Source organism: Triticum aestivum, chromosome 3B (genome assembly GCF_018294505.1).
Source record: "Triticum aestivum cultivar Chinese Spring chromosome 3B, IWGSC CS RefSeq v2.1, whole genome shotgun sequence".
Lineage (NCBI taxonomy): Eukaryota > Viridiplantae > Streptophyta > Magnoliopsida > Poales > Poaceae > Triticum > Triticum aestivum.
In genome coordinates this window covers 802,760,127-802,832,215 of record NC_057801.1, presented here as the reverse complement: position 1 = coordinate 802,832,215, position 72,089 = coordinate 802,760,127, and the positions used below count along the sequence as shown (strand labels likewise).

Here is a 72,089-nt window from a genome sequence, read left to right as displayed (position 1 = left end):
CTCTTCAATATTTAGATACAAAGCATTCGTCCCCCCAGACTCTCTGCAGGTTTCCATGTACCAATTATGGAATCTTCGCATCATTGTTGTCAGAGATTTTTCATCTTTGACGAGAGGCTTCCCGTACTCGTATCTGTGTTCGTCCACCTCCAAGAAATCAGGAAGTTGATCGTCAGGCAGGTAATCTGCAAGATTGCCATAACCGGCCACTGTCCCCGGAGCATTAGACACATTGAGCGGGGGGCACGATTGCTGTGCTTGCTCGCCGAGCTCGGCAATTTTTTCCCCTTTTCTCGTTCTTTTAACCTTTTATCACTGACAATAATTCCCGACCGCTGGGCTTGGAGATATGTCTGTTCAGTAATGCGCTGATAGTTGGTTCTCGGTGGAGGCTTTGGTGGTTTCCTCAGGGCATCGATAGTGCGCTTTGCTTTCACCGGATATACCTTCTCCTCCGGAGGTGGATGTCTCTTTGCTTTCACCCCTTCAAAGAACTCCTTCACGTGGGTCCGCACAATCGTATCGTTTTCCTCCTCGGTCCTCTCATATGGTAACTTCTCTAGAGGCTTGAGAGGTGGACCGTATCTGTATTGCCTCCCGCCTCTGGTTGTGCTGCTAGACGCTGGAGCAGACGGAGTGGCTGCGGCGTCTGTCTTCTTTCGTGCTTGCTTACGAGGCAGAGGAGAAGGAGTACGACACGCTGGAGCAGCTGGGGCAGCGGCGGGTCTCTTCCGCCCTTGCTGGCAAGGCAGAGGAGGAGGCTGCTGGCTGCTCGGGAGCACCGGCGCAGGAGGAGAAGGAGGCGGAGTGCCGCCACGCGCTGGAGAAGGAGGCGGAGTGCCGCGACGCATGCCCTGATCGTCACTCGCCGGAGGAGGAGGCAGTGGAGGAGACGGAGTGCCCTGACTCATCGGAGGAGGAGGAGGAGGCGGAGGCGTCCAGTTCGGAAGGTTGATGAGCTCCTTCCGCCATAGGCATGGAGTCTTCAGAGCAAAACCCAGCCTAGTCTCCCCTTCACCGGTAGGGTGGTCAAGCACGAGGTCCTCAAATCCCTCCGTTATTTCATCCACCATCACCTTAGCACATCCTTCTGGAATCGGCTGGCAGTGATAAGTTGCTCCGGATCCAGTAGGCTAAACAGAGCCAACAGCTGCCTTGACCTTCAAATTCATCCATCACGCCATAATGTGGCAACGTTGAGACTCCGTGATAGCATCCACGGGATAGCTGGCAGGAGCCGTCAAGACATGCTCCGGCTGAAGCATCTCGGTGGAAGCCACGCTGCTTATCCACTGAGATGGCGGGGTAGCTTCGGGGGATGCTTCGGCAGGTCGTTTGTTGCGATCTGCTGCTTCTGGTTCCTCTTCTCGTTCCTCTAGCCCCATTACCTTTTCGTGCAGCGCCTGCAGTTGGCACTGCTCCAGTTTCTTCCTCCTCTCATGGGTTTTGTAACCCCCTACGTCCGGAAAACCAACCTTCCACGGAATGGAGCCTGGTGTGCCTCGTGTCCGTCCAGGGTGCTCAGGATTCCCGAGGGCCATTGTGAGCTCGTCCTTCTCCCTGTCTGGTATGAATGTCCCTTTCTGCGCTGCATTGATATAGTGTCGAAGGTTCTTGACTGGTATTTCCAGTTGCTCGTCCATCCAACGGCACATACATGATACAGGGTCCAAGGTTCTGCTAGCCCCGAAGAACCAAGTCCGGCAACAGTTTGTCCATCTCATTGTCTCTCGTTCGATCCCTTTTCAAGCAGATCATTCTCCTCCTTGGACCACTTAGGCCGGGCTTTGAGGTAGCCACCTGACCCCGTGCGATGGTGAAGCTTCTTCTTCGCAGCATTTTGCTTGTTCGTCGCCGACATCTTCTTACTCTTTTTCGATGTCTTGTGGGCCACAAATGCGGGCCAGTGATCTTTGGTCTTCTCATATTTGCCGATGAATTCTGGTGTCTTTTTTTCTGACAAAATGGTTCAACTCTTTCCTCCACCTCCTGAATAGGGTTGCCATCTTCTTAAGAGCACAAGACTTGATTAATTGCTCTTTAACTGGCTTCTCCGGATCCTCCACTAGCGGTAGGGTGAAATTTGCCTTCAGCTGAGTCCAAAGATCTTCTTTCTGCATATCATTGACATAAGACACCTCAGGGTCGTCCTTAGGCTTGTACCATTGCTGGATGCTGATCGGGATCTTGTCCCTAACAAGAACCCCGCATTGAGCAGAAAATGCGTTCTTTGTCCGGATGGGTTCAATCGGTTCGCCGTCGGGCGCGATTTCTATGATCTCAAACCTTTCATCCGAGCTCAACTTTTTCTTCGGGCCTTGTCTCCTTACCGAAGTTGTGCTCGATCCGGAGGGCTGGAAATTAAAAGGAAGGAAGACGAGAGTAATTAATATGTGTACATATACCAAAACAATGAATGCATCAATTAACTAGTCACCACGGGCTTAACTAATATATATATACCTGGCCGGACTCGGTTCGGTCACCGGAGCAGTCAGCACGGTCTCCTTATTGTACCTCCATTGGGTCATCACCGGAGCCACCATGAACATATCCCTCTTCTTATACCGGCATTAATGGGCCGGAGCCATCATGAACATAGCCCTCTTCTTCACCCAGTCCTTCATGACCAATGACGTCATTGAAAAATGATGCAATGACATCAGTTCCTTCTGCGATTATCTCCCCCAACATTGCTTTCGTTGCTTCGTCTCGGTAGTGCTCCATAGTTTCTGCAAATATTTACAACATGTCAATTATTATTCAAACATGGTACAGATGGATATATATTAGTGGCAAACGTAGAACTAGCTAGCTAATCACAATAAGGAATCATGTTAGTGGCCTCGACGCTGCTTCTCTAGGGTTTGGGATCGCCTCGACACAACGCTTCAAGGGTTTGGGTGGCCTCGATGACAACGCTCTTTTAACTTGGTAAATTTGGGTGGCCTCGAGAGTTTTGGTCGAGCGAGAGGGCCGAGGGGGGTGCTGCCGTTGTATAGGTTATCACGGTCGAGAGGGGGTATATATATCGACCGCCCCTCATGTCGAAGTTATCTCGAGGGGGCGGCGACGGCGAAGGCGAGCAGCCTGACGGTGACAGACCCGATAAAACATAAGAAAACGAAGAAGAAATAAAAAGAGGAGAAGAAGAAAGGAATAGAGGAGAAGATCGAAGAAAAAAAAAGAAGAAAAAAAAGAGGAGAAGAAGAAAGGAATAGAGGAGAAGAAGAAAAAATAGAATTTTTCTATTTTTTCTTCTTCTCCTCTTCCTTTTCTTCTTTTTTGTTCTTCTTATTTATTTCTCCTCTATTCCTTTCTTTCTTCTTCTCCTCTTCTTTTTCTTCTTCTCCCTCGAGAAAGGAAAATAATTAAGGAAAAGGAAGAAAAGAGGAAGAAGGAAGAAGGAAGAAGAAGAAGAAAGGAATAGAGGACAAGAAGAAAAAATAGAATTTTTTTTCTATTTCTTCTTCTTCTCCTCTTCTTTTTCTTCTTTTTTCTTCTTATTTATTTCTCCTCTTCTTTTCCTCTCCTCTTCTTCTCCTTTCTTCCTCTTCTTATTTTCCTTTTTCCTCTCATTCTTTTTCTTCTTCTTCTTCTTCCTTCTTCCTTCTTCCTCTTTTCTTCCTTTTCCTTATTTTACTTTTTCCTCTATACTAACCTAATTAAAATGCACTAACCTAAAATTGATATCTACTAACAATCTAAATAAAAAATTAATACATATATGAAAAAACATATATAAACAAAAAAATGCTATGAACATTATATTCATACATACATAGCCACATCCATTCATCATATAGCTACCACATACATATATACATTAATTATATATATGAAAAAATGCAATGAACAAAAAAATACACATGTATGTATGAAAAAAAAAGCACTAAACATAGAGCCTCGACGGCGGCAGCTCACAACGGGGACGGACGGCGAGGGCGACGGCGGCGGTGGCGAGGGCGTCGGCGACGACCATGACGGGCCGGGGCAGGGGCTTGGCCGGCGACGACGGCGATGGTGACGGCGACGACGGGCGCGGGTGACGACGACGGCGTCGGCGGGGGCGGGCGGCGGGCGGCGTCGGGGCAGCGCCTGGTAGTGACGGCGCAAGCGCAACGACGGGGGCGCGCGGACGGCGTCGGGGCAGCGCGCGGACGGCGTCCGGGCGGCGGGCCGCGTCGGGGCAGCGGACGGCGTCGATCTGGGCAGCCTAGCGGCGTCGATGAGCTCGGCGTTGTCGGGCGGGCCGGGGGCAACTGGCGATGTGTTCGTCAAATTTTCCTAGGTGCTGTGTATATAGCAAGAGCATTGGTCCCGGTTCGTGAAACCAACCGGGACCAATGCCCCCTTTAGTCCCGGTTGGTGCCACCAACCGGGACCAAAGTCCTCTTTTCAGCAGCCCAAAGAGCGGGAAGCAGCGGCCTTTGGTCCCGGTTGGTGCCACCAACCGGGACCAAAGGACCCTGTGCTGCCCGCGTCGGGGCCAAAGTTTAGTCCCACCTCGCTAGTTGAGAGGGGCGCATGGTGGTTTATAAGCCCCACTGCCGCACCCCTCTCGAGCTCCTCTCCACCGTAGGCTTGCGGGCCTATTTGCTACTGCTTTGCCTGATGGGCCTTCTGGGCCTACTGCGGGCCTGAATCCTGGCCCATGGTAGGGTTTCTAGTCGTATTTAGGCCGTGGGGGCCCAGTAGGAGGCATTTTTTGGTTTTTTTGTTTTCTTTCTTGCTTTATTTATTTTACTTTGTTTCTACTTACAACAAAATACTTATTGTTGATATTTTTAATTATTTTCCAGTTTTTTTGTTTTGTTTTCTGCATTATTTATTTTCTTTTGTTTTTTGCTTTATTTTTTAATTCTTTTTGCTTTTAGTTTTAGAAAAATTATAAACTTTCTGTTAGTGCCATTAGTTTGAAAACTTGAAAACACTTTTTTTTGTTTTTTTGTTTTCCTTCTTGCTTTATTTATTTTATTTTGTTTCTACTTACAACAAAATACTTATTGTTGCTATTTTTAATTGTTTTTTTGTTTTGTTTTCTGCATTATTTATTTTCTTTTGTTTTTTGCTTTATTTTTTAATTCTTTTTGCTTTTAGTTTTAGAAAAATTATAAACTTTCTGTTAGTGCCATTAGTTTTCAAATTTGAAAACACTTTTTTTGTTTTTTTGTTTTCTTTCTTGCTTTATTTATTTTATTTTGTTTCTACTTACAACAAAATACTTATTGTTGCTATTTTTAATTATTACGAGGGCCGAACCATAAGACATTAAAGCATTTCAAATGAACTATGAAAAAGTTGAAAGTTGGCATGGTATCATAAATTCACCCACATAGCATGTGCATGTACAAAACGGACAATGGTAGCATACTCGTGTGTTACAAAGTTGGCATGGTATCATCATAATAGTTGCGGGAGAAAGTCTTCACTTTTTCTTCACTTGTGTCATTTGCTTATTGCGCCGTAACCATGGATAATCTTCATCGCTTATCAGGATGCTGGGGTCAGCCTTGACTTTGAAGGGAGGAATTTCATGAAACTTTTCATAATCTTCAGACATGTCTGTCTTGCCCTCCACTCCCACGATGTCCCTTTTTCCTGAAAGAACTATGTGGCGCTTTGTCTCATCGTATGATGTATTCGCTTCCTTATCTTTTCTTTTTCTCGGTCTGGTAGAGATGTCCTTCACATAGATAACCTGTGCCACATCATTGGCTAGGACGAACGGTTCGTCAGTGTACCCAAGATTTTTCAGATCCACTGTTGTCCTTCCGTACTGTGGGTCTACCTGTACCCCGCCTCCTGACAGGTTGACCCATTTGCACTTAAACAAAGGGACCTTAAAATCATGTCTGTAGTCAAGTTCCCATATGTCCACTATGTAACCATAATATGTGTACTTTCCCCTCTCGGTTGTTGCATCAAAGCGGACACCGTTGTTTTGGTTGGTGCTCTTTTGATCTTGGTCAATCGTGTAAAATGTATTCCCATTTATCTCGTATCCTTTCCAAATCGTAACAGTCGAAGATGGTCCCCTGGACAACAAGTACAGCTCATCACAAACAGTGTTGTCACCTCTGAGACGTGCTTCCAACCAACTGCTAAAAGTCCTGATGTGTTCACATGTAATCCAGTCGTCGCACTGCTCCGGGTGTTTGGAGTACAGACTGTTCTTGTGTTCATCGACATACGGGGTCACCAAGGTAGAGTTCTGTAGAACTCTGTAGCGTGCTTGAGACCAAGAATATCCGTCCCTGCATATTATTGAGTCCCTTCCAAGCGTGCCTTTTCCAGTTAGTCTCCCCTCATACCGCGATTGAGGGAGACCTATCTTCTTAAGGCTAGGAATGAAGTCAACACAAAACCCGATGACATCCTCTGTTTGATGGCCCATGGAGATGCTTCCTTCTGGCCTAGCGCGGTTACGGACATATTTCTTTAGGACTCCCATGAACCTCTCAAAGGGGTACATATTGTGTAGAAATACGGGGCCCAGAATGACAATCTCGTCAACTAGATGAACTAGGACGTGCGTCATGATATTGAAGAAGGATGGTGGGAACACCAGCTCGAAACTGACAAGACATTGCACCACATCACTCCTTAGCCTTGGTATGATTGCTGGATCGATCACCTTCTGAGAGATTGCATTGAGGAATGCACATAGCTTCACAATGGCTAATCAGACGTTTTCCGGTAGAAGCCCCCTCAATGCAACCGGAAGCAGTTGCGTCATAATCACGTGGAAGTCATGAGACTTTAGGTTCTGGAACTTTTTCTCTGACATATTTATTATTCCTTTTATATTCGACGAGAAGCCAGTCGGGACCTTCATACTAAGTAGGCATTCAAAGAAGATTTCCTTCTCTTCTTTGGTAAGAGCATAGCTGGCAGGATCTTCATACTGCTTTGGAGGCATGCCGTCTTTTTCGTGCAAACGTTGCAGGTCCTCCCGTGCCTCAGCTGTATCTTTTGTCTTCCCATACACGCCCAAGAAGCCTAGCAGGTTCACGCAAAGGTTCTTCGTCACGTGCATCATGTCGATCGAAGAGCGGACCTCTAGGTATTTCAAGTAGGGTAGGTCCCAAAATACAGATTTCTTCTTCCACATGGGTGCGTGTCCCCCAGCGTCACTCGGAACAACTAGTCCACCGAGACCCTTTCCAAAGATTACGTGTAAATCATTGACCATAGAAAGTACGTGATCACCGGTACGCATGGCGGGCTTCCTCCGGTGATATGCCTCGCCTTTGAAATGCTTGCCTTTCTTTCGACATTGATGGTTGGTCGGAAGAAATCGACTATGGCCCAGGTACACATTCTTCCTGCAGCTTCCCAGGTATATACTATCGGTGTCAAGTAAACAGTGTGTGCATGCGTGGTATCCCTTGTTTGTCTGTCCTGAAAGGTTACTGAGAGCGGGCCAATCGTTGATGGTCACGAACAGCAGCGCCTTTAGGTGAAATTCCTCCTGTTTGTGCTCATCCCACGTACGTACACCGTTTCCATTCCACAGCTGTAAAAGTTCTTCAACTAATGGCCTTAGGTACACATCAATGTCGTTGTCGGGTTGCTTAGGGCCTTGGATGAGAACTGGCATCATAATGAACTTCCGCTTCATGCACATCCAAGGAGGAAGGTTATACATACATAGAGTCATGGGCCAGGTGCTGTGATTGCTACTCTGCTCCCCGAAAGGATTAATGCCATCCGCACTTAAAGCAAACCATACGTTCCTTGGGTCACTTGCAAACTCATCCCAGTACTTTCTCTCGATTTTTCTCCACTGCGACCCGTCAGCGGGTGCTCTCAACTTCCCGTCTTTCTTACGGTCCTCACTATGCCATCGCATCAACTTGGCATGCTCTCCGTTTCTGAACAGACATTTTAACCGTGGTATTATAGGAGCATACCACATCACCTTCGCAGGAACCCTCTTCCTGGGGGGCTCGCCGTCAACATCACCAGGGTCATCTCGTCTGATCTTATACCATAATGCACCGCATACCGGGCATGTGTTCAGATCCTTGTACGCACCGCGGTAGAGGATGCAGTCATTAGGGCATGCATGTATCTTCTGCACCTCCAATCCTAGAGGGCATACGACCTTGTTTGCTGCGTATGTACTGTCGGGCAATTCGTTATCCTTTGGAAGCTTCTTCTTCAATATTTTCAGTAGCTTCTCAAATCCTTTGTCAGGCACAGCATTCTCTGCCTTCCACTGCAGCAATTCCAGTACGGTACCGAGCTTTGAGTTGCCATCTTCGCAATTGGGGTACAACCCTTTTTTGTGGTCCTCTAACATGCGATCGAACTTCAGCTTCTCCTTTTGACTTCCGCATTGCGTCCTTGCATCGACAATGGCCCGGCAGAGATCATCATTATCGGGCACATCGTCTGGTTCCTCTTGATCTTTAGCAGCTTCGCCTGTTGCAGCATCATCGTGCACATCGTCTGGTTCCTCTTGATCTTCAGTAGCATCACCGTATTCAGGGGGCACATAGTTGTCATCGTACTTTTCTTCTTCGCCGTCTTCCATCATAACCCCTATTTCTCCGTGCATCGTCCTAACATTATAGTGTGGCATGAAACCCTTGTAAAGCAGGTGGGTGTGAAGGATTTTCCGGTCAGAGTAAGACTTCGTATTCCCACATATAGGGCATGGACAACACATAAAACCATTCTGCTTGTTTGCCTCAGCCACTTCGAGAAATTCATGCACGCCCTTAATGTACTCGGAGGTGTGTCTTGAACCGTACATCCATTGCCGGTTCATCTACGTGCATTATATATAATTAAGTGTGTCAAAAATCATTACAGAACATCATGAATAGATAATTAAGTGACCAAATTAATAGAAGTTCATCATCACATTAAAACCAAAGTACATACATAGTTCTCATCTAACAACATAAAGCTCTGCAGAGCATCTAAATTAATTAAACCATACATTGAAACTATGTAAAACATTTCCATGCGAAAACAAATGCGATCATAATCGCAACCAATGTAATAACTGATCCAACGGCATAATGATACCAAGCCTCGGTATGCATGGCATATTTTCTAATCTTTCTAATCTTCAAGCGCATTGCATCCATCTTGATCTTGTGATCATCCACGACATCCGCAACATGCAACTCCAATATCATCTTCTCCTCCTCAATTTTTCTAAGTTTTTCCTTCAAGAAATTATTTTCTTCTTCAACTAAATTTAACCTCTCGACAATAGGGTCGGTTGGAATTTCCGGTTCAACAACCTCCTAGATAAATAAAATCTATGTCACGTTGGTCGGCATAATTGTCATAAACAATAGATGAACCAATAGTTATGAAAAGATAATATATACCACATCCGAATCATAGACAGGACGAGGGCCGACGGGGGCGGATACCAAAACCATCGCACTATATAAGATGCAATAATAAAAGTAAGAAAATTATACAAGTATCTATATAAACATACAAGTAAGAATTTTTTTTCCTTTCAGAAAGAAGATAAGAACAAGAGGCTCACCACGGTGGTGCCGGCGACGAGATCGGCGCGGGCGATCGACGGCGGTGAAGACGGGGACGGGACGTGACGGACCACTAAACCTAGACAAATATTGAGGAAAATGGAGCTTGGAGGTCGAGCTTGGAGAGGAGAAAGCTTAAGTAGTGTGGCTCGGGCATTCCATCGAACACCTCATGTGCATAGGAGGTGAGCTAGAGCACCACAAAGCTCTCTCCTTGCCGGCCACGAAAAACAGAGCAGTGAGAGTGCTCTGCTCGCGGGCGAGGGGTATATATAGGCAATTAATTGGTCCCGGTTCGTGGCTTGAACTGGGACTAAAGGGAAGCCTTTGGTCCCGGTTCAGGCCACCAACCGGGACCAATGGTGGTGGGCCAGGACCAAGGCACATTGGTCCCGGTTCGTCCACCAACCGGGACCAAAAGGTCCAGACGAACCGGGACCAAGGGCCCACGTGGCCCGGCTGGCCCCCGGGGCTCACGAACCGGGTCCAATGCCCCCACTGGTCCCGGTTCTGGATTGAACCGGGACTAATTGGCTGACCCAGCCTGGACCATTGCCCCCTTCTCTACTAGTGAAAAGTAGATATGACGGAGACATATCACAGCCCCTCCCAATGAACAGGACCCTGTTTGACCATAAGCGGTTGAATAGATGGCTGTTTCCTCCATTCTACAATATGCCAGGACTTGTTTCGGCTATTCCGTCCAAGTGAGGACATATTCCAACCCAGTCGGTTGCCTCCCTATGAACATGATGTTGTTTCCTCCGTTCCGACCTAGCCGGTTGGCTGCGAACGAACAAGACACCGTCGCTATACGCGTTCGAGACCCCGCCCGTATGTACGTACATATCCCTATTTACATTGCTGCAGCGTGGCTGTATGCACCTATACACGATATAGACGGGACAACATGACATGCTACATCGACGGCTCTACAACGACACGTGTCACTCCTTACTCAGCCACGGTTCATCGCTGCAGAGAGACCGATCGACCTCTATGTACGTACACTTTGACATGGTGGGTCCCAGCTATCAAGGGGCCATCATTTTTTGTGCACGTAATAAGGAGGCACTTCCTTCCATACGAATATGTAGCTAGTGGGCCCTCGCTGTCAGGGAAAGGAAGCATTTCTTTTCCGCGTGATAAGGAGACACTTTCTTGCGTGTGAAGATATAGCTGATGGGTCCCAGCTGTTAGTGGGATAAACATTTTTTTTGCGAAATACAGATGCCCTTTCGGTGGGTCCCTGATGTCACGTGGAGGAATCATTGTTTGCATGTAATAAGGAGGCACTTCCTTGCGTGCTGCCATGGACCCAGCTGTCAGCCTCTCCTCGTACAGTCTTCTTCCAATCAAAGTCGTTCATTGACCATGTTTACCATGCCACGCCGAGAGCACCAAGTCGGTGGACGGCAGAGAGGCCCAGGAAGGGAATGACCCAGAGCTGAGGAAGACTCGGCAGTTGTTTTTGGTGTGGAGGAGAGTACAAGGATTTACTGGTTCGGCTGCAGTGCGAGGCTGCCGTCGCGAGAGAATAACAGGAGGTCTGGATGAGTACAGGGATGGCCAGGCCAGCAATTGGAGTAGGGTGGAGCGGTGAGGCCTACACGGCAGCACAGCCGGCCACGGGAGGCGGGAGCAGGCAGTCCCGCTGGCACTGGTTCGGGCGGCTAGAGCAGGAAGATCAGAGATTGAAGAAGCACGATGGTCCTTGGCTGGACATCCAACAGTCACTCCTCTCATGTGTCGATTAATTTGACACGACCTTCTATATGCATCAACCTATTTTTTAGGAAAGCGTACGCGTCAACCTAGTAGGCCCATAAGTTAGTCTCAAATATGTGGAAAACAACATACAGCCCATCTGCCATTATTTCTAATAAATTTACAGCTCATTTGCTAATTCTTAAGGATTTTTTGGAAGCCCATATTCTTTTTGTTAGCATTACAGTCCAAATTCTAGCCAAGTTTAAAAAATTCAAGGAAATTTTGCATATTTCGGTGCGGTACGAACTATTTTTAATCCCAAAATTTTGAGTCACATTCAAACTAATTAATAAAATAAATTTATATCAATTTAAAATCCAACATGATTTTTCCCGCAAAAAAGTTCAATAACATTTAAAATCTTGAAATCCTAAAAAAGAAATTTGCAACTAATTGCCAGTTTGTTCTGTTTTTAAAATTTACAGCCCATTTCAAACTACTTATAGCTCATTTTCTAGGCAAGCGAATACATTGCTCATTGTCTTGACAGATTTGCAATTCAATAGGGCTGTGAAAAGCAAGTAAATAGAACTGGGCTAGCCATTTTCTAAAGAAAAAAAACAACTGGGCTCGTCATGTGTTAAACATAAAATAAAAGCCTAAGCTAGACGGGCCACAGCGCGTTGATACGCTGCTCCGTCTCAAAAACTAGAAAACAAATGCGCGAGATGCTGGGTCCGTGGTGTTAGCCGCTCATTGTGTAATTCTCTCGTTTATTGACTGTACGTTTACAATGGTGTGGGACCCAGATGTCAAACCATTATGAGGAAGCATATTTTTCCTTGTAATAACGAGACACTTGCTTGCGTACTGCCATGACTGTGGTGGGTTGATACGTCCATTTTGAATCATGCTTTTATGTTGATATTTGTTGCATTATGGGATGTTATTTCACATTATGGTACAATACTTTTGCATTTTCTCTCTTATTTTACAAGATTTACATGAAGAGGGAGAATGCCGGCAGCTGGAATTCTGGACCGGAAAGGAGCAAATCTGATATACCTATTCTGCACAACTCCAAAAGTCCTGAAAATTACGGAGAATTATTTTGAAATATATAAAAAAATATTCGGTGAAAGAACTACAGAAGGGGACCCACCAGGTGGCCACAAGCCTGGGGGCGCGCCCTAAGGGTTATGGGCCGCTTGGCAAGTGTCTGGTGCCCATCTTCTGCTATATGGTGTCTCTTGACCAGGAAAAAATCATAAGGAAGCTTTCGGGATGAAACTCCCATCTCGAGGCGGAACCTGGGCAAAAGCAATCTAGGGCTCCGGCGGAGGAAACTTCCCTCCGGGAGGGGGAAATCGAAGCCATCGTGATCACCAACAATCCTCTCACCGAGAGAGGTCAATATCCATCAACACCTTCACCAGCACCATCTCCTCTCAAACCCTAGTTCATCTCTTGTATTCACTTTTTGTCCCAAAACCTCAGATCGGTACGTGTGGGTTGCTAGTAGTGTTGATTACTCCTTGTAGTTGATGCTAGTTGGTTTATTCGGTGGAAGATCATATGTTCAGATCCTTAATGATATTCAATACCCCTCTGATCTTGAACATGAACATGCTTTGTGAGTAGTTACTTTTGTTCCTGAGGACATGGGAGAAGTCTTGTTATGAGTAACCATGTGAATTTGGTATTCGTTCGATATTTTGATGAGATGTATGTTGTCTTTCCTCTAATGGTGTTATGTGAATGTCAACTACATGAAACTTCACCTTGATTTTGGCCTAGGGGAAGGCATTGGGAAGTAATAAGTAGATGATGGGTTGCTAGAGTGACAGAAGCTTAAACCCTAGTTTATGCGTTGCTTCGTAAGGGGCTGATTTGGATCCATATGTTTCATGCGAAGATTAGATTTATCTTAATTCTTCTCTCATAGCTGCGAATGATTGTGAGATGGGTTAATCATGAGTGGGAGCCTTGTCCAAGTAAGGATAGCACCTAAGCACCGGTCCACCCACATATCAAATTATCAAAGTAACGAGCGCGAGTCATATGAGCATGATGAAAACTAACTTGACAGTAATTCCCATGTGTCCTCGGGAGTGCTTTGCTTTATATAAGAGTTCGTCCAGGCTTATCCTATGCTACAAAAAGGATTGGGGCACCTTGCTGCACCTTTGTTATACTTGTTACTTGTTACTTATGATTATCTTACTGCAAAACTATCTGTCACCAATAATTTCAGTGCCTACAGAAAATACCTTGCTGAAAACCGCTTGTCATTTCCTTCTGCTCCTCGTTGGGTTTGACACTCTTACTTATCGAAAGGACTGCGATAGATCCCCTATACTTGTGGGTCATCTGGATCCCTACTGTCATCCTCTCCACGTACAATCATCTACTGATTCCTCTCGGTTGCTAACCATGTTAAAAAGGTCAAAAGGCGGTGCTGCGGCAAGCTAACCAAGGTGGAGGACGACAGTGAGGCCTCAGATGGGAACGAAAAGGAGCCGTGGAAGATGTGGTTGTGTGGTTGGAAGCGGAGGGGAGTACGAGGGTTGGCGCGGGGTGGGGATGTCGTCACCGGAGAATAACAGGAGGTGGGTGGGGAGTGTAGAGGGATGGCCTAGCACAAGTTAGGGTATGGTGGACAGCGATGCTTTTGCGTCTGTGCCGCAAGCCACGGAGGCGATCCCGCTAGCGCGGGTTTGGTTTGGGTAGCTGGAGCCTGTAGGAAGAAGACAAGAGATTGAAAAAGCATGATAGACGTTGGATTGAGATCAAACGGCTTATGCTGTCAGAATCGTTTGTTGACTACTTTTTTTAGGGAAGTTTGTTCAGTAAGTTGACGAATCCTTGTGTACACGTCAACATAGTAGGCCCACAAGTCAGCCTCTGAATAGATTTTCCTTTCATTCTACCTCTATGTTGTTTGCGAAATCTAGTTCTTTTCAATTTTGATTATCTATCTATTAGTTCATTTCTATTTCTAGATATCTATTGGCGGAAAAATACATCCCATTCCAAATGTTCACACGGAAAATTCAACATTCAGAGCAAAGTAACATGGCTGATTCAGAGATACAGTACTAAACTTCCATGTTGACAACCATCATAGCCAACTTAATTATCTACTTCCACTAATACTCTAGTGTACAAGTACTAATTTTATCTTGGCTTAGGCAATGTTGGCCGCCATCTACGGTATACGCCAAACACCGGCACCGACGTCCTCCTCCTTGCCTTGGACTTGCTAGAGGTGCGATAGGGCGCGTTGCTCGCACGCGTTGGACCTTTCCATACCCGTGTGGTCCACTGAAGCTTCAACTTCTAAGCGGGCAAACCACTTGACTAGCTCGTGGTGAAATTCGACGTCACGCACGTGTGCGTGCTCGATAGCCTCTAGTGCTATTTGCTAGGCGCCGGCCTCCATGTAGTCGGACCAGTTGTGGGCACTCTGCTTGCGACTCATAGTCGCGGTGCATAGCTCCTCCATGCCCTGCTGGCAGCACAAATCGGCGATACGCTGCTCCTCCGCCAGGTGGTCGCGCTCCAACAAGTCCTCATACTCCACATTGTCATCTAAAGACCGATAGAATGCCTTCTCCCTCTGTCTGCCTTCCCATGAAATAATGAACACTAGCTCTGGTGGTGAGCGCCTCTAGCATCGCCTATTGCGGACGGGCGGGGGCATCACGGACGTGGCGAGAGTGAGAGCAAGTGGCAAGCGACGTCGGGTCGGTGGGGGCTTGTGAGGATAGGCGAGTTGGGTGATAGTCAGATGGCGCCACCAGAGAACACCGGGAACCATTAATTATAGGCATAAGGTAGGTGAACCAGGGTGTCGTGGGAAATGCGATGGTCATCGGAATTCAATGCATAAGCAGGCATGGCTTAGCGCGCCAGCTTGCCGTGGAAAACTGGAAAATTTGAAATTATGACTGTGCCTTCTCGTCCCATCAGTGGTGCGTCCCGTCCGTGTTGGGTCCCACATCTGCATGACAGTCAAATGAGTGCACTCGATTCATACTGATCAGGTATGTGCATCATCCTCTTTTTATTCGTGTAGGATCGAGTCGGTCGGATAGTGTACGTGTAAGATCACAATAACTGATGAACATTCGCTGGGAGTTAAGGAATTTGCGAATGTTTTTGCTGGTACTTTCTTCATCTCCGCATGGCATTTTGTTCAGAAGACCATGTCAGTTTCTTTAGAGGTAGACGTTTTTATTCAAAAACTTGCCATAATTGGATCTTGCGTCACAACTAAAACACTCAGGAGTGTATTAGTAGGCTAGCTAGTGATCGATCAGTAACATGTAAATAGTAAGTGAAGAGAAATAAGGAACTGCTAGTAACTTGTAAACACTGAGCACAAAGAAATAAGGATCATCCTATATACAGTAGCAAGAGCCGATCCATCCGAAATGTTCACACGAGACTTATAGGCCTGACTTTGTAATATGTTCATATCAATAGCCCAAATTCACAACCAACTAGTACTATTCCCATACATAACATCAACATGTCTATGCATCTCAATGATTCAAAGATCATATACAATACGTATCTCCTAGAACAGAAATCAAGAAAAAAATATGTTCTGGCTACAAACATGGATGCATCTCTGGGCCAACATTCAGTACAAAGTGAAAGACAAATTTATTTGTGAATTCTACATTTCCTTTAGCAAATGTATATGATTTCACTAACAGATGGAACCATGAGAATCAACCACACATGATGGAGGAACATCCACTGAAATATGAGTCATCTGTCGATCACACGGCGAGACCATTTTAGGAATACAACTTTAACTTTGGCAAAATGATGCCCATTAGATAATCAGAACAATGAAGCACCTAGTGTTGGCCAATAAATAGTACTATACTACTTTTGTGCAGTCCATGCAGTGACTATTCAATCTTTTCGTGTCTATTTTCAAATGGCACTGACTATACTATTCTATTTTGCAGTTCCATAAAAATTGAGGTCCCTTTGTTTGTTTGCCAAATAACAACGGGCAGACATCTGTTTGCACAAATATCTAGCAGCTAGTTAACATATACCATACCTTTATTTTCGGTTCAAACACGTCTCTACTAGTCATTTCCGCTTAACATCTATCATATTTTGCAGTAGTCAATTTGATAATGTCATGTTTTGCACTGGACAATTTGGTACTGAATTGATTTGCTGATACAGAGCAGAAATATAGCGACTATTGTTCATCAGACCAAGGATATCCATATCTGCAGTGATGAAAGAGGTGAAATCTATACAACCGAAATTGATTCTTCAATCATTGAATCATGTTTTGCACCATAAATGGAGGTCCACACTGACAATAAATTTACATGCAAACCACTAATATTACTATCTAATGACAGTACAAAAACAGTAGCAAGATAGTAGCAAACCATATACCTTGGTAATGAACAGCTCATAGTGCCTCCAATTGAATATAACTGTTTGCAAGAACAAAGAAACTCCAAAAAATATTTAAAAAATAAAGAAAACCGAAAAAACCGACTAAACATTTGAGAAGTTTCCAAAACTGAGATATGTGGAACACACGCCTTACTCGAGATGGGACGGCCCCTATCGATTGATCTGTTCGATTGCATGTGCACCGCTGCAGCACCCACGCAAGATGTGTCAAATAGGGTATTCCAGGACGTAGCTACGTGCCAAAAGTGTCTTCTATCTATAGGCCAAAACATGCACGAGGCGCATCATTCAATATTCTGCAACGGGCGAGGCGAGTGAGGCGAGAGCCATATCTCGCTCATAGCGAAACAGTAGTTCCCTTCGGCAAATCATATTTAACGCTGCACGTGCCGATTTCTTCTGTTTCTGCAAACTGGCGCCTCAGCTGGGCTAGGCCCATTTAGCGTTTCCATTTATCTATTTTGAAGTGCAAAAATGGTGCGAGCCAGAGAATCGAGGTCTAGACCTCTGCGTTCTCAGCGCACCCAGTTAACCACTATGGCCATCGCGAACTTATGTATGGAACTACTTACGTCCTCCTTCTTCTTCACTAGTTCGTATCTCTTTTGCTTTTTTCTATTTTTCTATCCTTCTTTCCTTTTAGATACGTCTCCAACGTATCTATAATTTTTTATTGTTCCATGCTATTATATTATCGGTTTTCGATGTTTAATGGGCTTTATTATACACTTTTATATTATTTTTGGGATTAACCTATTAACCAGAGGCCCAGTCCAAATTACTGTTTTTTGCCTATTTTAGTGTTTCGCAGAAAAGGAATATCAAACGGAGTCCAAACGGAATGAAACCTTCGGGAGAGTCGTTTTGCGAACAAACGCAATCCAGGAGACTTGGAGTGGGCGTCAAAAAAGCAATAAGGCGGCCACGAGGCAGGGAGGCGTGCCCAGGGGGGTAGGCGTGCCCCCCACCCTCGTGGGCCTCTTGTGGCTCCCCTGACCGACTTCTCTCGCATATATATACTCATATACCCTGAAAACATCCGAGAGCACCAGAAACCCTATTTCCACCGCCGCAACCTTCTATACCCGTGAGATCCCATCTTGGGGCCTTCTCCGGCGCTCCACCGGAGGGGGAATCGATCATGGAGGGCTTCTACATCAACACCATAGCCTGAAAGATGAAGTGTGAGTAATTTACCATAGACCTTCGGGTCCATAGTTATTAGCTAGATGGATTCTTCTCTCTCTAGGGATCTCAATACAAAGTTCTCCTCGATCTTCTTGGAGATCTATTAGATGTAATTCTTTTTGCGTTGTGTTTGTCGAGATCTGATGAATTGTGGGTTTATGATCAAGATTATCTATGAACAATATTTGAATCTCCTCTGAATTCTTTTATGTGTGATTTTTTTATCTTTACAAGTCTCTTCGAATTATCAGTTTGGTTTGGCCTACAAGATTGATCTTTCTTGCAATGGGAGAAGTGCTTAGCTTTGGGTTCAATCTTGAGGTGTCCTTTCCCAGTGACAGCAGGGGCAGCAAGGCACGTATTGTATTGTTGCCATAGAGGATAAAAAGATGGGGTTTATATCATATTGCTTGAGTTTATCCCTCTACATCATGTCATCTTGCCTAATGCGTTACTCTGTTCTTATGAACTTAATACTCTACATGCATGCTGGATAGCGGTCGATGTGTGGAGTAATAGTAGTAGATGCAGAATAGTTTCGATCTACTTGTCGCGGATGTGATGCCTATATACATGATCATGCCTAGATATTCTCATAACTATGCACTTTTCTATCAATTGCTCGACAGTAATTTGTTCACCCACCGTAATACTTATGCTATCTTGAGAGAAGCCACTAGTGAAACCTATGGCCGCCGGGTCTATTTTCCATCATATAAGTTTCCGATCTATTTTATTTTGCAATCTTTGCTTTCCAATCTATATCATAAAAATACCAAAAATATTTATCTTATTATCTCTATCAGATCTCACTTTTGCAAGTGGCCGTGAAGGGATTGACAACACTTTATCGTGTTGGTTGCAAGGTTCTTATTTGTTTGTGCGGGTACAAGGGATTTGAGTGTAGCCTCCTACTGGATTGATATCTTGGTTCTCAAAAACTGAGGGAAATACTTACGCTACTTAGCTGCATCACCCTTTCCTCTTCAAGGAAAAACCAACGCATGCTCAAGAGGTAGCAAGAAGGATTTCTGACGCCATTGCCGGGGAGTCTAGGCACAAGTCAAGACATACCAAGTACCCATCACAAACTCTTATCCCTTGCATTACATTATTTGCCATTTGCCTCTCATTTTCCTCTCCCCCACTTCTAAAACGATTTTTGAAAACTTTTGCCTTTTCTTCGCCTTCTTCCCATATGTCTTTTTGTTGGTGTTTCCATGTGCCTTCTATTTGCTTGCATCTTTGCTTGCTAAAAATCTATTCATATGGATCCACTTAAAGTTGATGGGAAATCTTTAGATGAGCATGCTCATTTTGTGAGTCACCATTTGTCTGAAAAAGGGAGACTCTTATGGGATCAAATAAACAGATTGTTGTGTTATGCTTGGAATCTTTGTGAAATTTATGATTTTACTTGTTGCTCTAAGAACCCTAGAAAACACCTTCCCTACTTATGTGAGTTTAATGACAATGAAATCGTATCTTCTTATGCTAAGGGTGTTCATAGTTACTATAATATCGAACAAATTGAAGGATTTGTCATTTTTAAGGGTGCTCATGAAGTTGCTTCTTTGATTGAAAAGTATGATATTACTCTCTACAAATCTAAAAATTTCGACATACTTAAATATTGCTATGAAAACTATTCTCATAATGCCTATGTTAAGGAATTTATTGAGAGAATGACCGTTGCTTTGGAAGAAAATAATGATATGCATGAATTTATAGATAATTATGATTCTGATGATTTGATTTAAATATCCCTTGATGAACATGATGCTTGCTATTCTTGTGGCCATGATGCCAATATTTATGAAGATGAATTTGCTATAGTTCCTTATGTTAAACATGAGATCGTTGCTATTGCACCAATACTTGGTAATTCCTTCGATAAAAAGCATGACTGCAATGATTTTACTATAAATTCTCTTGATGTCAATTGTGCTAATAATATGCAAAACCCTAAGCTTGGGGATGCTAGTTTTGCTATGACTACTATTTGTTGCAATGATCAAGATTGGGGTGATTCTTCTTTTGATCTTGAAAATTTATTTAAGCCCCATGATGAATATGAGATTGATAATAGTGTTTGCAATATTATTGAAAGTGGGTTTGGAAGAGCGTCAACTTTAGATCCCACATATTTGGAGAATGTGCAATCTTATGAAATTTTTGATAAAAGTGGGTTTGGAGAAGTCATGACTTTAGTTAATGTTAATCCCACTATTTTGGAAGAGTGTCAACTTTGCATGCATGTGGATCGTGTTGAAAATATTTTATGTGATAGCTATTTTGTTAAATATGCTTATTATCCCACATGTAATTATTATGAGAGAGGAAAATATGATTATAGAAATTTTCATGTTACTAAATTACCTCTCATTATGTTGAGATTGCTATTGTTTCTTTCCGCTTCCTTGCATATGCTAGTTTTTGCTTGCTATAATAATTTGTTTGCCTATAAGATGCCTATGCATAGGAAGTATGTTAGACTTAGATGTGTTTGTCACATGTTTCATGATGCTCTCTTTGTGCTTCAATTCTTGTCTTTCATGTGAGCATCATTGAAATTATCAATGCCTAGTTAGGGGCGTTAAATGATAGCGCTTGTTGGGAGGCAACCCAATTTTATTTTTGTTCTTTGCTTTTTGTTCATGTTTAGTAATAAATAATTCATCTAGCCTCTGGTTAGATGTGGGTTTATGCTTTAATTAGTGTTTGTGCCAATTAAAACCTATAGGATCATCTTGGGTGATAGTTAATTTGAAATTGCTGAAAAACAGAAACTTTTACGTCCACGAGAATAATTTTCATAAATCACAGAAACGTGCTTTTCAGTTGATTATTTTTGAATAAGGTTAATAAACAAATTATATAGGACTTCCTATTTTGGTAGAATTTTGGGGGTTCCAGAAGTATTCTAAAGTTACAGATTGCTACAGACTGTTCTGTTTTTGACAGATTCTGTTTTTAGTGTGTTGTTTGCTTATTTTGATGAATCTATGGATAGTATCGGGGGGTATGAACCATAGAGAAGTTGGAATATGGTAGGTTTAACACCAATATAAATAAAGAATGAGTTCATTACAGTACCTTAAAGTGGTGGTTTGTTTTATTTCGCTAATGGAGCTCATGAGATCTTCTGTTGAGATTTGTGTTGTGAAGTTTTCAAGTTTATGGGTAAAGATTTGATGGATTTTGGAATAAGGAGTGGCAAGAGCCTATGCTTGGAGATTCCCAAGGAAACCCAAGGTAAAATTAAAGGACAACCAAAAGCCTAAGCTTGGGGATGCCCCGGAAGGCATCTCCTCTTTCGTCTTCGTCTATCGGTAACTTTACTTGATGCTATATTTTTATTCACCACATGATATGTGTTTTCCTTGGAGCGTCTTGTATGATTTGAGTCTTTGATTTTTAGTTTACCACAATCATCCTTTATTTACACACCTTTTGGAGAGACACACATGAATCGGAATTTATTAGAATACTCTATGTGCTTCACTTATATCTTTTGAGCTAGACAATTTTGCTCTAGTGCTTCACTTATATCTTTTTAGAGCACGGTGGTGGTTTTATTTTATAGAAATTATTGATCTCTCATGCTTCCCTTATATTATTTTGAGAGTCTTTTAGAACAGCATGGTAATTTGCTTTGGTTAAAATTTTAGTCTTAAAATGATGAGCATCCAAGATAGGTATAATAAAAACTTTCATATAGAGTGCATTAAATACTATGATAAATTTGATACTTGATAATTGTTTTGAGATATAAAGGTGGTAATGTTAGAGTCATGCTAGTTGGGTAATTATGAAATTTATAAATACTTGTGTTAAAGTTGGCAAGTCCCGTAGCATGCACGTATGGTGAACGTTGTGTGACAAATTTGAAGCATGGGGTGTTCTTTGATTGCCTTCCTTATGAGTGGAGGTCGGGACCGCGCGATGGTTAACTCCTACCAACCCTTCCCCTAGGAGCATGCGTAGTAGTACTTTGCTTCGAGGGCTAATAAACTTTTGCAATAAGTATATGAGTTCTTTATGACTAATGTGAGTCCACTGATTATACGGACTCTTACCCCCGCAATTTGCTAGCCTCTACAGTACCATGCATTGCCCTTTCTCACCTTGAGAGTTGGTGCAAACTTCGCCGGTGCATCCAAACCCCATGATACGATACGCTCTATCACACATAAACCTCCTTATATCTTCCTCAAAACAGCCACCATACCTACCTATTATGGCATTTCCATAGCCATTCCGAGATATATTGCCATGCAACTTTCCACCGTTCCGTTTATTATGACACGCTCCATCATTGTCATATTGCTTTGCATGATCATGTAGTTGACATCGTATTTGTGGCAAAGTCACCTTTATAATTCTTTCATACATGTCGCTCTTGATTCATTGCATATCCCAGTACACCGCCGGAGGCATTCACAGAGAGTCATATTTTGTCCTAAGTATTGAGTTGTAATTCTTGAGTTGTAAATAAATAGAAGTGTGATGATCTTCATTATTAGAGCATTGTCCCATGTGAGGAAACGATGATGGAAGCAATGATTCCCCCAAAAGTCAGGATGAGTCTCTGGACTTTATGAAAAATAAAAGAGGCCAAAGAAGCCCAAATAAAAAAATGAGAGAAAAAGAGAGAAGGGACAATGTTACTATCCTTTTTCCACACTTGTGCTTCAAAGTAGCACCATGATCTTCATGATAGAGAGTTTCTTATTTGTTCACTTTCATATACTAGTGGGAATTTTTCATTATAGAACTTGGCTTGTATATTCCAATGACGGGCTTCCTCAAAATGTCCTAGGTCTTCATGAGCAAGCAAGTTGGATGCACATCCACTTAGTTTCTTTTGATGAGCTTTCATACATTTATACCTCTAGTGCATTCGTTGCATGGCAATCCCTACTCCTCGTATTGACATCAATAGATGGGCATCTCCATAGCCCGTTGATTAGCCGTGTCAATGTGAGACTTTCTCCTTTTTGTTTTCTCACATAATACCTATCATCATACTCTACTCCACCCATAGTGCTATGTCCATGGCTTACGCTCATGTATTGCATGAGGGTTGAAAAGGCTGAAGTGCGTTAAAAAGTATGAACCAATTGCTTGGTTGAAACCGGGGTTGTGCATGATGGGAGCATTTTGTGTGACGAAAATGAAGCATGGCCAAACTATATGATTTTGTAGGGATAAGCTTTCTTTGGCTATGTTATTTTGATAAGACATAAACTGCTTGGTTAACATGCTTGAAGTATTACTATTTTTATGTCAATATTAAACTTTTATCTTGAATCTTTTGGATCTGAACATTCATGCCACAATAAAGAAAATTACATTGAGAATTATGTTAGGTAGCATTCCACATCAAAATTTCTGTTTTTATCATTTACCTACTCAAGGACGAGCAGGAATTAAGCTTGGGGATGCTTGATACGTCTCCAACGTATCTATAATTTTTTATTGTTCCATGCTATTATATTATCCTTGTTGGATGTTTAATGGGCTTTATTATACACTTTTATATTATTTTTGGGAGTAACCTATTAACCGAAGGCCCAATCCAAATTGATGTTTTTTGCCTATTTCAATGTTTCGCAGAAAAGGAATATCAAACGGAGTCCAAACGGAATGAAACCTTCGGGGGAGTCATTTTTGGAACAAATGCAATCCAGGGGACTTGGAGTGGACGTCAAGAAAGCAACGAGGCGGCCACGAGGCAGGGAGGCGCGCCCAGGGGGTAGGCGCACCCCCTACCCTTGTGGGCCCCTCGTGGCTCCCCTGACCGACTTCTTTCGCCTATATATACTCATATACCCTGAAAACATCCGAGAGCACCACGAAACCCTATCTCCACCGCAGCAACCTTCTGTACCCATAAGATCCCATCTTGGGGCCTTTTTCGGCGCTTCGCCAGAGGGGGAATTGATCACGGAGGGCTTCTACATCAACACCATAGCCTGTCCGATGAAGTGTGAGTACTTTACCACAGACCTTCGGGTCCATAGTTATTAGCTAGATGGCTTCTTCTCTCTCTTTGGATCTCAATACAAAGTTCTCCTCGATCTTCTTGGAGATCTATTCGACGTAATTCTTTTTGCGGTGTGTTTGTCGAGATCCGATGAATTGTGGGTTTATGATCAAGATTATCTATGAACAATATTTGAATCTCCTCTGAATTCTTTTATGTATGATTTGTTATCTGTGCAAGTCTCTTCGAATTATCAGTTTGGTTTGGCCTACTAGATTGATCTTTCTTGCAATGGGAGAAGTGCTTAGCTTTGGGTTCAATCTTGCGGAGTCCTTTCCCAGTGATAGCAGGGGCAGCTAGGTACGTATTGTATTGTTGTCATCGAGGATAAAAAGATGGGGTTTATATCATATTGCTTGAGTTTATCCCTCTACATCATGTCATCTTGCCTAATGCGTTACTCTGTTCTTTTGAACTTAATACTCTACATGCATGTTGGATAGCGGTCGATGTGTGGAGTAATAGTAGTAGATGCAGAATCGTTTCGATCTACTTGTCGCGGACGTGATGCCTATATACATGATCATGCCTAGATATTCTCATAACTATGCACTTTTCTATCAATTGCTCGACAGTAATTTGTTCACCCACCGTAATACTTATGCTATCATGAGAGAAGACACTAGTGAAACCTATGGCCCCCGGGTCTATTTTCCATCATATAAGTTTCCGATCTATTTTATTTTGCAATCTTTGCTTTCCAATCTATATCATAAAAATACCAAAAATATTTATCTTATTATCTCTATCAGATCTCACTTTTTCAAGTGGTCGTGTAGGGATTGACAACCCCTTTATCGCGTTGGTTGCAAGGTTCTTATTTGTGTGTGCAGGTACGAGGGATTTGAGTGTAGCCTCCTACTGGATTGATATCTTGGTTCTAAAAAACTGAGGGAAATACTTACGCTACTTTGATGCATCACCCTTTCCTCTTCAAGGGAAAACTAACGCATGCTTAAGAGGTAGCAAGAAGGATTTCTGACGCCGTTGCCGGGTAGTCTACGCACAAGTCGAGACATACGAAGTACCCATCACAATCTCTTATCCCTCGCATTACATTATTTGCCATTTGCCTCTCGTTTTCCTCTCCCCCACTTCTAAAAAGATTTTCGAAAACCTTTATCTTTTCTTCGCCTTCTTCCTGTATGTATTTTTGTTGGTGTTTCCATGTGCCTTCTATTTGCTTGCATCTTTGCTTGCTAAAAATCTATTGATATGGATCCACTTAAAGTATTCAACTTGGATCATCTTTGATCCTAATGCGCTCGTGCTGAAACCCCAACTAGCCTAGTTGATGGGAAATCTTTAGATGAGCATGCTCATTTTGTGCGTCACCGTTTGTCTGAAAAAGCGAGACTCTTATGGGTTCAAATAAACTGATTGTTGTGTTATGCTTGGAATCTTTGTGAAATTTATGACTTTACTTGTTCCTCTAAGAACCCTAAAAAACACCTTTCCTACTTATGTGAGTTTAATGACAATGAAATCTTATCTTCTTATGCTAAGGGTGTTTATAGTTACTATGATATCGAACAAATTGAGGGATTTGTCGTTTTTAAGGGTGCTCATGAAGTTGCTTCTTTGATTGAAAAGTATGATATTACTCTCTACAAATCTGAAAATTCTGACATACTTAAATATTGCTATGAAAACTATACTTGAAGGGAAAACCAACGCATGCTCAGGAGGTAGCACTTTTCTATTTATTTCCTTTCTGAAATGCGCGATTGTAAATTGATAAACTTTTTCTTCATAATCAACGAACATTTTTCAAAAGTCCACAAACTTTTCTTCAATTTGATGAACGTTTTTCATAATTTGTGAATTAACATTTGATGAACTTCTCTACAAAATCCTATTGTATGTTTAATGTTTGTACTGGATGAAAGGTCAAAGTGCTCAGTTTTCCTCAAGTAATCAACAAACTAAATATGGTCTATTGGTTAACTCATGTGGGCTTTTATTTGTGCAGCGTGAGTTCGAGTCCCACGTCTCCCTGCAATTAACGTCACATTTTTCCTTCGCCTTTTGCTCTATGGCACAGTGCTGGCTCGGCCCATTTCGTGTCTGCGCAAGCGCCAGCGGTGCGAACCAGCGCCTACAACGCTCAATAGGAGCTCCCGTTCCCGGGACCTCCTATGTGCCGCTTACTGTGGCAAAGAGGCGCCATTTCGCACAGGAGACGGGTTAACTGGGCCGGCCCATTCACTGTCCTTGGCGGATTGAAAAATCGCAAAAAGAAAAAGGGCGCGCTAACTAGAAAGCTAACTCGCGACCTGCTAAAGTTGCCCGCAATGCGCAACCACTACGACAAGAGAGCTACTCTGGAAGAATTGCGGCGCGAGTATTAAAGCACTATAGACAGTTGTGAAAAAAAAACAAGTTCACCCAATTCCTTTTAAAAATAAAATTTGTGGGCAAGGGATCGAACTTTTGAATAAAGTTGCAAAAATGGGAACAAATTTTGAAGTTCTAGAACATTTTTATATTTGTGAACAAATTATTGAAATAGACACATTTGTTTTTTTTATTTCCATATATTTTTTAACTTATGAAGTAAATTTAAACATGTGCACATTTTTTTTTTTGCATTTCTGAACAAATTTAAAGAAATAGTAACTTTTTGTTTAACAAATAAATCTTCGTTTGGGAAAAGAATTTAAAACGTTGAACATTTTTTGAATTACCGAACATTTTTTAAAACAAAGCAAACAAATTTTGAAATTTATGAACAAAATCTTAAAACAGGAACATTTTCCATAAGAATGAACAAAATTTGTAAAATGCGAACATTTTTTGAAAAAGAAAAAGAAATCTGAGAAAGAAAAATGAAATTTAAAAGAAAAGATAAACATAGAGAAAAAAGAAACAAAAAACGAAGAACAAATTTTAGAATGGAGATTTTTTTTGGAAATCTCCAATAACTTTGGAAATAAGAACGTTTTTAATACATGAACATTTTTTTGAAAACAGGAACATTTTTTGAAAACTTTTAACATATTTTTCAAAACGCGAACACTTTTAGAAACCTTGAACATTTTTGTGAAAAACGAACATTTTTAAAATGCTAACAAAATTTGAGTATTTTGAAAACTAACTAAACATTTTTTAAATTATGAAAATGAAAAGGCGAAGAAAAAGGAAAAATAAAGAAAGGAATCAGGAAAAAATAATAAAATAAAACTTGAAAAAACAGAAAAGGAAAAAAAGGGAAAGATAGAGAAGAAAAAATATACAGGAAAAGGAAAACGAAAAAAAAAACAGAAAAAAAGGTGTTAGGGAGCTTCTAGAGGCCTTCAAAAACCGAAAAAAAACAGCTAGAAACAAGCTAGAAGGTTCCTAAAACCGGAATCGACGAAACGTTTTAGGGCCGGCCCACGATCGAACGCTCGATCGATCTGCCTGTGCGTCGCCTCCACATTTTGCCGCAGCGAGCGGAAATAGGATATTACCCCGTTCCCTTCGCCTGAAGCGCCCTGAAGCGCGCATGGCCGGCCAGTAGCATGTTTCTCGGTGGTGCATTCATTGTTCAGTCTAATCTGTTGGGTTTGTTTTATTTTGTTTGGCGTTTCGATTTTTTTTTGTCTTTCTTCTGTTTTCTATTTCTTCATTGTTTTTCTTCGTTATGCTTTGCTTTTTTATTCTTTCTTGGTTTTCTCTAGTATTCTTTTGCTTCTTTTTTTCACTAGTTAATTTATGGGTTTTTGTGTGTGTGTGGGGGGGGGGGGGGGGGTTATTCTATTTCTTTCTTAGTTTTAATAGTTTTTTTCCCAACACTACTCTACCATTTCTTATACATGAGGCACATTTTTTAATATAAATCTAACAGTTTTCAAAATGACAATTACATTTGTTGCAAATATATGATTTTTTATATTTTCTTTTTACGCACACGATACATTTTTGGTATTCTTCCAAACTATTTTTAAAATGCGTTAAACTTTTTAAGCACACGGTTAATATTTTTCCTAAACATATATTTTAATGTCAACTTTTTTTTCACGCGCATTGTACACTTTTTTTGTACATCATAAATATTTCTGTTCTAAAATGATTCACAGTTCTCCAAATACATGCTTCACATTTTTTTTTGAATATGCCTTTTTTGTGTCTACTTTTTTATGTACACATTCTAAACTTTTTTTGTATACGTCAGGACATTATTTTGTACAGTTTAGCATTTTTAAATACATGATTAATATTTTTTCATATTTATGTTTTGAAATCTATGTGGTCCATACACATTGTACTTTTTTTGTATACACTGATACATTTTTATAGACATCTAACATTTATAAAATACATGATTAATTTTTTTGATGTCTACTATGTTCATCCGCGTTCTACATTCTACATACTGTTTGTAAATTTTTGGATAAATTGGAAATATAATTTTTATACATTTTTTATTTTTTCAAATACGGATTTTTTTCATATTTATATTTTGATATCTACTTTTTTCATAGATATTTTACATATTTTGTATACATCATAAACACTTTTCTGTATAAATTTAATATTTTAAAATTTATATATAAATTCATTTTTTAATGTATATTTAAAATATATTGGAACGTATCCAAAAGTGAAAAAAGGAAAACAAAAATGATTAAGAAACAAAAGAACGCTTAAGTCACCGCCCGCTGGGTTGGCCCATTGACGCAGGATTTGGAAAAATGATCAAGATGGATATCCCAAAAGCGTATGTTGTGATTTGGAAAAGATGCATGGATTGATCGCATAATACAACCATCATTTTCATTATCCATTTTTTGTGGCTGTCATTTTGGGAGAGTGGGGTTGATGGCATGAACTCATTCACCACATCTTAAGGCGATTTCATCCCATTCCATTATATTCTTATACGGCAACTCATTCACATTGCTTTGCATTCGCCATGGGCTTTACGTATTACCCGGATAATGAGCAGCCCGTCAACTCTGAAATTATGCCGAGGCCATTGCCGTGTTGTGGTTGAGGGAGTTCCACTTTCCCCATAGAAAAAGAAAATCAGAGTTTCATTGGCTTGAAAAAAAAAACTTGGTTTCGCCACCCAAGAGTAAAAAAGGAGTTACACCAGTTGATGTGAACTGTAGACAAACACAGTCACAACACGACTCCAAAGAGATGAAAAATGACACATTTACGACTTTGTGGGATTGACACAACCACCTAGCTGTCATACGGCATCTTCCCCGAGTACGCCAACCGATCATGGACATCAATGTCTTTCCATTTCCATTTAGCTACATATGTATACCCAATACCTAAAAGAGGTCCTCTCTAAGTCACATGATTAAAAAACACATAAATATGATATCGTGCTATTTAGAATCCTACATGGATGAAACACAGGCGGCGGTAGTAGAAATGGATTAGTTACAGAGCACGGACAGGGATATAGTGACTTGCCTTTTGACAGTCACGACGTAGTATGCGCCCACCCATCTGTCATTCGTTCTCCATCGAAACATGTGCCATTTCTATTACTGACTCCTGTGTTTCATCCATGTAGGATTCTGTATGGCATGACATCATATTTATGTGTTGATGAATTGACTAATGCATGCTTGATCTGTGTCAGGTCTCAGTTTCAGTGAGAATTAGTATGGATTTAGCAGACAGGATGCAGATTCTATTCAAGCAAACCGAGCACTCCATTTTCTTGAAAGCTAAATCTTCTCTATTCATTGGTCAGCAGGGCTACAACATTTACAAGCAAGGATATTATAGCCTCATGAGCTAATTATATCTAGATAAACCTGCTAATTCGTGGCCCCTTGTTGTTTACCCATTGCTACCATCATAAGCTTGAAAACAGGACAAGTCTGTATCGTTTTTGCAACATGCTGAACCAGTGCGTTGCTAAGTGGGCAGTTTTGGCCTTCAGCCGCCGGTGTCCCTTCGATGGGGAGCGAATGACAGATGGGTGGCCGCATGTTATGCCATGACTGCCAATAGGCAGGTCACTAGATCCCGGTCCAAAGAGCACATTATTGAATCACACTAATTTCAAAATGAAACTGAGCTGCTGGAAGGGCAAGCTCATGTCGTACGGAGGTCAGTTGGTTTTGATAAATTCAGTTTTGATGAGTTTGTCGATGTTCTATTATCCTTCTTTGAGGTCCGGTAGGGGTATGAAAAAAGACTTGACTATTATAGATCCCGATTCTTTTTGGGAAAGTGACGAGGTCAAGAAGAAGTATACACTGGCTAGATGGGATATTGTTTGCAGACCAAAAGACTAGGGTGGGTTAGGGATCGAGAATTTAGAGGTCAAAAATAGATGTCTTCTTAGCAAGTGGCTATATAGAATATCTACTGAGACCGAGGATATGTAGGTACAAATCTTGCGGAATAAATACTTACACTCTAAGACTTTGACCAAGTCACAGCTAGGCCAACAGACTCACCCTTTTGGAAGGGATTAATTAGGACCAAAGCAACTTTCTTAAAACGAGTGAAGTTCCTAGTTGGTAATGGTAATACTACTCGATTTTGGGTGGATACATGGCTAGGGGAGATGCCTTCGGCTTTGCAATATCCATCCTTATATGATATTGTGCAACGTAAGCAGGATTATGTCGCTACAGTATTAAACTCGATACTGCTTAATATAAAATTTAGAAGATCACTAGTAGAGGAATGTTGGAATGCTTGGTTGCACCTGGTCCGTAGGTTGATGGAGGTTCACCTATCGGATCAGCCCGATACAATTCACTGGAAGTCAACTACGAATGGAATATTCTCAATGAAAACCATGTATTCGGACCTAATTGATTCCGGGCCATTGTCGAGGTCGTTGCACATTTGGAAGATTAAAGTTCCGCTTCATATTAAAATCTTTATGTGGTTTGTCCATAAAGAAGTCATTCTAACTAAAGATAACTTGGCAAAACGGAATTGGATTAGCAATTCTAGGTGCTAGTTTTGTGATGAAAATGAGACAGTTAAACACCTCTTTCTCAAATGTCGTCTAGCAAAATAATTATGGCGATCAATTCATATAGCTTTTACGTTCAACATCCAAGGAGCATAAACACGTTATTTGGGACGTGACTTAATGGAGTGGACGTACACTTAGCTAAACATATTCGGATACGAGTATGTACACTACTCTGGGCTATATGAAACACTAAAAATGATATAATTTTTGAGGCACAATTCACCAATTTTTTGCAGGTTATCTACAGAGCTACAACTTGGATCCGTAAGTGGTTCTTACTCACTCATGTGGACTTTAGGGTGCTTATGGTTATTCGGTGCAACCGTTGGGAGACGGTAGCACGGGCTATCTTCTGCCGATTTGCGTGGCGAGCTAACAATAGGCTAGGTGTGTAGGCATCGTAGTTTGTTGCTTTATCACCGGATGTGACATTTTTCCCGGTTGTGGCATTTTTTAGATTTTATTTCGAATTCTACATATTTTTTGAGCTTCTTTGGACCTCATGACTTTGTTATGTTTTTATTTAATAATATTACTGCATGAATTGATTGATGCAGAGGCCGGGGGTGATCCTCCTTCAAAAAAAACACCAATTCCCAAATATAAGAATGCAAAATGGAGTGTATTGTCCTTTTGAATCCTATATGATTACACAACTACAAGAAATTGGATCAAGGAGGATATTTTTTCAAGGAAATAGGTGAATCTACTAATCACACTGCATGTATCTAGTTTGATCCAAAGAGTTTTGGCACCACAAGAAAACACAATAATTGTAACAAGAGGTTTGGGGTGTAACGTTCTTACTCCAAAATAGACTGCAACTCATGAAAATTCTAAGGTTTCATATATTGGTAATTCTAACTACCAACATAGAAAAAATTCCCGAATCCAAATCCTTCAAAAAAACCTATAAAATTCCTTTGAACCAAAGGGGGCCTTGTATTAAAGTAAGTGCATGTCATAGTTGTCATAGACGCATCAAAACTTCTCAATCTCTACTCCTAATGTCTCAGTTGGTAGGTCGCATTCCGGGTTTTATTTTCGTCCCACCTCATCCGGTCTTTTTTGGTACTTCTTTGGTACTTCCTCCCACCTCCCGCTCAGCCGCAATAAAACAAAAAAAACGGTCCAGCCGAGTACCCCACCCGCCCCCACGCGCCCAATCTTCCATTGCATCCAACTAACCCGAATGAGAAAAAACCAGCTAAAGCAAGCCGGCGAAAATTAACCAGCGAAAAAAAATCGCCCCACTCTGCGCCCTCGAGCGAGGTTTCGTGCCCTCGAGCAAGAAACAGTCGCCCGACACTGTTCCCTCCTTCGCCCGCCGCCTCCCTTCGTCCCTTCACCGTCGCCGCCCTTCGTCCCTTCGCCGCCCCCGCTCCATCCATTCACCGTCGCCCTGGCACTGATCCGGCGTGTAAATCGCACATCACAAGCGCCGGCCTCCACTGATCCGGCGCTGGTCCAGGATCCGGCGCCGATCCTGGTCAGGACCCGTCGCCGGAGACGTCCAGGATCCGGCTACACCTTTCACCAGCCGCCGCCGAGGAGCCCTACGCCGCAACCAAGATCCGAGAGGAGCAGCCGCCGCCGAGATCCGAGAGGAGCAGCCGCCGCCGAGGTTCGAGAGGAGCTGGCCATCACGACCTCCCTCCCCAGCCGGCCGCCACCACCTCCTCCCCCACCCCTCCCCCACGTGCCTGGCATAGGTGGGTCTCAGCCTCCCTCCTACCTCTGTCCAAGGCTAGGAACTCCCCTCCCCTCCCGATCTCCTCCCATCGTCCAAGGCCACGAGCTCCCCTCCCCTACCCGATCTGACGAAGAGAGGGCCAGGCCTTCCACTCCGGTGTTCGATGTGGCCAGATCCAGCCGGGGGACTCGCCGCAGAGCCTCCATGTCGGCGGAGCAGCAGCAGCCCAACAGAAGGTGGGTGCCCAATCCGTTTTTTGTTACGAACTGATGTATTTTGCCCTTATGTTGTTGAGTGATAATTTATATGTATTTAATTTACTAGATGAACTGCACACCTGAATGCAGCACTCGTGCAAAGATGCAACATCTTGGTCGGCTGCTTGCGGCGGAGCGTGTGGCTGGTGCTTGCAGCAGTGGCAGAGCAGCGTCGGCGAGCACGGCGCAAGTAGTGGCCAGAGCTACATGGGCCGCTGCAAGCATGCCATCCAGGCAGCACTTCAAGTATGACAATGTCCACTCTACACCAAGGTACGTGGGCACTTGTGCAAATATCTAGCATCTTCATCAACTAGGACTAAGTTATGTGTTTTCTTCTTCCTGGGTCATGCGGTGATAATTTGTTCTGCCTATTGTTTGCAAGTATTAGTCAGTTGGGAGATGAGGTGGTTTGCCATATAAGAAATAGAGTAAGGACAAGAAGGAGCTTTAATTGGGTCATGTCATGGTGAACTTGGAGCACAGAATTTTACAGGAGATGGTCATGGTAAAACAGGGTGCTTAAGATCTAGGGAAGTATAACATTTTTTTGGAAAGCTAAGTAAAACAAATTTACTTTCTGGGTCTAATTTAATTTTCTATGTTCATAATTTCTTGCGTGAATAGATAGACCAAGCCGAGCAGGGCATCAACTATCTACTCATGCTTTGGTTCATTTTCTTGGAGTATTTGTGTTCTTAAATTCTTAATCTTGGTTTTCACTCATTTGTGCTCTATCCTGTGAAGCTAGATTTGAATTTGTTGTCATAGAAACAAAATTTTTTATCGCCTTTAATAGTATAGAGATAATCCAGTTACGTATGCAATCCTCAATGAGGATAATTTTTTTCTGAATCACTTAGCAGCCTCTGCATCCTTCTGCCTTAGCCTGATCAATTTTTCCCACTATGTCGTTTTTTTGGCCAACATATTGGAACGAAGGTGTGTCTCCATTTCAAACATGCATCCGTTGAAAATTTGGTGTCAACCAGTATCTGGAGGATTTCATCAATGTTCCTCATATTTCTAATATTAGGATATTAGAAATCCCCTTTTCCCTACAATGTTTATCTTTTCGGTCTTTTAAATAATGACAATGTTTCTTGGTGTGCCAGTGCCCAGTTGTGTATATTCTTGGACCTTTTACATTCGATATTAACAATCCAAAACTTAACACTGTTCTAGCCTTCTAGAGGAACTTCCATTTAATGTTATCAAATTTCTTGCAGCAAACTTCAAAGTTCTCGATAGTTTTGCTTGCTAAATTTCCACAGGCTCACATATTTTAGTGTTGTGCTGTTTAGATGTCAATATGATGCCCATTTCTTTTACAGGTAAGGCAAGAGATCCGTCTGCTGGTACTATGATTGGTCGCTGCACTACGCTGGCCGAGGCCACACGTCATCACCTACCCCACCATGCTGCACCTTTGGATTGCTTGCTGCCGAGCCCGACGCCATCTGTCGCCCCTTAACACTTTTTTAAAATCATGGAAAATCTCTTGGTTTCTTTACCATGTTGTAATTTGTTTCTATGCTTTACATTTTATTGCGTCATGTCTCCAGGACGGTGTTTTCTAAACTACAGTTGCATTAGCATGAGGCTCTTGTGTAATATGCAGGACTACTTCCAAACAACATACAACTTCTTCTAGATGTCCTCACACTTTCTATTTCCAATGCATAGAACCCAAAAATATGCTTTTCGGATGTCTCAGGTATGGAATTAATCACTACTACAAGCTTTGTCTACACTTCATAAGTTATATGGAGCAAGTTGATCTTTAGAAGAATAACATGTGAAATTCAACTTTTGGATTTGTTGAATTAATATGAATGTAGCCTTCTTCCTTCTTGGCCAATAGGTGCTCGAGTTCTTTATCTAATGTGGGTACTGAATATATGTGAGTCCTGTTGTAGCATATGAAAGGAGCCTTGATTGTTGAGGATTTCACAATTTATTACATCTTTTATCATGATATATTAAATAACTTGCTGGTATGATCTGGGAGCAGATTGTTGCTTTTGTTGGTGAGCCAATCAAGCAATTGGAATAACTATAAATTTTTGTTAATTGCACTCCAGGTTATCTGCTATCAGATTGTTCATACAACGTGCCACAGCCACTTCTGCAGGTAATATGCTAGCATGTCTTCTGATTAGTTTAGCACATGGATTGTTAATGTTTTTTCTGCCATGTTGCTTGATAGTTCCAGCCCATTGGATTTTCACGTGCTCGCTTGTGAGATGGATATAGTTGTGCATTTTGTGTTTCCTGCTATTTTGCAGACCTCTTCCTCTGTTTATAGGCTCCATTGAATAACATGTGAAATTACAATGAAGATCAGTATGTGTTTTGATAATATTTCTTCTAACTTGTTTTTAAGCTGAATCTTGACAAAAGAATCCATACATCTGTTACTCTTTGCGCTAATTCTCTTATTGCAGAGATCAGATAGTTATGTTTTTTTAAATGGAACATGCACTAGGGTTGCTCCAGGATCTCTTGTCCAACCCTCAGCTAGACCATTATGGTTATCTCTGTTATGTTTTTAAACGCATGTCACCTTTTTTGCTTACGGTATACTCATATATTACAACGAAATTAGAAGTGGGCCGCTACAGCATTAGTTGTGCTTGCTGCAATCGTTGGTAATGCACAACATTCAATTATATTTTACAACATGGCAATGGCTCAGGAATCAAGAGACATCAGATCTGCTTTTTAAGCTTTTTCTCAGGGGGGGGGGATCACGGGCGGCACACGCCTTGTCCCCCTGTTTGCGGTGGCGTATCGACATGAACACAGGGGGAGGGGATCGAGCCGAACGATTGGTGAGGTACTCCTTTCCGGTTCTTCAAAAAGTACGGTGTAAAGGAGAGAGGGAGCCAGGGTGAATGTGAGGTGGACATTATCCAGTTCTACAGGAGAGGCTTCTAGCGAGAAATATTCCGCTACAGCGGAAAATCGAGCAGGAAGGGGAGGGTCCGACAGGAAAAAGGAAGGTTGCGTCGTGGTGGGGGGTGACAGCTTTCAGGTCGTGATCTACACACACGCGATCTGTGGATGCCTCGATCTGAGCCCAGGAGGAACTCGAGGACGAACAGAAAACACACACGAACACGGGAGACAGTTTTGCGACGCCTTAATTCCAGCGTCTTTTCTGTTTCTCTTCTTTTATTCAACAGGGAAAACAAACTGAGCGACTTCTACGCCACGACCCAACATGCTCGCACCATCCCACGGCTTCAGATCGTGGACTCGCTCGTGCTACGAAAACGCTAGACACGACTTGGCCGCAATGTGGACTAAGCACGCTTCTGGCCATACAGAAACATGTACGTACAAAACACGTACAGATAAACTCCTAGGTGTCTATAACTGAAACACAAAGAAGAAAGACGTACAGTCTTAGGAAACTAGGAAAGAGGACAAGGTTAACAACAACAATCACCTCCTTAAACTTGTCACTTGCCTTTCATTGCCCTCATGCCAATCCTCTCCCTCATCTCCAGAAATTTTATTCTTCCAAGCGGCTTTGTGAGTATGTCAGCCAACTGATCGCCACTACGGACATGCTCCACGGACACGGATCCTGACTCCACCATGTCGCGGATGAAATGATATTTAATATCAATATGCTTACTCCTGTCATGGTAGACCGGGTTTTTGCAGAGAGCTATAGCTGACTGGTTATCAATTTTCAGCAATACTTGATCAACCTCCTGCCCGAGCACATCAGCTAATAGCCTCGCCAACCATATTCCTTGACAAGCTGCATATGCGCCCGCCATATATTCAGCTTCACATGATGAGACAGCGACGACTTTCTGTTTCTGTGAGAACCAAGTGATCAGACAAGGGCCAAGATAGAACATAACTCCACTTGTGCTTTTTCGATCATCAACATCCCCAGCCATATCACTGTCACTATAGCCATACAGGCGCAATGCTGTTCCTTCCTTCCTCTCATAACAGCACCCATAATCCAGTGACCCCTTCACATATTTAAGGATGTGCTTGACAGCAGCCAAGTGTTCACTGGTTGGTTTCTCCATGAACCTACTGACAATACCGACAGGGAAAGCAATGTCCGGTCGTGTATGAACTAAGTACCTGAGACTTCCAACAATGCTACGGTATTCAGTAGCATCTACTGGTGGAGCTGTACTGGTTTTCCTCAATTTCAGTTTGGGTTCCATCGGCACATGTGCTGGGTTACAGTCCATCATTCCCGCCTTCTCAAGAATTTTTGTAGCATAGCCTGACTGACAGAGAAAGATGTTCCTTGGACTTTGTCGTACTTCTATTCCAAGATAATATGACAGCAACCCCAGATCACTCATACTGAATCTGTCTTTCATTTGCTTTTTGAAAGAAGCCACTTCTTCAGTGCTTGTTCCAGTAATGATTAAATCATCTACATATACTCCAACCAGCAACTTGGATGTGCCATGACACTTCTTGTATAGGGCGTGTTCCAGAGGACATTTTTCAAAACCTAGTTGCACTAGAGTTTGATCCAACTTTGTGTTCCATGCCCTTGGAGCTTGCTTCAGACCATACAAAGCTTTGCTCAATTTCAGAACTTTTTCTTCCTCTCCATTCACTTCAAACCCTGGTGGCTGTGACACAAACACTTCCTCAGCAAGTTCACCATTTAAAAATGCTGACTTTACATCCATATGATGTATTTCCCAACCCTCCTGAGCTGCAAGTGCAATGATAAGTCTGATGGTTTCCAAACGAGCAACAGGTGCATACACCTCCTCAAAGTCAATTCCATGCCTCTGAACATATCCCTTGGCTACTAACCTGGCCTTATGCTTCACTACGTTGCCATGTGAGTCCTTCTTCAATTTAAAAACCCACTTAAGACCAATTGGCTTTGTACCTGGTGGTAGATGCGTGAGCTTCCAAGTCTTATTTTCTTTAATGGAGCTCAACTCGTCCTGCATTGCACGCCTCCAGCATGCATCTTTGCTTGCCTCCAGGTACGAGGTTGGTTCAGCCATTCCCAACATACACAAGCTATATTCATCACCATCAATCTCGAAAGTTTCATCATAAATATCGTCGAGCAGCCGGTACCTTTGTGGTCCTTCTGACGTTGTTGGTTCTGAAACATTTGTTGGTGGTGATACAGAGTTTGGGGATGACTGCACCGCCGTCATCGGGGTCTCTGGTTCAGCTGTACTTTCAGAACTTCTCACCTCGTGATCAACCTGCAATTTCCCAGGTATTGGAGATGGCATGGGCACGCCAACGTCCAGATGTGCACCATACTGAACTGTGAAGGTAACACTACTCGGCTGTGTCGGTTCAGTCTTCTCTGAAACCCAATCCCACTGTCCATCTTCTTCAAATACTACTTCACGAGAGATGTGCAGTTTGTTTGTCCTTGGATCAAACATTCTGTATGCCTTTGAATTTGGCTCATACCCAATGAAGATCATGACCGAACTGCGATCAGCCAGCTTGGGAAGATGTGCACCAATTTTCTTAACATGTCCAAGACATCCAAATGTGCGCAGAAAATGCACATCCGGTTTCTTCTTGTACAGAGCCTCATATGGAGTCATATTTGGGACACTCTTAGTTGGTGCACGGTTGAGCAGAAAAACTGCAGTGGCTACAGCTTCACCCCAGAAAGTACCTGGCAATTGTTTGTTCTTCAACAGGCTCCGCGCCATCCCCACGACAGTTTGGTTTCGGCGTTCAACCACACCATTTTGTTGCGGCGAGTACGGAGCAGTGAGATGGTGCTTGATCCCCAAATCTTCACAGAACTGAACAAACTCCCTTGAGGTGAATTCGCCTCCTCTATCTGTCCGAAGTGCCCTGACAGTCAGTTTCAATTCAGTCTCAACTGATGCCTTGATCTTCTTCACTGCACCTAGTGCCTCATCCTTGCTTTTGATGAGCACAACCCACATATAGCGAGTGCAATCGTCCACTATCAACAAGAAGTACTTTTTCCCACCAAAAGTTGCTGGAGAAATTGGGCCACAGAGATCTCCGTGCAACAGCTGCAGAGCTTCGTCTGCGCGAAAGTTAGCTTCAGCAGGAAATGGTCTACGGCGCTGCTTAGCGACCAAACAGCCATCACAAAACCGATCACCTTGATCTATCAATGGTAAACCTCTCACCATCTCCTTCTGACCTAAAATTCTTAGCGCTGAGAAGCTCACATGACCATATCTTGCATGCCAAAGCCATGCGTCATCACCTGACTTGGACAGCAAACACTCTGGCAATGTGATGTCAATATGAAACACATACAGCCGGTTTTTGGTTCTTCTCACTTTAGCTAGCACCTTGCACTCTCGGTCTTGCACCACCATCACTCCATCCTCAACTGAATATTTGCAGCCTATCTCGTCAAGCTGGCCGAGGCTAATGATATTGTTTTTCAGCCTCGGTATGTAGTACACCTCAGTCAAGATGCGGTGATCACCAGTGTATGCCTCAAACAAAACCGAGCCTCGTCCCTCGATCTCAACAGTGGAACCATCTCCAAATTTCACTGCACCGCGAATGGAATGATCGATCTCTGCAAATTTGTTTAAGCACCCAGTCATATGGTTGCTAGCCCCGGTGTCCAAATACCAGGCCTTATCCATGCTTCCCTGCAGCTTAGGTTGTACTTTGTCCTCGTGCAGCATCACAGTTTCACTCACTGTCTCTGTCACCTCAACCAGAGTGCACACCTCTGTCAACAACAGTGCTGGATCCTCATCAACTTGCTTTTGCACAAGATTGGCCTTCTCTCGCTTCGGTTCCGGGCAATCAGAGGCGAAATGACCATTGACATTGCAGTTAAAACACTTAACTTTTGAAATATCAAACTTACGATGCTTTTTCTGCTTGCCCTTCCCATTGTTCTGGCCATGGTCACCACGACCTTTGTCCTGGCTGCCGCCTTGTCCTCCGCCTCTCTTTGCACCGGAACCTGAGGCACCGCCACTGTCAGTCGATTTCTTTCCTTTCATCAGCGATTCGAGGGCACGTGTGACGAGCATCAGCTGCTCATCCTTGTCGCTGCGGTTCTGCCGGCGCCCGCGCTGGTTCTCCTCGAACGCCGTGAGGCGCCCAACTGCCTCCTGCAGAGTCATCGTCGACATGTCACCCCACTGCTCGATGGTGTTGACGATGTCAGCGAAGCGATCCGGGACGGCGCTGAATAGACGCTCCACCACGGCCTCTTCCCCAAGGGTGACGCCGAGGGAGCGGATCTCGCTCACCAGTGTGGTGAGTTTCCTGGCAAACTCCGGGATAGTTTCCCCGTCCGCCATGTCGAGGCGATCGAACTGCCTTTTCAGTTGCCGCGCGCGTGCCTTCTTCACGCGATCCTCTCCGACGCGGGCACATCGGATCATCTCCCACGCCTCCTGCGCGGTGTCACAGTCCGCAACCTGCAGCATAACATGATCCGGGACGGACTGGGAGAGCGCCGCGAAGGCCCCCTCGTCCGCCGCTTGGTCGTACTCACCGGAGCCATCAATCGCCGACCAGACACGTAGCGCCTTCATCAACACTTTCATCTTGATAGCCCACAAAGAGTAGTTCGTGTCCGTCAGCATGGGGTACTGCACGGGCACATTGGTGGCTCTCGACGGAGCAGCCAGCACCACGGCGCCATCACCGTCGCCTGTGCTCGGCCTCCTGGCTGCCGGCGGCGTGTACTTTCCGCCACCGCTGCCGCCGCTCTTCCCGTCGCTCTTCTTAGGAGACGTATCCCCCATCTCCACCAATCGCCTCCGATCACCGCCGCCGGACGCCGCAGGAACCTAGAAACCCGAAGCTCTGATGCCAATTGACAGCTTTCAGGTCGTGATCTACACACACGCGATCTGTGGATGCCTCGATCTGAGCCCAGGAGGAACTCGAGGACGAACAGAAAACACACACGAACACGGGAGACAGTTTTGCGACGCCTTAATTCCAGCGTCTTTTCTGTTTCTCTTCTTTTATTCAACAGGGAAAACAAACTGAGCGACTTCTACGCCACGACCCAACATGCTCGCGCCATCCCACGGCTTCAGATCGTGGACTCGCTCGTGCTACGAAAACGCTAGACACGACTTGGCCGCAACGTGGACTAAGCACGCTTCTGGCCATACAGAAACATGTACGTACAAAACACGTACAGATAAACTCCTAGGTGTCTATAACTGAAACACAAAGAAGAAAGACGTACAGTCTTAGGAAACTAGGAAAGAGGACAAGGTTAACAACAACAGGGGGAGGGGGGGATTTTTATGTCAGCCCACACGTTGGAGATGACAATGTAGATAGTCTCTAGAAAATTATATTTCTCCTTCACATATGGTCTAGATTTAGGGGAGCATGGACTATCTAGACGGTTGAATTTTGGGAGCGTGCTGCACACCATTTTGATATCCGAACACGTCCGGACGTATGACGAACAGATGAGTTTTGACCCTAAAGACGACCTTAATAACTTTTTGATTTATTTATATGCATTATGCCCAATCCATTTTGCCAAGTCATAGTTTTAGGACTATCACAACATATGTATTACTTTGCACCCATGTCCTCTGTCAAATTTGTTCAGTGCAAAGCATTAATACTATGACCAGCTATCCAATTTGCAGTCCAGATATATTGTTTCCATAATCAGCAATGCAAATTTGGGGCAGCTTCAATTTTCTTGTCTGATTTTATTTTGCAATCTATAATCTGAACTGAAAGACAGGGGTACATGCGCTCAGGTTTTGTAGTTGACTAACCATTAGTAATGCAAATTAGGAGCCCCTTTAATTTCTGTGAGCTGCAAGTGCAGTTGACCAATAATCTCATACTTGCTCATAAGATGGTGAACTGAATCAACACGCCTCTTTTGGTTCCAACAAAAAATTCCATGCTTAGGACTGTAAAATCACTTCTGTGTAATGTTCATATGGGTCCGGAGGACATTTTACACTTGATGTTTACTTGTGGACGAGCGAAGCAAGTCTGAGCTGCCCTGGGTCTTCTAGAAATTATTGAAGAAGCATCACGTATCGATAGATCTCGATCCTTTGTGTTGGAAGAGCTGCTGCGTCGGACTATTATAGTTCATATCATAATGTTGATGCCTCTTTTGATATAGCGCTCAAATAAGATTAGGAGGAAGGGCATCACACTCTCCGAGAGCAAACAAGATACCACGTACCGATCCTGTCAGTGCATGTAATATCACTATGTTGTATTAACAAATCTGCCTAATGTTGTATTAACAAATCTGTCTTTTCTTTTTTCACATTGTGTAGGATTTAGAATTATGACAAGGAGTCAGGGACACAATCAGATTTATACCATCCGTTGTGATGATACAAGGAAAGTAAACATATACGCATATTGTGTTCAACGTGATGATACAAGTGAAAGCTGGCCTACGCTGCCAACTGATCTGCGGCAGCGTGGAAGGAGTGTTCAAAAGCAGCAGGAACAGTTGTTCCACTGCTGGTCGGAGGGAGAGCTTGGCAAGGGAGATAGAGGGAGCTCTACAACCACGATCTTGGCATACAACCCGATGGCATCATGCCCACTTAAGCTTCTTCCATGTTCCAATTCTTGCATTTGTTGGTCTTTTACTGTCAGAGCTTACGAAATCCATTACAAATGGAGGTGAGGCCAAGTCGTGAACTTGCTGAGACGTCTTTGCCTTGAATTCTAAGGCTTGAATCTAAATGGAGGTGAGGCCAAGTCTTGAACGAATACTAAGGTTTGCATCTTTTATAAAGCTTGACAATTACTGTGTAGTTTCAGTTAACATGATAGTCACGCGTGGTGAATCTCTTTTCTTGTCCAGAGATTTCACGAATCCAATATTGCCTACAGAACAACATCCTAGGGCCCTCCCAGTTTGATTCTCTTTATTTTGCTATATCTCAACTATTACATACATCATTTATGCTCTGAAGCTAACCATTGTATGCTTTGATTGGTTGGAGCGGCAAGGTTTTCCAGATCCTGGGAGTCTATCCCTTCCAACAATCTGGAGGTAGCATAGTACATCCGTACTCACAGGTTGGTGTCTGACTGTCTTTGAATGGTGTTGCTGCAGTGTTGTTTTCCAATGATTAATTTGCAGAAATTGATTATCTGGACATACATGTTTGCTATGTTTGCATCTTGTTTACATATCCCTGTGAGTTCTCTTACAGGAAGAATATGAGTTTGGTGTTTCTTTACTGCCTGGAGCGCCGAGTGTCTGGTACCAATGAACGGTGCACACTGATAGTCAGTGATTTGAACACTAGCTTATGCCAGATTTTACCGGTTCCGTTTTGAGCCTTGGAAGGCTCATTTCACAATCTTAATATTTTGACTACCTTTTCAAATGCCAGAGTATATTTTATATAGAAAATACCGACTGCAAAGTTATACTATCAAGTAAATTCCACACACAAAATAAATAAGAGAAACTTATATGTAACGTTGGCAGATGCTTGTTGGCATGGAACGGACATTGTGGATCCAGTGTGAGAATCTCATAGCTGCACTAACTAATTGTACTATTCTTTTAGAATGACAGCCTCCCTAAGTTTGTTTCATTTAAAATGGTTTGCCTCACTAATTGTATGTTAGGCTGCAACATCCTTAGTTCCTCCACATACGACCCTGCGACTAAACCGAGCCGCATACATCTACAATGCTTTTGTGTTGCTGATGCTGTCGCGGCCTCCCCGCATGGGTTCCCAACCTCTGTTCGCCGGCCCGCGCCCCCACATCTCCTCACATTAGTATGGCTGCCGGCTGCAGAATCGACGAGGAGGTCGCAGTGGAGGGGTGGTGCTGCAGTGGCTAGCAAGATATCATAAGCTCTCCTTTGTTCTTTTGTGTTTGAATCAGATTCAGTGGTTCTTGATTTTACAGTCATGTATCGACCACCATTGGGTAAGCTCATCAAGGTTTATCTTGGTTGCAGTTTGCATAAGCTAGGTTTGGATTACACTGACCTTTGCCAGATATATTTGCTTGATAGGTCGATTGCATTATATGCTAGAGGGTGCAATGACTTGTTTTTTAATGCTTGTATCATGTGCACCCTAGAGCCGTAACACTGGTTGTTTCAGGCCCTAAATAAAATCTGACACTTGAAAATTATCGGGGCATGCCGTTTGAACTACCACACCCCATATAAAATGGTGGATTATGCCATGATCGTATAAGTCTTGCTTACCCTGTAATTATGTTCATATGTTTGGACAGAGGGAATATGTCTGAGCCACCGTTATGTGTTTCTACTAATTAAAGAACAACTAGGGTCACTTGAAAGAAGACGAGGTATGTTGCGGGGCTGTTGTCGATTCTTGCCTATTTGTCATTGGTTATTCTGTTTTGGCGGAATTACTATGTTATCAAATTTGAGTGTTCAACAACTTGCAGAAGTAATTACATGCCAAATTTCTAAATCTTAGTTCATATGCAGCTGGAAGAATTCCACGATAGACCATTGCTTCAAGGTTGGGAGCGGCCACAACATAATTGACATCAAAACCAGATCTGGGTCCTACATATCCGGTCTTGCTCGGTGAGATTTCTATTTTCCAATCCGTTATATACCTATGATTTATTTGCTACATGAGGTAGTGGCGGGATCACCTTTACAATGCCAAATTATATTTCTATTTCTACAGTATTAGCTACTATCCAACAGCATGTGTTTACACTCTCATCAGTTAACAGAGTGATTAGTCATAGTAAACTATGTGCCAGCTTATGTGAGTCCAATCGATCTATCTTTTACCGGCATTCCCCATTGTGTAAATTGGGATTATTTGCACCAGCCTTCATACACTCCTAAAACATGGTAGGGAAGACAAGCAAATAGGCACCAGTGGAGCTATGGCAAGGCTCAAAGGGCCATGGCCCGCCCTGGGCTAGAGTGAGAAGGAGTTTTACATGAAGTTTATCCCACAATATTGCATTGATTTTTAGTTTGGTGGTGCTATTTGCACTACCCAGCCCGCCAACATTTTTTAGGTAACTCCGCCACTGCAAATAGGTATCACGATGGTTGCTGCCTAGAGGGAAGTGAGAAGAAGAGAAGACACAACATGGAGAGGAAGACAATCAGATATATCACTTGTTGCTTTACATCTTTTGTTTGAGCCTTGCTACCTGATTGCTCTTGCAATTGAGGTTTTCCAGTGAGCGTTTTATTACATAGATAGGCTCTTTCTGATGACAGCAAGGCTACGACAATGAGTAGGCATGCTCTTTTAAAAATGGGTAGGCATACTCTTTTCAAAATGAGTAGGCATCTTTCCTTTCTGAATAATGGTAACATTAATTTGTTTACTTGTTAAGATTCCCCTTGAATGACTTACTATTGTTATGCACTTATGTTGAATGAAATTTCATCCATTTTGTAGTATCCTACAATGGTTTACAGATGGTGTGGCTCCTTGCACTAAGATGATCGATCAGAGATCTAGAGTCCTCAATACAGTCGATGACGCCTCCTCAAGATTCACTTCTTTGTAGCCCCCAACCTTGGTATAGTATAAAAACCTACAAATAAATCAGAAGAATAGGCAATTATCGGATGCTTATGTTTGTTGGTGTAGTAGCCCTCTTAAGTCCAGTCCTAGAGAAGTGTGTCGTAGAAGCATATCAGGAAGACATGGACGTGGATATGCATTATGGTTGTATTATGGACGTGGATATGGTCGCTATATTAGCTATATCTTTTACATATTTTTCTGAGTTTGTTCTCAGGGGTGTGTCGCGGCTACCTGATAACGATCCAATATGGTTGTTTTATGATCTTGTCAAGATATTTCACACCATATGGATTAACTATCACCAGTTTTAGTTAATGATTCATGATATTTATCTCCCAATGATTATCTGTCCGCACAGTTGCATGCAACTACAAGTACAAACTAATTTTTTAACTTCCATTTCTTGATCAATTGACATTGGAAAGTTAGCACTATTAACGCACTTTTTGAAGAACACTGCTAATACACTAAAATCTATTTGAAACTTATTTTATGGAATACAAAGATTACTTTTTGATATATATGAAATATAAACTCCTCTACACTAGAAGCACAAAGAAACATGAAATGGAACCCCACCTTGAAACACGTAAAAACAGATATGATGTTGGTCTATGATATACCCCATTAACTGCAAAATTTAGCATGATGATGATGGAAGAAAGTTTTAATCAAGGTGTTATTTTCGAGCAAAAACCCAACATTTTATTATTTTCCCTTGATTGCATGCCTCATTATTTAATCACCGATGCACATATGCTACCTTCATGTTTCAATCATATTTACTTACTCTTCCAAGGAATTTATGGCCAGATGTGTTCAAATGCTTTTATCTTTTGAACATGTTTTCATATGAATGAACTGTGGTGCTTTTACTTTTCATTAAGGTTGCTTGACCAAGGTTGTTTAGTGATTGTGTGCACTCCATATGCATCGCCTTTGTCGAGTAAGAAAAACATGTTTTATCTCTGATTATTTCCACATAATCTTCTTTCGGTTATTTGATTTTCTTTACGTTTGTCCCCTTATGCTCCTCTTATTCCCTCAATAAAGTTTGGCCTTGTAGCAACGCACGGGGACATACCTCGACAATAGCTATTTCAAAAAAGAAGCAAAATGAGCGCATGATATATACCATTTCATATATCATGGCAGCAAAAACACATTGTGGTGGTCGCTCTGAGCTACGACGATGTGCATTTCTTAGCACCGGGAATTGGCCTAGGATGTCGTGGAGGGGAGAGGAGGGGGCGGGTGACACCGTGGAGGGAAGGAGAGATGGCGGTGAGAGGAAGGTGCGGGTTGAATGACGTGGCGTTGAGGGGAAGCAGCAGCAAGAGGCCATGGCGAGGAGAGATTGTGGCGACGAAGCCGTGACAAGGAGAGCAAGCAGGGAGAATGAGATGTGAGTGTGAACGTTCTGCCATGCAATGAGAGTCAGAGATTGAACTGTTTTGTTTATTGTAAGGTGAGAAGAAAAGGAGCTGCTGTTTGCTTTTTTTTTTGTGTGGGAAAAGCGACTGTTTGTTGTGAGAAAAATATCACATACCTTTTTATACAGTGAAAAATAACACATACCCTAGCCAGTCATTTTTGGAGAATAATTACCAAATGAGTTCCTTACTAAAATTCGGATGCGACTTACTCTACTAAAAAGCAGATGCCACTCACTCGGACTACATATATTGTATATGGGCTTATCTTATTTTTTTATTTTAATATGTGTTTATATATCGCTTTTGTTGATTAGAGATAAGAACTATGGCTTCGGATGATGCTTTGAAAATGTCAATTGACAAAGCTTTATGATTGGCGGACTGAAAAATCAACAATTAGAAGAGACATATATAAATAGTGGTTCTTCTTTATATATTTGTTGCACATGACAATATAGAAGATGTATTTTCATATATGCTTATTTTTGCAGAGTATGAGAGAGATGAAGATGTATGATGTCGACATTCAAAAGGAATCCTTTGACAAGGTTTCCAGCATAGTGTTGTTCGAAGTGGCCTAAAATTCACCGAATTACATACAATAATACACGTATATATGTGCAACCAGAATAAAAGATTAAAAGGCCCATGGCAACGCACGGGCACTCTACTAGTAGGTTTAACTTAGCACTCAGTCGTGGGTAGGTGAGTTGTCTAGTGCTCCAAGCCAGCCGAGGTCACCTCCCGTGGAGCAAATATCCTGGCCTAGTTTCTCATCTGTTTTCCTTATCCTCTGGTCTCATTTTTTAACCTCTCATTGTGGTGTAGAAAAACAATCCATAGAGACTTACATGGAAGAAAGTATGAACTTGACTTTTGTATCATGAGACGAGCACCATTGAGCAACTCTAGCAGACCCCGCAAAAGGCCCCTACCCGCAAAATAACCGTCAAAATGCGGGCCGGCGCAGAAAATCCCGCCCGAACAGACACCGCATCCGCGTCCGACCCGGAATTTTTTTTGCCGAGCGCGGCAAAAGATCTTCCCGACCTCTAGTTTCACGGGGCAGGAGCATGACCCAAGCTCGATCCCTATCTGCAGCGCGATTTGGCGGGAGGGACATTTCCGCGCGGCCATTCCCTCTCCTCCCAGCCCCAACCACCATTGCTCCCGCCACCTCCCGCTCCCGTTCATCCTCCTCGGCGATCTGTCGCCCCAATGGATGACACCTTGCCCTCCCTGTCTCCGTCAAGGTCGCGCATGCTCAATCCCCTCGGGCGGATCTCGTCGCCGGCAATATTGGCCCCGACGTCGCCGAAGGCGCCACCGCGGCTGCCCGCAAGCGTCAGGGCAGCGTGCTCGTGCAGGGCGGGAACCCGGCTGCCCCCGTCGGCAAGGCCCGTGCTCCGGGTGCCAACGTGGCTGCACGATCCTGGCCGGCGGCGACGAAGGTCGCCAAGGTCCTGGGCGCAAAGCGGAGGAAGATTCCGGCTACAAGGCGGCCGGCTACTTCATCCACTCCCTCCGGCCCGGAAATAGGATCGACGGCAATCCCGCTCAACGGTGCTGCTCCTACCGCAGCCGATGTGTTCGACGAAATGCACCTCCAAGTGGAACCGTGGAGTCCGACCATGTCAGTTCATTTTACCTTTGTTCAAGTTGCGCAAATCACATTGCATCATTCAAAATGATTGCATCATGTGAAACATTGCATTGTTCAAATTGTATAGGACAAAATTGCCCAACATAGGTACAAAGACATGGAGGCTTTGGAAGGAAAATTCTTCAAACTAAATCATTATTGGGAGTTGCTCAAGAATTACGACAAGTGGGCATTGATAGAGAAAGAGTCCCCACCGAAGAGAGGTTCACTTATAAACATGGATGAAGAAGATGATGATGGTGGCCCAAGGAACTTGAACAAGCCCGATGGCGACAAGGTGGATTCGGTGGGGGCTTTGGAGCCAATGTCGCCGATGCATTCAGTGCACTAGCCGATGATTTCAGTGTCGGCGTTGGCACAAGCGTCGGAGGTGGATTCGGCGGCTCCGATGATCTCCATGGACTAGATGGCGCGGAGTGAAGATCGACCAAGATGATGCCGGACATGGTCGTCGCTTTTGCAAGTCCTTTTGCGTTTGTCCTATCAAAACTATGCTTTATATCGCGGGCGAACTATGTTTTAGCGTTTGAATTTGAACTCATTTGTCCGAAGTTGAACTCATTTTAGCTTATTGGGGTTTTTGGTTTGCGGGTCGGCACGGTGCTGCCCGAACAGACCCCGCGTAGCCAACCCATAAAGACGCATATTCGGTGAATATGCCTTTTTACGGGTCCGTTTTGCGGGGTCTGAGTCTATCCTCGGCCGCCTCGGCCTGCATATGCCCTTTTCGGCGAACTGCAAAACACATATGCGGGTTCGCATTTTGTGGGGTCTGCTAGAGATGCTTTTATAGAAGTTGTGTCCATACAGACTGTACATGGAAAAAAGCATGAACTTGACCTATGTACCACGAGACGAGCACCATTAGAGAAGTTGTGCCTTCCCTTTTGTTGCAAACGGTGAGAACAAATCTCAGTCATCAATCTCTCACTATGGGTATCCCTCTCCATACGGTAACATGCAAATTGATGAGCATAACCATTGCTTGTGATCGTAAACCAAAACTGTGTTGCAGACTGAAATTTGTATAACAGAACCCCCGATATATGCCCTCTTGCATAATTGACGCACCCCATATTTGGCCACCCTGTTTGTTCAAGGCGATTCAGTGTGCAGACCCTGTTATATATATAGCCAAGAAAAAACTTGAATTTTGGTCTTACCTACTTTTGCCAATCACTTGCAAATCAATTACTCCATTTTGATGGTCATTATTAAATTTTGATAAAGAAATCAAATTCAGGATAGATTTAAATCCGAAGTATCGAAACAACAGACTAAATTTAAATAAAATTGCTTTCTTTTTTCTCAACCACTTACCCAAATGAAAGGGCGTGATATTTTTGGAGAAGGCATTAATAAGATACTCCCTCCGTCTCAATCTTGTCTTAGATTTGCCTAGATACAGATATATCTAATACTAAAACGTACTAGATACATTCGTATTTATACAAATTTAAGACAAGAATTTTGGGACGGAGGAAGTATGTACCACTCCACCTGTCCAGAATCCAAAACTTTCTTTCAGTTGGAGGTGACATTCCCTTCCAAACAATCTATGATTTCGGTCTTCAATAAGTGTTGCGTGAGTGCGTACATACTTTATGGTGTGCATATTACTACTTACTACGTCTATGTTGCAGTTGCCTTTAGAAAACCAAAAGAGAGTAGAAAAAAAATTGTCATCCCAAGTGGATTGAAGGTCGCTTGCGTTTTTTTTTTTTTGAGAAAGAAGGTCGCTTCGCTTGCGTTGACACAGGGATTTTTAACTAAACTTGGTCCCGACCGCGTGCAGTGTCCTGCAGCTGTGTAAGCAAGGTTACACTATCTCCTCGCAAAATGATAAAATAAACAAGAAAACACTATCGGCGTATTTCTTCTCGTCGTTGTTGCTGAACTTTATACGTGCGTTGTAGCCTTTTTTTGACATACTCGCTAGCCTCCTAAAAAATAAGTGGCCATTGTGAAAGTACTACCTCCACTTCAAAATATAAAGTTTATCAATTTTAAGAAAAGCCAGACTTCTCTATGTTTGACTATGTTTTGAGAGCAAAAATCAAAAAATATAATACACACCATGACATACATTTTTATATTTTATTTAGGGAAATTTTACGATGCATCATAATACACCAAATCACGTGTATTATATGGGCGATCTAACGGATTAGAATAATTGGGCCTTTTTGAGCCCAAGGGTATTATTGACCTAAAAAAATTTATACCTTTAATCGGCCCAATTAAGTCCAGGGGTATTCTCGTCCGAAATTTTTCGATTAAATTAATTGCATTAATAAAACACTTCATTATAGAGGTCCAATCATCGTGCGTACTCTTTTGAAATTTGGTTCGAGCGGTTCGCCCTCTCTCCTCCTCTCGAGCCCTAACCTCGACGCCCTCAATCGCCGCCGATCACCCCCGGCTACCTCGATCACCGCCGATCGCACTCGCCGTGTCACTCCTTTCTCCTGCTCCTACCCCCTCCATCGGAAGTCACCCCACTCGGGTCGCGGCGCCAGATCTTCTGACGAGCCTCCCCTCCTTCCCCGAGCGGACGCCACCTTCCCCGACCCGAGAGGCCACATCATCCTCATTGACGTGCTTCAACTTTTTCATGCCGGATCTTCGCTGTAAGTGCCTAGCCATCTCAAATCTTTGCTGGTCCCTTATGCTTATAGTACCAATAGGGGTCGGATTTGATTAGGGTTTAGGATATGTCATGTGAGGTTTAGGGTTTATGGTTTCAGAAAGTTGTGACGAGATTTCGATTGAAAGGGAGTGTAAGTTGGATTTAGCTAGGACATGTTGATGTAGTTAGTTAGGGTTTATGGTTTCAGAAAGTTGTGACAAGATTTTTTTCAAATGAAGTGTAAGTCGGATTTAGCTAGGACATATTGAAGCACTTAGTTAGGGTTGTGTGCCATGAGAATTTGTCAGCAGATTTGGATTCAAAGAAAGTTATTTTGGATTTAGTTAGGAGATGCTTTTGAATTGAGTTTCCAGATATTTTGGATTTAGTTAGGAGATAATTATTTTTGTATGGAGTTTGGAGATATTTTCTACTTAGTGACGAGATAATTTGGATTTAGTTAGGTGATAATTTTGGATTCAGTTAGGACACAATTTTGAATGGAGTTTGCAGATAATTGATCTATCAGGGTGGATCTATCAGGGGACTTGAAAGATTCGTGCACTTTGGATTTATTAGGAGATCATCAGTTACAACAAGTACAATCAATTAGATATTTCTGGATTTAGTCAGGGAATATTTTATACTTACTTCCAACTTTTGAAGGACTGAGTTTAGTACATGAATCCGATATGAAAAATTAAATCAACTATTTAAGCAGAGTATTGCATAATTATTATGTATGCTATCCATCCGTAACATTGACTATCTGTTTTCGTTGGCAGCATAACGACATGGATGATAAAGGCAACGATGGCAAAAACTTGGGGAATACAGGCAAGGATGACAAGGACATGGGTGATAGACGAAACGAAGGCAAAGGAATGGATGGTATGTGCACGGATGATAATGATAATGAGGATGCAGGCAAGGATGGCATAGACCTGGATGATGTACACATGCAAGGTAAAGGAATTGATAATAAAGGCATGGCTGGTTCAGATCTGAATGAGTGTATGGAATACATAGAGATTGTGAACAAGACTTTCAGGACTGAGGAAGAAGCCTACATGTTCTACGTAGGCTATGCGAGAAAAAAGGGTTTGGTGTTAGAAAGGATGATCTTAAGTACAGGGGTCCGGGTCCGAAACAAAATGCATACAGAAGGACATACAAGTGCTGCAAACAAGGATGGCGGGCCCTTAAGCACTTTAACAGAGCTGAAAGAAAAAGAACACCGAGGGGTCTTTCTCGGTGTGGGTGTCCCGCTCTTTTTCAGGTTGAGCTACAAGATAGTAGTGGCCTCTAGTTCGTCAAGAATTTTGTGGACAAGCATAACCATCTGTTTGTCCCTGCTGACCTGACTCCCTACTTATCGGCTCATCGTAGAATGACTGACGCACAAAAGGCCGATGTCATCGAGTATGTTGTTGGTGGACTTCGAACACATCAGATTATGAATGTAATGGAGAAGAATGCCGGAGGTCCCGACAAGCTTGGATTTATAGATCGAGACCTATACAACCATGTTTCAATCCAGAAGAAGCGCAAGATAGAAGGCAGTGACGCTAGATATTTGCTCACCTATATGATTGCACAGAAAAAAGCAGACCCGGAATTCTTTTTCAAATACACAAAAGACAAAGAAGGCCATTTGAGGAACATATTCTGGGCTGATTCACAATCCCGGATTGACTATGTTGCCTTTGGTGGTGTCGTGGTGTTCGACAGTACATACCGGTCTAACAAGTACAGGCTTCCGTTTGTTCCATTTGTTGGTCTGAACCATCACCGCAACACAGTTTTGTTTGGGGTCGGTCTAGTGTCAGACGAGACAGTTGCATCATACCAGTGGCTTCTTCATGTATTTTTGGAGGCAATGTCCCAGAGGCACCCATTTCAGCAATCACCGATGGGGACGGTTCAATGGCTAAAGCAATAGCTACTGTCTGGACTGGAACAGATCATCGTTTGTGCACGTGGCATATCGAGGAGAATATGGTGATGCACCTCCGCAAGAAAAAGCTTGAGGAATTTAGGGAATTCATTTACCGTCGTTGGGATGTTGATGAGTTTGAGAAAAGATGGGAGGCTTATAAGGTTCGGTTCAAAATAAAACCAACGGGAAGAGGTCGTCATGGGTTAACAGGATGTACGAGCTGCGACACAAATGGGCTGCTGCGTACACAAAGGGTAGATATTTCCTAGGCATGATGAGTAATCAGAGGAGTGAGTCTCTCAACTCAAGGCTTCATGTGCACCTGAACAGGAAGATGCAGCTTGTTGATTTGTTGCAGCATGTTGAGCACTGTGTATCCATAATGCGTAAGAATGAAGCAGCATTAGACGCAGTAGCAACACATACGATACCCTTCACTAAGCTGAATGCACACCCTCTGGAGATTGCTGCCTCTTATATTTATACAACTGTGATGTTTCCAAAGGTAAAGCGTCAGATTGTCGAAGGGACAAATTGGCAGGTCACGGACCGGGTAGCATGTGATGGTTTGGTCGTGTTTGGAGTTTTGTGCAAAGCCCCATATGATAAAGTCCCATATGGCAGGGATGCTACAGAATTGCAAGGTAAGGAAGGTAAGGATGCTGAGGACTTGCATGCAAAAAATTGGATGCTGAGGATCCCAATGACTTGCAAGGTAAGGATGCTGAGGACTTGCATGCAAAAAACTTGGATGCTGAGGATCCCAATGACTTGGAAGGTAAGGATGCTGAGGACTTGCATGCAAAAAACTTGGATGCTGAGGATCCCAATGACTTGGAAGGCAAGGATGGTGTGGACTTGCATGCAAAAACCTGGATGCTAAGGATCCCAATGACTTGGAAGGTAAGGACAGTGAGGAGTTGGATGCAAAAAAGTTGGATGCACAAGCCGTGGATGCTAAGCCTGTGGATTTTATATATCACGTGACTTGTCTGTTTACGTGCAAGACTGGATGATGCAACTTGTAAATGTAAAAAGTTGGAAAGTCAGGATTACCCAAGCACACATATATTCTGCATTCTGGATCATCTTGGTGTATGCGCATTTCCAAAAAAAATTGTCAAGAAAAGATGGACAATGCATGCCAAGCCAGCGTTCCCTTCTTCGAGGACTGCGAATACTCATGTATGGTCTGATCACATGAATAAGTATCATCAACTACGCAACATGGCTAGTGACGCTTTATTCATAGCCGCAGCTAGCGATTCACAGTCAGAATAGGTGATGGAGCTCCTCCGAAGTATATTGGTTGATGGAGAAAAAACTGATTTCGATGAAGGCCATAAATCGTTTGTTCCTTTGCCGGCAAACTTCTCTGCTGCTCGCGAATGCTGCACTGATGACGTGGAAAACCCAATCAAAATAGTTTCAAAAGGGAGACCAACTACCGAAGAATCGAACAAGAGGATTAAATCCACGCATGAGCGGATGAGAAAAAAAAGCAACGAAGTTAGTGCACATGTTTATCTCATTGTTCATTTCCATACATGCTTACAATGTTAATATGTTCTCTCTTTTTCTTCAATTTACTCAGAAACAAATCGGGGAAATCAAAGGTCACAAGGAGGAAGAAGCGAAAAGAGAAAGACTCAGAGACAGAAGAAGACACAGATTCGGATACAGAAGAAGAGGAAGATTCAAAAAAAGCAACGAAGTTAGTGCACATGTTAATCTCATTGTTCATTTCCGTACATGCTTAAAGTGTTAATATGTTCTCCCGGAGAGTGTTCACATGTTTTTCTTCAATTTATGCAGGAAAAAATCAGGGAAATCAAATAGCACAAGGAGAAAGAAGCAAAAAGAAGAGACAGAGTCAGATACAGAAGAAGAGGCAGAGGCAGATATAGAAGAAGAGACAGAGGCAGATACAGAAGAAGAGGAAGATTCAGGTACAGAAGAAGAGGAAGATTCAGATGCAGAAGAAGAGGATGATTCAGATGCAGAAGAAGAGGGAGATTCAGATGCGGAAGAGAGGAAGATTCAGATGCAGAAGATGGTGGGCTGAGGAGGGCTAGGAAGAGACCATTGGAGGTTGCAGAAGAGGATTACGCAAAACCAAACAAGTGGGCATCAGCACAATTGTGCGTACTTAAACAAGTTTTCGAATGCTGGATGCAGATTCATCTATTTCATTTTTTGCAGGAAACGCAAGGGCGCTCCAAATGTCAATGCTGAGAGGAAGAAAAAGAACGATGACATGGGTGCGCGAGGAAAACCAGTGAAGTTAGTGTCTGTACTTACATGTCCGCTCTAGAAGTCGGATATTTGCTAGTACTGTGTTGACGTTTGTTAACTTTTCCAGGAAATACTCTAAGAATGGCGGTAAAGAACAGGCCAAAGGGGTCATGAAGACAAAAATGCCTGCTAGGAATGTACCACAGGCTGAGCGAATAAGAGCTGTCAAGTTAGCTTCTGTAGCTATGACGAGAAAATCAGTGAAGTTAGTGTCTTTTCTGTTATAGTGTACTGTACATGCTCAAATCTTCTTTGCTATCCTATTAACAAACATTGTTTCATGCAGGAAAGCTATAGTGAAGTAGAGACAGGATGTTTAGATGCACATTGTCAAGCAGAGAAAACAAAAGGATTTCTGGGGTCGAAAAATTGAGAACAAACTAAAGTAGACAGTTTTCCATGCCGTGCTCCACCTTGTTTTTGATGTATTAGACGTATTTGATGGACTGCCACTATATTTCTGAATTCCTCGTTTGCTTGGTACACCCCCATTTTATTATGGACAGGACGACATGGTAGGCTAGTTATGATTTATCAACATCGATGAAATAATGCATTTTTAGTGAAGTTGGTTTTCTGTATTTTTTTCATTTTTCTACATAATATATTGCTGAAATTTGTTCAAGTGTAGTCAATTTTAATACTTGAAATATAAAATAGAAACCGAAAATTTATATATATAAGAAAATAGAACGTTAATAGAAACCTCGTTTTCAAATAACCTTGAAAATCGTTTATTTTCAAATAGAAAATAAGCATACTGATATTTTAAAAATAGCATGCTCATTTGAAAAAAGCATGTTCAATTGAAAATAAAATAGAATGAATATGCGGATTTAAAAATAGCATGCTTCTTTGAATATACTGTTTTTAAAATACCATGCTATTTTAAAAATAGCATGCTGATTTTAAAAATATGACTTCAAAAATAGCATGCTACTTCTAAAATTATAATGCTCTTTTTAATATGCTACTTTCAAAATAACATGCTGATTTCAAAAATATCATGCTACTTTTGAAAATATAATGCTCTTTTCAATATGCTACTTTTAAAATAGCATGCTGATTTCAAAAATAGCATGCTGATTTTAAAAAAATCATGTTCTTTTGAATTTGATATTTTTAAAAATAGCATGCTGATTTCAAAACAATAGCCTCATTCTAAAAATATAACGCTGTTTTTAAAAATATAACACTATTTTTAAAATAGCATGCTGATTTCAAAATAACAGCCTCATTCTAAAAATATAACGCTGTTTTTAAAATAGCATGCTGATTTCAAAAATTACATGCTTTTTGAAATATGCTGTTTTGAAAGCAGCGTGCTGATTATGAAAACAACATTTTTTTAAATTACGCTTTTTAAAAGATAGCATGTTTTTTAGTAATACTGTTGTTCAAATAAATAAAACATGCTGGTTTGCTCTGTTTTTGAAAATAGCATGCCATGCCATTTCAAGAGTAACAGAAACATCATTTTTTGCATTGCATTTTGACCCGCAAGTTTTTGTTTTGCATTGCATTTTTATGTGCGACACACATACAAACCGCATTTTCAAAATAACTCGTACTAACCAACACAAAAACCTCGTTCAAAAATGAAAGTAGTGTCCAATCCATTTGAAACCCGGTTAGATTTGATTCTAAAAATACTAGCATCACTGTGGCAAAAAAAAAGGAAATATAATCTCAATCCATAAGGGTAATTATATCAAGGAGGGTACTACGGTGCGTTATATATATAGACTTGCATAGCAAGTACATTACACCACATAGGGTACCACCAAGTTACTGCCAACTTCCAATTATTGGACGATCTTCATACCCAGTCGGACCCAAAAGTTATACCACCAAAGTATGAGTTACTACCAAGTACCAATTACTACTAAGTTGCACTTACTGGACCCAAAAGCTGATACTACCAACTTGCAGTTACTGGCTACTACATACATATTATAAAACTAGCGTCAAACTACTACCATGGGCCAACGAATCCTCATGCCACTAACCATGTTAACCCTAAGCCCACCTCCACTCCTTTCCATGAACCTGAAGATAGCCATTTGATCTTCTTTCATTCTGGCTCCCTCAACGACTTCTCTCCGGTTCTTCGTCATGATCGCACACCCGTCCTTCTTGCCCATCTTGAACAAGACCTTTTTATTACCTTCAAAATGTTCATTGGTGACACGCACAACCATGGGCTTTCGCAGATAATCTTTGAGGTAGGCCTGACTATAACCCTTTGAGAAGATCTGATTGCGAATGGAAATAAATAATGTTACATAAAAAATTAAGTATGATTTGCACACAAAAAAAGTAAGTATGATTTGCACAACCACGCCCGTCCTCCTCTCTGTCTCTACACGATGGCATTTTCGCTAGTGAAGTATGATTTGCAAAAAGAAAAGTCCAAGTGTTTACCATCTTGCTCTTCCCTCTGATGACTGCCGAGCGGGTGACAGTGCTGACATAGTTGGCACTGCTTTACTATGGATTTGAGATAGTCCCACCGATCCTCGTTTAGCGATACATGGTTGCCGTAGAAGATGCGATCCTCAAAAGTTCCTTTTCTCACCATGTATCCCGGACCTGTATCAAAAAAACTTAAGATGACAGAGTAGTAAATAATTTCATACGTAAGATCTAGAACATCAACACTGGGTTAATGATCAATGCCTACTCTAATGATCAAGAAATGAAGGACATAGATAACCCAATCACACCCACCCAACAATATCTCGTAGAAACATGGGCAAATTGAATATTTGATTTTTTTAAACTAACAACTAATTACTCCTCTATGTAAGCTCTAGTTCAGTCAATGTTGATTTGGAAGGTCATCTAGAACCCAAACAGAGTAATGTGTGGTAATCAAGTGTCACTCAAACATCAACTTTTGATATTTCACGGTTCATTTAATATCTGACCAGCCATATAGAACTTTACCCCGTAGTGCCAAGATAGGATCATGGTCCACATCTCCATCTCCATCAGAACTATCATCAGTGTCATAGTCGCTAGAGGTGTCGCCATCAGTGCTATAGCCGTCACTCCCACGTGAAGTGCCATCTGAAGCATCATCTGAGGTGGTCCGGTGATCACTCTCTTCACTGCTGATGAGGATGGTTTCCCTTGCCATTCAAACCCGTTGCATGCATTGCAATGAACAAATGTTAGTTATTGATATATGAAATCAGTCTTCCATTAGGACTTGTTAGCACCATATACAATGTGAATAATCTTTTTGCATACTTCTCGCTAAGTACATAGTTAATGTATAAATATCTACATGAAAAAGCTAGTTGACAACTATTCGCACGACTAGTCAAGGCTAGTGGTTAGACTCATAATCATTGGGCAGACATAACCAATTAGGATATTTCAAGGTTAAAATTTTGTGAGCTAGACAAGAAAACTTGGTAACCAACCAATTAGTAGCCATGTACAAATGAACCATGATTGACTGCTCTCATCGAGCAATACGTGAAACTATAACTGATCTGCCTTTGATCACTGCAAATTTCCTGATAGGCAGTTGTGTGGTACCATCAGGTAATAAATATAGTTCTTTAAATTGTCCCAACAAAACAAATAATGCATTTGCTGCTGTACATACCATTTTTAGAGGTACATGTGGAGGTTAATTTTCCAATTTCCAGTGAGAATAAGGACATGATAGAATCTCTCAAGCAAGATGACAGCATAGTGAAGGCTATGAGAACGAGAAAGGTATGCTGACCAATAGTCACCCTTTTGTATACTTGCTATTTGTTTACTCAATACTACCCATACCAACAAGTAAAATCATGATTATGAAGTATAATGGCAGAAAATCCAACAGTGAGGAATTTGTTGCAATGTGAACTACTCGCTCACAACAAATTTTCATTGACCCCAACAATCACATACCATATCTTGGAGATAGGCTGACATAATTCAAGTAAGCAGTAACAACAATCAGCAAAATTATGCACCAAGCAAAAATATTACATGTGTGCACATATCATCAAAAACATGCACCAATCAAGAGCAGTCTATACTTGACAAATCCTTCAAAATATGCACTAATCATCATACTATCATCGAGTAATACATGAAACTATAACTGATCCTCATTCCATCATTACGAATTTCCTCACGGACTGCTTCTGTGCTCGCCTTTTTAGTTTTTACTAACTAAGCATTAGCAAATACATACATACAGTCTTCAAACTATCCCAACAGACCAAAACATGTGTATGCTCCTGTGAATATACTTTTTCTATATCTAGCAATGGGGGTCATTTTCCAGGGAGAAAAACTACTTGATAGCATCTGTCAAGCAAGATGATAGCATAGTGAAGGCTATGTCGACGAGCAAGGTATGCTGGCCAACACCCACTTTTTTCTCTTACTTGCACGGAAGTGTTTACCCGTTACTACCCATACGAACAAGTAGAACCATGATTATGCAGTACATTGTCAGATTATCTTGCTGTAAAATTACTTGTTGCAATATGACCTACTAGTTGACACAGTGATGCTAGTATTGTTAGAATCAAATCTAACCGGGTTTCAAATGGATTGGACACTAATTTCATTTTTGAACGAGGTTTTCGTGTTGGTTAGTACGAGTTATTTTGAAAATGCGGTTTGTATGTGTGTCGCACATAAAAATGCAATGCAAAACAAAAACTTGCGGGTCAAAATGCCATGCAAAAAATGATGTTTCTGTTACTTTTGAAATGGCATGGCATGCTATTTTCAAAAACAGAGCAAGTGTCAGATTTTAACTTGGGCGGTGCTGTCAGATCGACATTCGAAGGGCAGGGAAGTCAATCTTACCTCCGAAGTGGTACTGGATGGGGTTGGAGTGGACTTGTTTGAAGCTGGCACCACCGGAGCTTCGGGCGGCGCGACCAGGATTGGGGATGAAAAGTTGCGGTTGTCGGACCTTGCTGTCGACGAAGCAGTGAAGAATCATGGCTGGAGCAGGGGGAGTGGGTGGACTCGCGGATCCGGCAGATTTGACGACAACGGGGGCGGCCAAGGTGACGACTTGGCAAACCCTAGTCGTCGCCCTCCGCGTCGCCTCTCTGTCTCTGCAAAGAACAAAGTGGAACGGAGTGTGGTGGGATTGGGATGGGGGTGGGGTTGGGGTTGGGGCCATCGCCCACTTTCCTCTCTGCCTCCCACTTGTGCAGGCCCACAAAAGGAACAAAGTGTTGGGCCCGATCAGATGGAGATTTGGCAGCTTTACCAATTCTGGCCATACAGAAAAGATCAGCATGACCACAGGTGTTCTTTTGAAGAAACCCTAAAAATACACTGCTGTTTATATTGCATGTGGACGAGTCTTTCAATACACCAATTGATCTTGAATAATTTTAAGCACTCCACAGTATATATATATATATATATATATATATATATATATATATATGAAAATAATGGTTAACCAATAAAATGGTAAACTATTAGATGCAAGGTTACAAATATTTGAAAAAAATCAATAATTGAATTGTATGCATTTTTATGATTAAATTTAATAAATTTAACATTTCTGCAAAAACTATGATAATTAAAATATTCATTGGTATTTTAAAAAAACCCGCAAATGACTACTTATGCCAACCAGAACTTCTTCAGGGTTTCGTTTATTCATCTATTCTTTGGCATGCTGGTTCTCATAACGCCTTCTTCGGACCTTCTCTTTGTCTGACAAATTCCTGAGATATTGGGCTAGCGCCTTGTGTTTCGCCCTCACACCATGCTTCATTTGGTATCCTTTGGCAACTCCTTCGGCGTTCTCAAGAATACTAATGAAAGCCGGGTCTAGATATTTGCCACAGAACGCGAAAGGATACGCCATATGCTTAAGCACGTTGCACTGTCCATTCTGCAATTCTTCAAGGGCTTTCTGAGTGTGTGCATTCATCTCTCCTTGGAAAATGTCCGCATAATCATGAGAATAAGGCTGCAAGTTTAAATTATGTATGATATAAGCTGCACCATTGTTTACAGTACCTAATATTCCCTAAGTTTCATACTGTAGTGCCTATAAATTATTTTTAAAATAAATATTCATTAACTTTGAAAATTTAAGGAGAAAAAAGCAATATCAAATCCATATGAAAGCATAAATTATATGATGTACTTTAAAAAAATTGTCAATAAACATGCACAACCTTTATGATGTCTGACTTTTGGCATAAAACCAAAACGCATTAAATTGTGGAGTGGATGAACCATTAGTTTCTCAAACATTGATTGAATAAATAATGATCATTACGTACTGATGATCAACATTATATTTAGACATAGATTCCATTATGCCAATTCAACAATGTATTGATGGTTTAATGATTAACCTATAACCTTAAACTTGAAGACAAATCTAGGGTTAAAAAATTAAAATTACCGTAATGGAATTCCAGTCCATGCCGTGGATGTGCTGCTGCTTGTGATCGACGAGGGAGTACTGCACCTCGTTGACACAATGCTTCTCTGGGTCAGACACTGAGTAGTCCAAAGCTTTCTCGTGGGGTTCCTGATCTATGAGATGGACGCCGACGTCGGTGGTTAGCCCCGCGAGTCCATGATCTGTCACCATGCCGTCCATGACAGGCCCCTCACGTCCATGGCCACGATTTGACATGACGGCCAATCGACCTCCACGAGTGGATTTCATATCCGGCGGCAAGGAGGCGGGTGTGTGAGCGGCGGCGATGGTTTTAGAGCGTAACCTAGGGGGAGAGATGCAAGGAGTAATTGGTAGTTACCTACTATAGCGGAAATATTTATGAGAAAAATTGATTGGTCGGTGTTGGGCACCTTCAATGCAGCGGTGCTTATTTAGGCGCTTAATTAGGATCCTAGAAAAAAAAATCACAAGCGTAGGCGCTTGGGGCAGGAGCTAGGAACTGGATTTTGTACATCTACGTGATGCAATCCAAAGATCGTGTCTGGGGTGGATGGGTTGGGGATTGAAAATTGTGTATCTATGTGATGCAATCCAAAGATCGTGCCCGGGGTGGATGCGTTGGGGATTGAAAATTGTGTACACAAACCCTAATGCTCAAGACTTGTGAAAACATCAGATCAAATTGTCATCAAGTGATCTAGTATTACTTGGATCGAGGCTTTGTGATCATCATGTAGCCACGCCACAAACACGATGGTGCTAGTATTACTTGGATCAACACCTTAGGCAACAAACTAGTGCATTTCCTTTTTGAGTCACCATCTTCCTTCTTGAAAACCACATGTACACACTCATCATGTATACCATAACACATCAGAATCTGTTAACGAGCGCTCACAAGCTTAACTAGCTTCAAACAAACCTAGCCAATCAGGGTTTTATGCTACTTAATCTAAATGAGTCGATGATTAATGAGCACGAGTTTAACAAGCAGAGATGCCAAACCACAAACCAATTAACATAGTTCTACCTTAGTTCAATGCTTCCATATATACAAAAGCAAGCACCACTTAGTAGTACTGGTGCACATAGTTCGACCATCTTCCATATATACAAAGGAAGCACTAATTAGTAGTACTAGTGCACATACTTCAACCATAAACGTTCACTAACAAAGTATAGCATAGGGTAGTACTTAGCATAGTTAAAACCAAAAGAGCATCAGTTCTAGCTGCGAGGGTGCACACTTCCCTAAAGCCTCAAAGAAGCCTCATCAAGTAGTCGGCATACGCGGCATGCTTCACCCTGAAAGCATAGCCATTCTTGGTGCTGCCTTGAGATATTCCAACTGCATGGTTGGTGGTACTCGACAGGTCGCCTTTCATCACCTTGTTGCAGTAAGGGCATCTGTAGCCGTTTCCAAATCTAGGCCTCACAGCTTTCTCGAGCTCACCAATGTCCAGCTGCCTCACCTTCTACCTCCTGAAGATCCTCTGGGTTTCTGGGTCGCTGTCAACGTCGTCACTTAGGACCTACATGTAGTCCAAAATGTTGCGTAAGTATATTTAATATGATAATTCAGCAGACACATAGTCTATGAAACATAATGTAATTGATGACAACGTAAAATATCTTCAAATGACATTGAAAAAATAAATGCATAACTTATTAGTTGCTACATAAGCAACTAAATGGGATAGTACCATATAGTAAAAAAATGAAGGATCAACCATACATGTCGAAGAGAGCACTAGCATTGCCACATTTTGCCACACATTTTCCCCAAGCTTGCCTAAGGTTAGTTCATCAAAATGAGAGCCACAAGTTGGCAAGCCTAAGGGAACCTTGCCACACTTTTTGTGTGTATGCCATATGGGACCCAAGTGTGGCTTGCCTAAGGTGTGGCTGGAACCAAACACTCACTTAAGTTGGTCAAACTTGCCTAACCTTAGGTATGGCAATCTTTGGCAAAGTTAGTCACAAACCAAACAACCCTTTAGTGCAACAAAATTCACTTGTTACGTAAAAATGCATGAACTGATGATGTAACACGGCAGAGTAGCATACAGATGTACTAATGCAAAAAAAATACTTATAACTTACATGCATGACTAGATAAAATAGCTCGTGAGCTGTATCTATTTAGGGTTAGAATTTTGTGTGCCTATGATGATGGATATTGAAAGTCCCAATGTTATCGTCGTGGAAGTTTCCCCTGTTGATCGATACCCCACCCATCAATGTTCCTAAACCATTCAACGTTCTAGGTAAAGTAGTTAATTATTATGAATTCTGACAATAAGTGATCCCAAATGTTGTACTTACAAAAAAGGGTTTTTGTCATTTATGCCACCAGTTGTGTCCCACAACTAAGTATGACCAGTAGGACTTTCTACTGCTAAAAAAAGTCATCGCTTCATTAGACACATGCTAAAAAATGCCACTACACATAATTATTGTGATATCAAATCTATCTTGACATGCTATAATGGCATCACACTACTAGAAAAAACGCTATACACAGAGGTATAGCAGTAGCGTTGGTCAAAACTCGGCGCTAGCGCTACTTAGTAGTAGCGCTTGTTGCAAAACCATGCTACAATCATTATTTTAGTAGTAGCGCGTCTCCACAGAAAAGTGCTACTACTAAAATTCTCTCACTGGTGCCGGTAGGCTAGGAATAGTAGCAGCGCTTCTCCCAGAAGCACGCTACTGCTAAAAACATTGTAGCAGCGCGTTTCTTCTTTACAGCGCTACTGCTATGTAAAAGAAAATAAATAGAAAAATGAGAAATGAAAAAAAGAAAATGTAAAGAAAACAAAAGAAAAAGAGAAAGAAAACAGAAAGGGTTAGCTGCAACGCGTTTCTCTAGAACACGCTATAGCTATCTTAGCTATAGCGTGTTTCATCAAAACACGCTGCTGCTAGTTTGACTCAAATCCCGGCGGCCCTGGCTCAAAATGTCGCTAAGTCCTTCCCCCCCTCTCTACTCCCCCTATCCCCCAACTGCTCCATCGCCGCCGTTGCCCTGCCGCGCGCCTTCGACCACACCGCCACCGCCCGAGGCCGCCTAAGACCACACCGCCGCCGCCCACCGGCTTCGACCACACCGCCGCCGCCCGAGGCCGCCCCCCTCGACCTTACAGCCGCTGCCCGAGGCCGTCGTCGACCTCACTGTCGCCTCCCTCGAGCTCACCGCAGCCGCCCTCGACCTCACCGCCGCTGCCCGAGCCAGAGCCTGCCCTCGCCGCCGACCGTAAGGCTATGCCTCTCCTATCCCTACCCTCCTATTTCTCTCTGCTAGGGCAATTATATATATGTGTTGATGCTGTGTTGATGTTCATATGAACCCTAGGTGTTCATATGAACCCTAGATTTTTTTAGGGCAGTAGGCATTTTATAGCATTTAGGAAAAATGATTTGCAATTTTTTTAGGAAATTAGCTAGGGCAATTTTTATGAAAATTCCCAAACAGTAATTCCATTTAGCTTTAAACTAACAGAGGGTATATAAATAATAGTAGCATTTAGATTTAAATTAACAGAGGGTGTAAACAAAAAACACTTAGCTATGAAAAAATATTTTGACTACGGACCTGAATTTGTTCCAAATTTCATTGAAATGAAATTTGAATTATTTGGACTATGGACCTGAATATTTTTGAAGAAATTGGGTGTAGGTACTAAGGTCTTGCTGTGGAAATTCTGGTGAGGTCAAAACGGTTAGAGAAAATGTAGTTCCTAGACTTTTAGCTTTAGACAAAAAACAAAAGTATTTAGCTATAAATAAAAAACAGTAGCTATGGCATTTAGCTATAAACAAAAAATAGAATTGTTTTTCTTTTCAAAAACTTGGTCAAACAGAACAGTAGCTATATGTCATTGATGTTCATTTGCATATTCCATTATTGTTGATTATATCTTTTCACTGAAGTGGCCATGTTATATGCAAATTCCTCAACAGTGTTTGCTCATGTTATATCTTTTCATTGAAGTTGTTCGATTGTGCCCAAGTGGCTTTGTTGTTTCCAGGGAATGATGCTGAGTGGCCTATGTTTTGCCGGAATGTTGATTCATTTCTGTTTCGGCAAATTTCAGGTTCTCAATTTGTCCACTTTTTAGCAAAGGTCATGCCGAAATTTTCCATGAATTTCGGCATGACTTGTGCTACAAACTAGGACATATCGAGTGCCCGGGATTTGCCGCACCAGGAAGGAGTCAACATTCCTGCAAAAAAATAGTCCTTTTTTATGTCATTATTCATTTTATTAGGTCTAGAATTAATTGACTAGATTTAATCATAGGAAACATGGCTAGCAACGATGAAGGACAGGGTTCTGGTGATTGCGACGACGTCTACCTGGCGGCAGACGAATATTTTAGCCTTACCAACGATCAACCGATGTTTTTGCTGGGCCCACCGGTGGCATCGGGGACTGAGACCGACACGCAGACCGGTGCTGATACTGAGACCGGCGCTGAGATTCAGACCGGCATCCAGACCGGCGCTGAGACCGGTGCTGCCTCGGGGAGCGGAGCCGGTGTAGAACCAAAAGCAAAGAGGCAACGGGTTCCTAACAAACTCAGGACTACTAGACTGGTGGTCACGGACGTGGACGATGGCAATTTTGAGCCAAAGGCGCCCGAGGAAGCGCGCGCGTGCTACGACAATCAAATAGGCTGCATCGTACAGACAGCCGCCACCATCGATGATGAGAAACTACAGAAGATAGAAAATATGAGGAGCTCCCTCCTAAAGAGGTTTCACCAGATATTCTTGTTCCCGGGCCAGAATGATAAGGATTATGAACATCCAGACAAGGACCCGACAATGAAGAAGATAAACAGACACGCCATGACCAAGTTTAGCGACGCGTTGGCCGGCTGGAAAAATCGAGTGAAAGCAAAGATCAACGACGGGGAACCCTACTCCGAGATTGTAAAGGATAATCCGACAATCACAGAAGATCAGTTTCAAATATTCAAGGAGGCTTGCGAGGCTGAAGCTGCCAAAAAAAAGTCTAATTACATGAAGGGGCTTCAAAAGAGGAACATTGGGAGCCACCACCTTGGAAGCCGTGGTTACGGCGGAAAGAGGTCCAAATGGTCCAAGGAGGACGCGGAAGCCGCGAGTCTGGGCATCCCAGACCCCTTAGCGGATTTCACCGTCCCGCAGGAGCGTGACGTCCTGAGGGCCCGGCACCGTTGGGACCCACTGAAGAAGGTTTACGAGACAACACCGGTCATTACGGAGTTCATGAGACTGCAAGTAATTTTAGTTTCTGATCAATTCGACTGCACACGTTAGTCATATTTGTAAATGATCCTTGTGCCTTTTGCAGAGAGAGCAGCACCGGATTGCGGCCGAAAGTGACTCGCCGTCTGAGGCATTGGCGAGGCCCATGTGGGACACTCCATTTAACCAGGCGTTGAACATATTGAAACGACAACCGGTGGATACTCGACCGTCGTATGGACGCGTGCATGGTGTCGGAGACGGCGCCACGTGGAAAAAGTACTACCGTGAGACCACGGAGGAGAGAAAGGAAAGACGGAGGTTAACTGAAGAAAACATCGACAAGAAGGTTGAGATTGCGGTTGAGAAGAAATCATCTCAGACAGTCGCAACAGCGGTAGCTGCCGCAAAACAGGCGGTTGCAGATTTGTCTACTTCCTTGGTAACGGGCGTTATCACTTGGACAAGGAAAAATCCAGAAAAAATGCAGAGGACTTTCCCCTTGTTGACTTCTTGGGAGCACCTGCTCCCGCACTGGCTCCCGCACCTGCTCCCACACCGGACGTGCTCGGCGGTGCTTCGTCTTTGGCTGAGCTCGACGCCCTCACGGTATCTGTCACACCGGCCCCCTTCAATATAAATGTATAATCTCCCATTTTTGTTGCCTTTCGGATGTCTCACGTCGCAGACTTTTCTTTGCAGGCCGACGAAACCCCGTGCACCATATTGTACACCATCGGCGACCAGAAGGTGGCCGTGGGGAAGGCGACAATAATGAAGCCGAAGGAACCATTGTTCCATAGCCGGCCGATCCCCCCGAACGTCTTCAAGGTTTCCATGGCCAGTGTCGAACCGGGCCACGAGAATTTGCCTCCTCCAACACTACTGGTGGATGACGAGGAGACACCGCGGTGGCTTGGTGATTGTTGCAATGGGTGGGTCCTGTTGTGGCCAAAGAGTCTGCTTCGTCTGGAGGCGGACGGGAGCACACCCATGAGCACGCAGCCTCAGCAAGGTATGAACATCAACACACCACCTACCCAATTAGCGTCGGGTGTCGGGTTGGGTGATAGCGGACGGGGTAAGGAGGAGGCTCCATTAGTCGCTGATGATGTCGCCATGGATGAGGATGAGGATGACGATGGCGCTGAATAGTATGTCTACACTGGCGCCTCCTCAGGGTTTGAGCGTCATGAGTCGGTGCCTGAATTACCGTCTCAATGTATTATTGACGACCTTCCAGTAGTAAAGAAGTCTAGGAAGAGTGCGAGGAAAGGCAAAAAAGCTGATTCTATGATCCAGCCGCCTCAGCAGCCTCGGCTTCAGGACCGTATAGATATCCCTGATGCGGATAAATGGCAGATCCCCATTCAACAATCCTACCTGCAACAGCGCTACGGATCAGATTCGGCGATCTAAGGAGACTTCATGACGATGTGCTGCGGGTAGAGAAATGCCTCATCGCCTCGAAAGATCCAGGATACCCACTCTATGTGGTTAACATTCCGCGGCAAATGTCGTTCGTCGACAGCTTCCCTGCGGATAAGTTCTTCCTCTGATTCGATTACATATTCGACATGTTTCACGTGAAGAAGCTGGATTTTACGTTTGTCCGCCTTTATGCCTTGCACATGAACTACATCATTGGGGTTGAGCAGATACGTCATATCTGTGTCGCTGACACGTACTACATGCACGAGAGCTTCTTGGGAGTCTATGCAGAGCAGCGTGAATACGCGAGGGATTACATCGTCAGTTTCATGCTCGCCAATAAGGACAAGGAGGCGATTCTCATGCCTTATCATCCCGTGTAAGTCATCCGTGCTGCTATCCTTCCTTCGATTTCAATAATTCATTTGCACGGTGGAGGCTAATTAATTTGAGGTGTACTTATTTTGCGCAGCGACGGGCGCGCCGTCCTCATCAGCCTCTACCCCCGATTCTCCCACGCTCTTTACTTGGATTCGTCGAAGAACATTCACAAAAAGGATTACACCCACATCAAAGATGTTCTCGATAGTGCTATGTTTTACTACCAAGCAAGGGGTGGAGAGGTTAGGGACAAGAAGAGAAGGGGCGGCATGGCCGCCTTTAGCCATAAGACCGACTTTTTCTGCATCCAGTAACCGAACGATTCTCTTAATGATGGATTCTATGTCCTACACCACATGCTAGAGTACAGACAGGATCACCAGAACCTTCACATGTCACCTAGATCTGGCGATGCCCATATTCTGCAATGGGAAAAGGACATAGGAGATATCTAGGATCATCGACTTCGACCTGAGTTCTATAACATCCAGCGCGAACTTGCCCAAATCATCATGAAAGAGGTCGTCGGAAAAACAGGGATGTTCTACGGAGAAGGACAAATGTCGCGGGAAGACGTCCGAACATGGATAGCCTCTCAGTGTCTCGACATGAAGCCTTTCACTAAGCTCGGGGACTATCTCCCTGACCTCGATGGATGGCACGGCATGTTGGAGTGATTGTCGATATATGACAATGTGTCTGTTTAGTCCATACTTTCTGTATGCCAAAACTTTGAGTTATGCGCAGTGAAACTTTATTTGTGATGTAATTAAACCGTCCTCCTCCTCGACTAGCGAAGATCACTCTAGTTAGGGCATTTTGGGTACGATGAACTTTGTTATTTATGCTTAGGATATGTTGTTTCTATTTTTGTCAAGTCTGTCTCTTTCTGTTGCTCAACTATATATGTTGCATATCATCGACTCATGTGACGATGCAGGTGCATAGATCATCGATGGCGAAGAAATGCTACGCCAGGAGTATATATACGATGAGTGGCCGGAGTGTCAGGCCCAGGTGTTGCCGGTTTCCGGTTTCCGAGCGACAGGCAGTAGTTAGTTTAGGTTCACGCTAATGCGAGAGAGGGATACGAACTCATGAACTCAAAGTGATAGCTCTTCTTGCGTATACCATTGTTTAGATGGATGATGATGTATTTGCAAGTAATCAAGGACTTGTATAGCTATTTTCGAGATGATGACGAGAGACCACTTTGTGTTGGATGATGAGTGATGAGACTATTTGTATGTATATGCTATGATTATATTCGTGGTCTCGCAGGCATTTGTATGTGTATCATGATGACATTTCTTTGTGCTAAAGATTCTTCTATAAAGCCGGTTCAAATACAAAACAAATATGCCAAAAAAACAAAAAACCTTTTAAATTAGCAGTAGCAAGTGTATAGAAGTTACCAGCAGCGCCCCTATAGAAGTAGTGCGTTGCTGCAAAGGGCGCTAGAGCTACTAGCAGTAGCGTGCTCCCAGTAACCGCGCTGCTGCTACACTTGTGTAGCAGTAGCGCCGGTGGCCCCGCGCTACTGATACACCTAAAACCCGCGCTCCTGCTAGCCTTTTCCCTAGTAGTGTCAATACCTATGGACCAACATGCCAGCTCTCCCTCTATCTCACTACAATAAAGTGTGGGCCCACTTGATCCCAACAACGTTCATATTTTCCTGTAAAATTATTCGCTTACTTACTCCTCACATGTGGGGCCACACTTATCATTGTGAGATAGAGAGAACTGAAATGTGGGCATGGGCTTTTTATTGTCACATTGGATGGTCAACAAGTTTTACATGAAAATAACAATGTCTAATGGCATTATTGAGCAAACATCTAACGAAACGATGGCATTTTTGATACATCTAATGGCATTTTTGAGTGAGCATCTCACGAACTGATGGCATTTTTGAGCGGCTGTAACTTCTATGGGAAAAACTGAGTACTGGGATACAAGTGGTGGCATAAATGATAAAAACCCTACAAAAGAACTAATTAAAACAACTCAAGTAGAACATTGATGATATCCAATTTCTTTCTAAAATAGCCATTGCTTAGAGATAATCAATGTTTAAAATCATTGCCACAGCCACTTACGGAACATGTAAACCAAAGATCGATCAAGTGCAACCAAACATGTACTCAACATTTTAATACCTTATTTGCCTTGTACTAACCAGGGAAAACCTAGGATATTACAAAATAAATAAATAAATAAGTAAAGGGGATAGATGACTAACATCTTCTTCGTTCTCGTCGGCGACGACCAAAGGTGGGGGCAGGGGAGGCAACAACCACGACATACGAACACCCGGCTGAGGCTGAGGAGCCACCACCTGCTCCGGCAAAGAAGCTAGAGGAGCTACCTATTCCGGATTATTAGCAGAATAATTAATATAGGTCAAAAACTGACATATACATACCTCAATAAATGTAATCTAGCTACACAGCTGTGGATCCAGGAATTCATACTTGGGTGTTCAAAATTTTATATTGCAAACTAAAACCACAACAATATTTTTCAATTGGAGGGAGTAACATGTAAAATTTTCATATGAAAAGATTCTTTGTCCATCGTAATGACAGTACTGGCACGAATGACAGAGAATGAAGATTATTTACTTCATGACCATAGAATATGACATTTTCATAAACAAGGCATGGTGTTGTTATCCTTAAGTTGCAGAAAATATTTTCACAATCTCACCTACGTAGGCAATTCAATTCCAACGTGAAGCTATGTATTTGTATTAGCACAGTCACCAAACCTAGGTGGATTTATTAGAAGAATAATTTATCTAGATCAAAATATTGCCTATACAGGGCGCAACACATGTAACCTAGCTAGTTACCTAACACATCTACAGAATATTGATATGGAGTCCATCGATCAAAGATAAAAAGAAACCCTGGCCTTCCCCAAAAATAGACAAAAGGACTGACCAAAGCACACCTAGGATTTTACAAAAAATTAAAGGAGATAGATGACTAACATCTTCTTTGTTGACATCACCGATGACCACAGGCTCGGGCACAGGAGGCGTCACCCGCGGGAGAGGAGACACCTGCTCCATCTGAAGAGCCAAAGCAGCTACCTGGTCCCACATAAATAGCAGAATATTTTATGTAGCTAAAAAATGTCATATACATGCCTAAACTAATGCAACCTAGCAACACAGCGTCGGATCCATGATTTCAAAGTTGGGTGTTAAAAAATTTATATTGCAAACAAAAACCACAACAATATTTTTCAAACGGCTGAGATCAAGTTGGCTTTTGAGTCTAGAAGGCATTCTTCTGCCTTTGCTTCTGTTACTCAAGAAATTA

The 72,089-nt window shown here is 42.6% G+C and overlaps 1 long non-coding RNA gene across 3 annotated transcripts; it reads left to right on the top strand.

Moving 5' to 3' along the window:
* Positions 1 to 32,665: 32,665 nt before the first annotated feature.
* On the top strand, positions 32,666 to 45,553 carry LOC123066704 (uncharacterized). 3 transcript variants are annotated; one of them, XR_006431411.1, is made up of 6 exons: positions 32,666 to 32,803; positions 42,100 to 42,525; positions 42,791 to 42,859; positions 44,045 to 44,119; positions 44,265 to 44,366; positions 45,211 to 45,553. It is a non-coding gene; the product is annotated as an uncharacterized lncRNA (long non-coding RNA). The 3 variants fall into 3 exon arrangements; XR_006431409.1 differs by lacking the exon at positions 32,666 to 32,803 and adding an exon at positions 34,799 to 34,958; XR_006431410.1 differs by lacking the exon at positions 32,666 to 32,803 and adding an exon at positions 41,904 to 42,009.
* The last annotated feature ends 26,536 nt before the right edge of the window (positions 45,554 to 72,089 follow it).